Raw genomic sequence first — 72,089 nt, forward strand, 5'->3', positions numbered from 1 at the left:
CAGGCCCACACTCATAGACTGCATGTGGACTGTGGGCCAGTCCAGGCCAGCTCCCAGCCCCCTTGCCCAAAGATCATGCACGTCTCGCTCCTCCAGGACTATGAACTGGCTGCTCACCAAGCTCCTCCCACGAAGCCAGCCATGCACAGGGGGCTCCCACCCCATCCCATCTCATAGAGCCCATCCATCCAGGGCTGCTCCTGGGATGCAGCTCACCTGCCTGCACACAGCACGCCCCTTCCTTTCACACGTCCCCTGGGGCTCTGTAACCCACTGTGCTTGCCTCCATGGATCAATCCCTAGATTCCTAAAGAAGCAGTATGACCTCCTCAGGTTTCGTAACTGCCTTCTGCTGCTAGTTAGACCAGGCTCGATATCACCTGTGCTGCCTCTCTCCACCTAGCTGCGTTTGACGCGTGGTCCTGAACCTTTGAGTGGATACCGTGCATCATCTTCACGCAGAACCTGGCCAGTGGGATGTGGAGCTCTCTCTCTATTTCTCTCTGTGTTTCAAAGTATTCTCTAAAAATTATTATTGGAATTTTCTCTCCTTGGAAAAAGAGAAGACAGGGTCATGTTAAACGATGATGAAACAGATGTCGAAACTATTTTAGTTTAAATATGTTCTAAATGAGGAGTGATGTGTAGTCTTCCAGCAAACCCGGCAGAGGAAGATTCAGGTATCTGCCCAGCATGTGAAGGTGCAGGGGTGTTGGCGGGGGGATGGACTTGGGTACAGGACAGCCAGGGCAGAAACAGGGTGGGAGCCCGTCCTAAGGAGAGAGTCCCTGGGGAGGGGGAGCATGTGCTTCCAAGTCCCCTCGTTTGAGGACCACCCTCTGGGACCTGGCAGTGCTGGTGGTAAGGGCAGGCCCAGCAGTCAGCTCAGGATCCTGAGAGGGTGAGTCCTGCCAGCTGCCACACACAGGACTCCAGGGCAGGTTCTGATGCTTCCAGGGTTCCTGGGGCAGGTTCCTGATGCTTCCAGGGTGGTCCCCTCCCCATGGGTCACACCCACTGAAGCCGAGGATGGAGTCTTGCTTGGGATTTTAGATCTCTTCTGTGGATGCGGCTCGTGTTGGCCAGCTGTTGTAAAATTCTAAAATATATCTATTCTATATAATATAGAGAGTATATATTTATATACATATATACAGAGAATTAACATATATTCTATATACAAACCCCATGCACACACACATACTCATGTATTAATCATTACAGTATATTCAAACCACATTCCTGGTACACACGCTACTATCCGTTGCACTACAATCACTCACTATTCAGATAATGTGTAGGCTTGTATTTTCCTAACATTTTAGAGCGTGAACCCCTAAGCCTCCTTCAGTGTAAATAATGCATTGAAGTAAAATATGGACTGTCAAACTTAAGCAACAATTAATTATATAGCACATAAATCCTTCCCTGGAAATGAGTAATACATAGTCCTTTGTGCATAAATGTTTCTCTGAATTTTGTTTGAACTGCTAGCCTCATAACATTAGACGGTGCAGTCAGGATAATTTTCATTAGAAAAATAATTATAGGCTAAATACGGTTAATAAAACATTAACTATAAATTTGAATATTTTAAAAGCATGTCCTTCTAGGAGCAGCTTCTAATGAATTTTGATGAAAATACCATGATTGCTTAAGAAAAAATAAATAGACATGATTATTATCCACAATTGTGAGATTGATGAATTACAAAAAAAAGCGATTTTAACTCAGAAAGAATTATTCTGCAAACCTATTTCATAAAATTGATAATGATACGAAGAAGAGAAAAAATAATTCTTTATGCTTGACAGAACATTATGCCTAATTTTAATCCCATTGTCAATTCATGAGTTTGTAGTTATTAGTAAATCATAAAGCCTTCAAGTTTTAAAGTTTAAAATAATGTTAAAAGATAAACTTCTATTGAAAGATTTGACCTCAGCTCTGAAGGGTTCTCTGTGCCGTTGGTGGGGCATGAAGACAGGCTGGGGCTGATCTTCTCTCAACCCGTTCCATCCCCTCCCTGTGGCTTCATGCACTCATCTGTCCCCCCAGCAAACCTGCATCCTCCATACGTCCCTCAGTGAAATCCATTCCAGTCCTACATTCAACACTAACACCAGCGTCTATTCTAGACTCCCACACTCTGGGGACCGTGGGATGTGGGGCCTACCAAGGTAACAGTAAACTCATCAGACACATTAACCTAGGCCACTTTCCAAGATGGAGAAATGACACTGGGGTGGTCCTGGTCCTGCTGGGTAACCAGCCCCACAACAGGGGGCTGCAAGAGGAGCTCTAGTCAGGGACGGGGGTCCTGGGGCCCACAGAGCAGCGCCTCAGGCCATCACTGGCTAGACCTTTTGCTGTGCAAGTGAAGCTTTGCCTGTGCTGAGAAGGCAATGGACTACAGGTCCTGACACGCTCCAAAGAGGAGTCTCCCTTGATAACTGTCGCTGGGAAGAGAAATCTCAAGACTTAGTCACCTTTGCTCCCTTCTTACCTCCCACCATCCCAGACACCCCATGCAGGAGGTAGAAGGGCTTCCTTTCACAGACACCATTTCTCTGTACAGAATTTAAAATAGTTTCTAAAGCACTTTTCCATGTCTTCTCCATTTTTATCCTTTCAGGAAACTTGCAAAGCAAAGCCATAACATTATTTTACTTTTTTGGTGTAAAATGGAGCCCAACAGGCTGTAAGGTGTGGCCATCCTGCAGCAGCTGGGGCACGGAGCACAGGGGAGCTGACTTCCACACTGTGAGACTGTGGGGTCCCCACTTGCTGTGGCAGACAAGTTCATGGATATAACACCACGCAAGGATAGTGGGCTGGAGAGAAGAGCCTGAGATGCTCGGGGGTAAAGGTGCTTTCACCCCTGGAGGCAGGTTCCTTCCATCTGAGCAGAGGGCCCTGGACAGCCCTTCGTGAAACCCAGCAGTGAGAAGGTGTGTCCAGATTCGCGTCTATCCACACAGTGCCCTGGTGTCCCTTAAACCCTCCAATCACTCAGGGCCTTGGGCAGCAGCTACATGGAGCAAGACCCTCAGAGACACTGTTGGATGGTCCTGCAAGATGGCAGGTGTTCTATTCCATGCACGTTTTGTAGATGAGAAACTAAAAACCGATGAAGTGACTTGCCAAACTTAAGCCACCCAGCTAATAAGTTGTAAAAGGAATATTTGAATCCAGATGGGAGAACCCATGTTCTGCTGAGAGCTTGAAACGGTGGAAGGAGGAAGAACTCTTGCTTCCCTAGGGAGCCCGGGGAGGGAGACAGAGCCAGGAGTTAAGAAACTGTCCATGCATGAGAACTCGAGACTCTAACAAAGCTGCGAGCTGTGCACTATGACGCCCCTTTGACAGAGTAGGAAACTGAGGCTCAGAGCTTCAAGGACAGAGACCGGGATTGATCCCAGCTCTGACAGCAATGCTCCATGCTGCCTCCACTGCACATAAAGGGGAATCTCCTTGGCATTGGGACCTCTGAACCCCGCGATAGCAGCTGGTCCCCAGATCTGGCTGTCTGGCCCCATTGAAGAGCCCACTGAAGGCAGCATTGGAATCATGATGAGGCCGACGCCATGGACGACCCCAGGAGGTGCATGTGGTGGGAAGTGGGTGGGCACGTCCCCCAGGCCACCCAAGCTGTCTCGACACTGGAGCTGCTGCCCTGGCCTCTGACCAGCTGGCCAGCCTCCTTGGCACCTCCCCACCAAGCACTGGGCTTCTGTGGTCTGATGATCCCAGTGCAAATGAATCAGAAACAATGGCTCACTTTTCCCTGGAATTACACGTGATTTGACAAATGGTTAAAAGTCTCTGGCAAAATGCATTTGGGATTCGTTTATTGTCTAACAGTTTGAAAAATAAGTTTGAGATGTTGCACAAGTCTGAACACGGCGTTCCTTACTCATCACGCTGTTGAACAAGGAGTAAATAACTGCCGGTGCAACACCCCAGAGAAGCCCCCACTTTGGGCTACAAAGCAGTCTTGGAGAGGACGAAACTGTACAGGAAAAACATCAAGCTTGCAAAGATGTTTACAATAGCAGAGGCATGGAGTTGGTAGAAGAGAAAGGTCTCCAAGCAAAGAATGGGTTTTCTCTGAGAAGGTCGCATCCCACGCAAGCATCCCATTTGGCCTCGCTGGGAAAGCTGAACTCAGAGTTGTGTTCACAGCGCTTTATGTCCATCTCCTTAAAACTGTGGTGGTGGCTTACGCCTGTCATCCCAGCACTTTGGGAGGCTGAGGCGCGCAGAACATGAGATCAAGAGTTTGAGACCATCCTGGCCAATACGGTGAAACCCCGTCTCCCCTAAAAATACAAAAAATAGCTGAGCGTGGTGGAGCGTGCCTGTCGTCTCAGCTACTCGGGAGGCTGAGACAGGAGAATCACTTGAACCTGGGAGGCAGAGGTTGCAGTGAGCTGAGATCGTGCCACTGCACTCCAGCTTGGTGACAGAGTGAGACTCTGTCTCAGAAAAACAAAAACAAAACCAAACTGTGGCATCTACAAGAAGATGGCATTTTATCCCATTCCCCTTTAATGAGAATGTGAGCTTAAGTTAGGCTAACTTGTATCTCTCTGTTGTCCCTAATCGGACTAAGAAAAGCCACGTGGCCTTCAGCAGAACAAGGAACATCTCAGCCCCCGGCCTGTAACGGCGAAGGTGAGTGGTTGGGGATGGGAGGCAGATGCCCTTTCTTCATTCCCGCCCAACTCTGGTGCTCCCGGCTGGGGGCCTCCTTTGAGGCTCTGTTTCCTGGGCAGTCAGGATTTGGCTATGAGGCCTTTCCTCTTCCTACCTTACAACTGAGTCACAGAGACCCCTCTGGAGGGGTTCATACACCAAATCAAGGAAGTGCTGATAAGGCTGGGACAGCTTGAAGGAACTGTGAGAGGGCTGAGTGGGGAGGCTGGATTCAGGGTTCTGCCCATTGATCATCTTTGATGGCGTGGGACAGGCAGAAGAGGAGGGAAGGCCATAGGCAGGGGCCACCTCGACCCCTTCCATGTATAGCAGTGAGGGTGTCCTGAGGGTGGAGGGTGGGGGCAGCCTGTGCACAGAGAAACCATCTCCAGTCTGGAACTCAGCCCCAGGTGGAGACCACAGTGGCCCTAGGCCCTCTTCCCTCTGCCTCCCGCCTCGCGCCTCACCTGGGCCCTACAGTGTGCACACCTGAGCCTGTCTGGGTCCAGCATGAACCATCCTGGGCCTGGTGCTCCCACTTCTGTCTGGACCCCACGACAGCTTCCTCATCCTCTTGGCTTCTGCTTCCTCGCCATCCTCCACCCTCCACAGGGTTGTGATTTTCTCCCTGAACCTCGTCATAATCACACAATTTTCCATCCATCTCCATGTCCCCCACCTGGGCCTGTAGACCTCCAGGTGCCTGCCCAGTCGCCCCTGGCCCCCTTGTATAAGGAATCTGGATGTCGACTCTAAATGTGTAGCTTCCTCCTGTCTCCTAGCCCCTCCCCTTGCCAACCATGGGCATCTTTCCTGACCCCTTTTAAGGCAGGGCTCTTCCCACTGGATCCCAGAACTCCAAAGCTCTGTGCCAGTCCCTCCCCAGCTCCTCAAACTGACCTGCAAACAGCAGGCGTCCAGTGAAAATCTGCCTAAGTGAGTTAAGTCTCAGGTGGACGTTCCCGTGTGGGGAACTCTTGCTGTGTGATTTGGGAGAGGGTTGTCCTCTTCCCTGGTGTACCCTTTCATCATCCGCTTAAATCCCAGCAAAGTCACCTCAGCTTCCAGTGACAGCAGCCGACGGGAGGCAGCGCTGAGAAGTTTGAGCAAACATGGTTTGGAAAACTCAGGGTGGAGGCAGGAAGGACCAGGGACGAGTGGATTCAGAACCAAAGCTGGTGGGCAGGTGGGGGTACAGGTGGGCACACTCTCATGGCTTTCCTCCAGATCTCTTTAAACAGGAGTTTTAAAACTGATTTAATGAACAGAAAGTACCAGGGGATTCCCCACACACTGTGTACAAAGAGCAGAGGAGGTGAGAATTAACGCTGGTGATGCTGTAATTACCGTAATTACCAGACTAAACAATTGTTCATTATCTGAGATTTAACGTCTTCGAACAGTTGGAGACATGACCTGCGAGAGGCCGGTTTGCGTTCCTTTCATGGTGCTGTCCTGGGATGCCAGCGTCAGTTCTGGGGTCTGTGCACTTGGCACAGGGGTTCACGCGGGTCGGGGTCTGTGTGGCATGAGGTGCTCCACACTGCACCCAGGGGCACACCAGGAAATGAAGTTTTGCTTTGCTCACCTTGAAACCATGCTGAATGTTCTAAATCGTGCATTCCACATTGGTGCCTGTTGAGTGTGTGTCAAGTGGCAATTGCACAGAATGTTTAAAGTGAGGCTGGGACATCCAAAAGGCAGTTGCCAAAATTTTTGGTGAGTTCATTGTCAGCGAATCAGAGACATATGACTTGAATTACCATACAAATTCGTGTTTAAATCTAACGAGCACTGTCTTTGGCAAAAACCAAAGCTCAGAGTCATCAGGGAGGAGCTTGGACGCTGAGTGAGGAGAGAGACGAACGTGCAGTTTCAAAGCGGGGGTGCCTGTGGCTGGGCGTGTGGAGCAGAGGGTCCTGACTGTGAAGGTGATGTCCTCGCCCCCAGGTTCCCCGCTCTGTTATGGGCCTGGGTCTGAGGCTGCTGTGTCCAGGAGCATCAAGGCAGAGCACCTCGGAGCCCCGAGCAGAGTCCCGCTCAAAGCTTCCCCACACTTCAGACGTGGAGGCCGCCCGCCGAGCCAGCTTGTGACGGGGATGGTGGGAAGTACAGCAGCCTCTCCTGCAGGCGGGATGTTTCCTTACTTCCTTGGGAAGTTGGGACCAAGGGAGCAGTGCACCTTCTACTTTTGTACAGTTCTCCAGAAATGACAGGGGCGTCCAACTCTGTCGCCCAGGCTGGAGTGCAGTGGCGCGATCTCGGCTCACTGCAAGCTCCGCCTCCTGGGTTCACACTATAGGGGCCAGCCACCACGCCCGACTAAATTTTTGTGTATATATATACATACATATATATGTGTGTGTTTGTATATATATATACATACATATATATATATATATTTTTTAAAGTAGAGACGAGATTTCACCGTGTTAGCCAGGATGATCTCAATCTCCTGACTTCGTGATCCACCGAGGGATTACAGGCGTGAGCCACGGCGCCCGGCCGCATCCAACTTCTTTCACAGCCTGTATGTATTTCTCATGAGGTTGAAAAGAAAGCAAGCTGCTGTGCCGCCTCCTGGTCTCCTAGGTCAGGGTGGATGCTCAGTCCTGTGGCCCTATGTGCTGAATGATCTCATTCTTCAGTTGAGAAGATGAAGCAACAGCCACAGACTTGCCAGCCCTCACGGTGGCACAGGAGTCCCTGGCCGCAGCCTCTGAGCCTAAACCTGTCCTCTTTCTATCTGTTACTCCAAGTCATCACATCCACCACCAGCCCTGGGCTCCTTGAGTCTCAGTTCTGATGCCGGAGCAGGTGCCAGTGAAGCTCCTCTGACTGACTCATTCTTCCAGGCCCTCTTGATGGGACCCTTGGGGTCAACATGCCCTGCCACCTTTTTCTCTGCGTCTGTTCAGTGGAATCACGGCTTCAGCCGGGGCACCACTTTCAGGGCTGTCCCTTTCTCTCATTGAGTGACTATGTATTCCTCGGAGGTACTGGGCCTCAGCCTGGACAGGATGGCCCTGGGCGGTCTCTTGCTTCTCAACCATAAGAGACACATCGCCATTCAGGCCGGCACCTCTGCGGTGGTGGTATCCAGGGCTGCACTGCACAGCCACTCTCCTGAGTGCACTGGCCAGGTCAGAGAAAAGCCTGCTCCCCTGTGAACCCGGGAGACGGAGCTTGCAGTGAGCCCAGATCGCGCCACTGCACTCCAGCCTGGGTGACAGAGTGAGATCGTCTCAAAAAAAAAAAAAAAAAAAGAAAGAAAAAAGAAAAGCCTGCTCCCTGTCTGTTGCCACGTGGCCTCAGAAAAAGGTTCCATGGAGGCTGTGGTTTTCCCAGCGCCAGCACTGAGACAGATGCAGCACCGGGCGGGGAAATTCGTACGGCAGAGCACTTGGGGCAGGGAGGCAGAGCTGGTCAGTGGATCAGTTCTTTCCTGTCAACTGCGGGCCAGCAGCAGATTCCTCAGCAATGAAGGTGGGTCCCAGCAGTGCCTGTTGTTCGCCTGGTTTTCCTTCTTTTCTGTGCTCTCCTTCGTGATTCTGGAAGTGAGGACAATCTACCCCGACGTTCTCCAGAGCCGCACACCTTGACAAAGCAGTGCCTTACAATGTTCAGCTATTCAGATCCCTCTCACACCATGCCAAGAGGCAACAGCGGTTTCCTGTGGCTACTTCACAGGTGGCATCTCCATGGTCACCATATAATCAGCGATTTTGCTGGCATAAAGGCAAGAAAAATTAATTTTATAAACTAAACCTACAAATGTATACATTACAGAAGTGGTTACTTTTCCGCTCCTGGGAAAACTGCCAGCCCATTCACAGGACGGCCAGACACACACAATGATCAGATTTAGAATCTGTCCTTGCTGCTGTCCCATCTTATAGCCTTGAAAAGCATCACTCCTGCAACTACATTGTAGCACTGCTGTCTTGAAAGTAGATTATTTGAAGGAATATTTGAAGTACATTTGAAGGTAGAAGGTAGAAAAATAACACACATCTCCCTGTTTGCTAACTTGGTCTTTGGCTGTTAAATATTTAGCTATTTGGCATAAGGGCCTCCATTGATGCTCTTGGACAAGCCCGTCCATGCCGCAGATGGCCTGCTCAGGGTAGAGAGTCCTCAGCCCCTGCCCTCCACAGCCTCCTGCTCCCAGTGTGCACGGAAGAGGGTGAGGCCAGCCATGGGGACAGGTAGAGCGTGCCCAGCCCTGCCTGTCTTAACAGCGACTTTGCAGAAGAATTGTCTAAAATTAACGACTCAACTCTCTATGTTTGCTGGAACATTTCTATTGTCTGGATCACCCTGCCTCTAAACCTTCCAGTAGGTTCTGACTCCCAGGAGCACGCCTGCACTGGATCCCAACTCGCCTTTCAGCGATGCCTCTCCAGGTACAGACGCTACCAGCAGCACTTGTTCCTCCGTCCTTCTGCCACGGCGGAAGAGAAGCGCACATCGTCCTGAACTCTCTATGCAGTCAGGATAGTCCTCAAAGCCGTTCCCACCCATGCCCTGCGCTCTGAGTTGGAGGACATCAAGGCTGGCAGGGTGTCCTGGCAGAATCTGCTCCAGGAGGTCCTTCAGTGAGCAGGAGGCTGCCCCAGGACCCTGGACCCCGAAGGAAGAAATCCTCAGGCCATCTTCCCACCCACCCTCTCATCTCAAGCTAGCGCCTCCCAGTGGCCAAAACCAACCAGAAGACTGAGGGCCAGGGGACCCTGGGTGAGCAGGACAGGGAAAGGGCAGAGAGGCCTGGGGGGCAGTAGGGCCTTCTATGAATACAGCACCGACCTGATGAATGGGTGCAGAACAGCGTGGCAGAGGACAAAGGTTTGGGCCTGAGGGTCTCACAAACCTGGCTTCCTATGAGGCCTGCCACCTGAGCCAGAGGCCTGCCCAGCCCAATGAGCCCTCCGTTTGCTTGAGACTTGTCACCCTAAGCGTCCTCCCAGTGCCTGCCCAGCTGGCCCTCAGCACTCAGGGATGGCAGGGTGCCTCGGCCCTCCCGTCCTGGGCCACAGCAGATGTAAGAAATGCCTTCCCCGGGTTGAGCTCCGGTGCTTCTCTTGGCAGTGGGCACTTGTGAGTCCTCTGCACCTCTCTGGACCCGGCCCGGCCCGCCTGCCTCTTCTTCCTCCTCACAGTCCTTCAGGTGCTGGGGCCCGTCCTTCCCAAGTCCGCAGCCCCCGTGCACAGCTGAATCTCAGCCACCACAGCCCAGAGCACCTCAGCATCTCAGGTGAATGGAACACACTTGCTTCCCGACACCCCCCGCCATGTGTGGCATGAGGCTGCTGGGGTCCCTGAACAAGGCCCCCCCTTTGGGGAATCCAGTCCCTTCCCTGGGGCAAGACTGGGTTGAACAAGGTGTCTCCCAACCCTCTGTCCTTAATGCCAGGGCTCTCTCTCACCAGAGGATGCAGCTCAAAAGTACTCAATGTTTATTTTTCTAATTGACTTTCTAAATGTGTGAAACAGACTGCAGCAGCTGCTTCTGCTGTTAGGGGCTGGAGGGAGCAGATCAGGGCTGTGGCAACGGGAGCCCTGAGCTGGTGCCTCCACCCCTGGGGATGGGGGTGCTGCTGGAGAGGAGCTGGGAGGCGGAGGCGAGGGTCAAAAAGAAAGTCCCCTGTTGTAGGGATTTTCAGCTTGTCCTCCAACACCTGACAAAGGTAAGCAGAGTCTGGATGACCTGCCTGCCCTGTGTAGGTTACTCACACAGCAGACGCAAAGTGCAGCCACAGGGTCAGACCTGCCCAAGTCTCCCCACCCCGCCAACAGCCTTTCTCTCCCCTCCTCCTCTCTCCTCCCTCCTCCATCCCCCCACCCACCTCTCTCCCCCAATCCTGTCTCTGTCATAAGCACTTTCTTTCTTTTCCTTTATTTTTCTCCTGAAACAGAAAGAAAAGAAGGCAAGGTGGTTGGAGGCGAGCTCTCTTTTCACTGGGGGAGTGAATAGCATTTGGGGGTGCCTGGCATCCCCCACCCATGCTGTCTGTCTTGACTGGTGCTTGATTCATCGTGCTGGGAGACTGGGAAGAAGCAGGACAGGAGCTCGCCTGCCTTTTATCCTTCTATCCACAATTCTTCTACAGCACCAAAAACCTGTTTCGCTTATGGCATAGAAACATATCCCTCCGTTGCTGAAAAATTACTTTTTTCTCTTCTCACTACTGACATGACTCAGGGCCCACCCTGTTCTTCCCCTCATTCTTCTTTTGTCCCCTGGACTGCAGCTCAAGATGCCACATGGTGAGGCTTTGCAGCCCATCTGCTCAAACCCGCCCACACCGAACCTTGCTGCTGGGACCCCTAAACTCCTCACCGAATCTCAGGCTGAGCAGGTGTCTCAGCTCTACCTGCTCATTATAAACCTGGTGGGCTCTCACCCAGTGCAAAGGATGCTGTGATCCCCTCAGCAGGTCCTGAGAGAGGTGACTGATTTCTTTTTGTTAAGCTGGCCAGGTGATTTCACTGTGAGTCTAAGGCGGAGAGCTGGGGTCTAAGTCACGCAAGCTCAGCGGGGCCAGTATCTCCCCACGGGGGCAGACACTGGTTCATGGGGAATAAAATGTCTTAATCTTCATATACATCAATTACAAGTAGGCATGCAGCACCCAGACAGAGAGTTTCCTAGATGAGGGGCAATTAGGAAATATGTCTGAAACCCTTTCTAGGTAGACAATAATGAAAAACGATGTTATATAAATCATATCTAAAAAAACTGTGATAAATACACACACACATGTATATACACACATATATATGTATATGTGATGAAAGTGTGTAAAACAGGCTATCTAAATGCACCTGGCCCCACGGGGCTAAAGCCCCTGTTTTATTAAATCACTCTCAGGTGGCTGTGCTGCATCCAGCACCATGATGTTAACAAACAACACAGTAAAGTGTTCTGATTGTGTACAACCTGCTGAGGTCCAGGGGAGGAGTCAAGAGGGGAAGAATGTTTGGACCCAAAGCCGCAGCAGGGGGAGTGACCTTACAGGCTTCTAGTGCTGCTGGACACCCAGGAAGCCCTGTTTGGCTGCGGGTGCATGCTGGTTAGGGAGGGTAGCTGGGATGACCTGGATGGCTTGCAGGGGCTGCATGTTCTCTGGGCAGAAAAGAGGCATCTTGGTGGAGAGGCACCCTCCGTCCCTCAGGACTGTCCATCTTGAACAGGCTCCATACCCACCAGAGACACTTTGTGGGGTGTACCTGTCCCTGGCACACACACCCTGCTGGGACAGCTGTGGGCTACTGTTCCTGAAGGCTGGCAGCTGAAGTCATTCCCTGTACACCTTGACCTCCTGTTCTATCTGACAAAACCCAACATTGGCACCGTGACAACAGTGCAATCTTTGGCCACCTGGGGTGGAGGAGAGGACACCCTGCCATCTCCTGCTGGAGGAGGAATGATTACTGCCATTACTCTTGTTGGGGTCCACTGCTTTTGCCATGATTATCCCTGTGGCTGCATCTCGGGGCATCCGTGGGCTTGTTGCCTTGTGGTAAACACAGGCAGAGGGAGCTGATGCAGATGCATTCAGTGGCGCAGGGCTCCTGTCTCCTGAGCAGACGTGGACGTGGTCTTCGCGGGATGGCAGCCTTGCAGCCCTGAGCTGAGCCTGCCCTGTGGCTTTGTGGTCACCAGTGTCCCCGAGGCCCCTCAGGCCTGAGCTGCTCAATGCATCCACACTCTCTTTCAAACTTTTACATTTCTGTTTATTTCAGTTAGCATCTATTTTGGATTATTTCCAGAGTAGAAATTTAATAGGTTTCTAATCATTATCTTTCTATATAATCAATCTTTCTGCATTGGTTTGCAAGGACTCAGACACTGCACATGCACTGTGGTCTCTGGAGGGGCAGCCACGTTCTATCATGTAAGTATTTACATAGTAAATGCATATTCATCTATATTTATTTTGTCTTATTCAGATATTAGTGTATCTGCACAGACTTTTCTTAACTAAAACACAGCTATGTTTTGGGGTATGTGTAGAGGATAAAGTCGGGAAATTGACCAGCCTCTCTCATCTGTGCATCTCTCTCTCAGTGTCTCTGTCTCCACGTCTGCCTTTCTCTGTGTGTGTACAAATGCATGTATACATAAACATGCATCATGTCAGCCACAGTGACGTGTGTTACGTATTTTCTGTATTTACAGTATATTCATATCCTGACTTCCTAATTTGTTCCATTTATCTTTCTGTCTAATCTTAGCCAGTGTCATGGTTTGTGGTATGTTTGGTACCAACTTGTTCATTAAGGCACAGACGTACGCCTTGTCTTTGAAAATATTGTCTTGGCTATTCTTACACGCTTATTCTCCCAGGAAACCTTTAAAAGTATCACACCAGATTCTCAGAAATGTGCATTGGATTTAGAATTGGTTTAAACATATAAACACTCTGAGGGAGCCCGTCTCTTCCCAGCGTAACGTCCGCCCCGTGGCAGGCACTGCTAACTGTCCCTCCGCTCTCCTCCTTCCTCTTGGTGATGGAAGCTGCCACTCGCTGAGTTGTAGATGCCCACATTTCCCAGACCCTGTACAACTGGCTGTGGCACAGAGACTGCGTGTGGGATAATAGGAATACCACCAAAGGTGAGGAAGACAATTTCCAGGTAGTCTTTTTAAAGTCCAGGCCATTTGTTCCGACTTCCTGTCTCCGTTCCCACAGAGAGGCTGGGGAGTGGGGTGAGCCAGCCTCCATCTCGTGAGAGAGAACCACATGACGGGGGAGCCACACGTCCACCAGAGCCTACGCGCTGGGGCCCTGAGTGACCGCACGGAGCCGAGCTGCTGCAAGCACAGGAGCACTCAACTCAGCGGCCTCACCAGAGGGATACGGCACTGCCTGCCCGAGCCGCCTCACACTCAGACCTTCTCATTACAGCAGATTAATCTACTCACAAGAAAGTGGCTCTCCAAGAACATGTTTTAAATATCCTTCAGTAACTCTATTACGAGTTCTCATTAGATTGAATTCATTCTTAAATTTTTTTTTTATTTCAGTTGCTATTACAAATTAATTAATTTATTCCATGCCAGTTGGTACTTTGGTTAGACAGGAAACATCAGTTTTGAGAATATATTTAATAATTGGTTTCTTTGTAATTTTTTTTAGTTACTTCATGCATGTGCATGTGTGTGTGAATGTTTACAAACATGTAACATGCAAATAGTGATGACTTTTTGTCCTTTTCTCTGAGGGAATGAGCTGAAGACTGTTATGATACCTGACCTTGTCTTTCTTTATACTTTTCCTTTGGAATCCATCTCCTTATATATACCCAGATGCCTCCTTACAGACACATCTCCCTATTAGACCTTTCTCTAGATGATACATTTTGTAATTTCTCCACCAAGGTATCTTTCTCTACCATTGAATTATTAAATTGACCCACAATTTCTCCAGTGCCAGGTTCCCTGGGGGAGCCACTGTCCTGGGCGCACAGCATCACCTCCTTCAATCATTGGCAGCACCTGATTCTTCTTCCAGGTCTAGCTGGGCCTCTACCCTCTCGAGACCACGGTGGCCTCTCTTCACCTGGGCATCTCACGTGCATTGCCTGTGCCCCTTTTTCAAAAGAATGTTGGTATTTCTGTTTAAATAATTTGACCCATTAAAGCCGTTCTAGAAGGGTAGGATGCACAGAGGCTATATCCCCTGGCACTTCACATTGCAGGCTCTCAATGTGGAATTAAGTTTAATTCAACAAATACCAAAGGTCTGTCACACGCCAAGCCTCAGGAGAGAGGCATTCCTCATTGTTGAAGGAGGCAGATGGATGTTGGTGGCTAACCAATGCTTTTAATAGGGCCCAGAACAGTTTCTCTATGCAGAGTAGCAAGGGCTGACCTTCATCAAGTCTATGTTTTTTCTCGTAAATGGCGCATGGGTATAGTCTAACCACTGACAGGCTGGGGAATGGGGTGAGCCAGCCTCTATCCTGTGGGAGAGAACCACGCCCCACATGAGAGTGGAGCCACCTGTCCACCACAGCCCAAGTGCTGGGGCCCTGAATGACTGCACGGAGCCGAGCTACCCCAAGCGCAGGAGCACGCAACTCAGCGGCCTCGCCAGAGGCAGATGGTGCTGTCTGCCCGTCTCTGCCCCTGAAAGGAAGAGTATAGATTTTATTCCCAGTTATACACTGTCCTGACGTTGAGCAAGCTCCTCCAGCTTCCCGTGCCCCCTCCTCTCTGTGAAGTCTCCCTACCTTCCACAACCCCACAGCATCCCTCCCTCCTTTACTTCTAGAGATGTCTTGAGAATAAATGAGGCATTAGCAACCTGTTCTGAGGAAGACACCGTGTAAATATGATGCCCTAAACTGCTAAAAGTGTTGCTGGTTCTGTGCTAAATAGATGACCACGTGCTTTTCCCACGGAGCCTCCTTTCTGCTAACAGGGTGAGTCCCCATCAGGCCAAGCCTCTTAAAAGGAGTGTGAAGAAAAACACTGGAAGGTGCCTTGGTTTATAAATGGCGGTATTATTCTTAGCATGCACCCTATCGGGAGCCCTGTGAAGTTGCTGATGTGACTGAATTTAACGAGGTGAGATCAATGGGGCCCGCAGTCCCCAAGTGCAGGGCTGATGCTCCTGGTGGCCTCAGTCTGCCCATTCCCTGCGGCGGGTGTTGATGCTACTTTGGGTTTGAATGATAATCTTTTTAATGACGAACTGAAAGTGGAGAAAGGCCCTGAAAGAAAAAATAAACACAATGATAAACAAAGGAAACCCTGCTCCATTACATACGAAAACAGCCTTAGCCCCGTGCCAGCAGCAGGCTCGGGGATGTTTCCCCGTCCCCCGCGAAGGAGCAGCTCCTAGTGTCATCAGCGATCCCACATGAAAAATCATTCATTTCAAAATCGATGGATTAAAAGTAGCATGTTTTCCATTTGGAGCACTCTAGACCTGACACAGGATGCCATGCTTACACAGTCAGAAGTCCAGCTCGTGAAGGCCCTAGAGCCAAAGCCGGTGCTCCCCTTCCCGGGACGTTTCACAATCAGCCCTGATGGGGCGATGCCAGGGTGGTTACAGTTATCTCACCAGGAGGCGCAGGGGCACGGGCCCCACGGTGGCTGTGTTGCAGATGCTGGTGAACACTGTGTGCCCTGATGTAGACGCACTGCCCAGGAGACCCCAGGGCTAGGTAAGAGGTCACTACACTCCGCTCCATCCCCCGTTGTTCAGGGTGGAGTGGGAACTTACAACGCCAGGCCCCAGGACTGGTTATCAGGTGTTGGCAGAGGGTGAAAGCGTGTGGCTCCTCCTGAAAGCTGAAAGCCTGCTCTGTCCACCGCTGTTGGAGGTGACATCTTCATGGTTCGGATTACAGTCTCTATTTTGGCTCTCAAGCGTGCTGGTGAGGGCAGAGCCTGTGGGCTGTGGATTCTCAGAGGCTCAGCAACAAGAACCCCTGCACCACCAGCCTCAGGTCCCACCGGCGGCCTGGGAGCTATCCCCAGCAGATGCAGCACCTCCGCGTGACATGACCTACATTGTAGCGGTTTGTCCCTGGCTTTGTGTGAGAGCCAACATTCCCTCCCATCATCTGGAAACAAATTCCAAGGACCTCTCAAATGAAACATTGAAGAACAGTTGTCTAACAATAAATAAATAACAGAATAGATAGAACTCCACTCTATCAAAATTGGAGAGACCTGCCAGCTGTCCAGTAGTGCTCCAGTCCATTTGCAGGCATGGCCCTCCACAGCACACGTTCTACAGGGCTCATTCTGTTGCCCAGGCTCGTCTTGAACTGGGCTCAAGTGATCCCCTCACCGGGGCCTCCTGAGTGGCTGGGATGTGGGCAGAAGCCCCTGTGCCTGGTCAAACTATGAGTTGTGATGTGCATCTCCCTGCACAGATTCCTTCACAGACCCTGGACACCAGAGGCCAGCGCAGCCACAAGCAGGGGGTGAAGGGGCATCTCCCCAAGCTGCCCAGGATTGGAATAAAAATAAGCATGACTAGTCTTGGACTAACCTGAAAATAAGCCAAGTTTCCCAAAACCCTCCAGCATCTTCTTTCTGTTTAATTTTCCATGATTCTAAAGAGTGCTTCCTTCTCTTTCTCCCAAAGGAATCTGACGGGACCTTTGAGTTCCTAGGACCCCTGTCCAGCAAGCTCCTCCCGGGGTCTTGCTTCCAAGCCTCAGCTCTGGGTGGTGAATGAATCTGGTCTTTACCAGGCTTTGCTCCAGAAATCAGCTGGAAGAATAATTGTGCAATGAGGCTCCCCCAAATCACACCACATAAAGTTCAAGGTCAATGATGTCGCTTTCAGATTTATAAAGGAAGTCGACCCTGTTTGAAAGTGACCTGTACAAAAGTGTCTAGATGGCCTTCCCCCAGTTAATAGCGGTTCATTGAAAGTCAATGTCTTTGCCTGTTAAAGGAAAACTCGGCATTATTTTCCTGCAGATCTGAAGTATAGCCTATAGCCCTTGGGGTGTGGAAATCTTTAGAGTGACTTTTACTTTCACACCCTCTGCTGTTCTCTTCCTGCAGGTCCGCATCCCAGAGCGAGGCCCATGTGTGAAAAGCAGGGCGGCAGCATGTCACTTGCTGTCCAGGGAATCAGCCTGTTAATGTGTCAGACAAAAGTCTCTGCTCAAACTTGGCTAGTGAGACTGGTCCCGGCCAATCTGGCCAAGCACCATAAATAAATGACAGCCTCACGGAGCAGAAAACCAGCACTTAATTACAGTTGTCCCCTCCACTGACCAAGCTGGCCACCAAGCAGGGGCAGCCTCAGGTTTCCACTGGCAGGAAGCGGGTGGGCCAGTGCTGGCTGGACTCCGAGGTGGGGCTGCTGCCCCGGGTGATGGCTTCAGAACACGTGCTGGGGGCTTGCCTCTGTCAGAGGATGTCTGCTTCCACAGCTTGCTTTTCTTGTTAAGGCACATTTTCATTTTTCTAGAGAGTTCTGTGGCTTTCAGAGTGGAGAGATCTCCGTGCTGCAGGGATGGCCCCATCAAGTGAATAAACATCCAGGGCTGGGGACTCAGGGACACTCCACAGACACACCCACAAAAGCAGCATGCAGGGACTGAGGGGGACATAGGCAGTGTAGGGGGCATGTGGGTTGAGGGAGGGGGGCAGGTCTCACAGGGTGTGGCCCAGAGCAAGCAGGAACTCGGCAGGGACAGAGCAGGAACTCGGCAGGGACAGAGCAGGAACTCGACAGTCTAGGAGGACTTCTGGAATCACACTGGGGATCCCTGCCAGCTATTTTCCAAAGAACAAGACAGAGAGGCCAAGCGATCCTTGCAGCAAAAGTGAATCATTCTTTCAGGAATAGACTTGGATTTGCAAGGTAGTCTAGAGGCAGTTCTGCAAATTATCAGGCTATCAATAGGACTGTGAGTTGTTCTTTGCATACAAGATTTTAACCTTTACAGGTTTTCCATATTTATAATGGCAAGGTAAGGGTAGGAGTGGCCACGAAGTGCCTATTTACAAGATACTGCTGTTCTGTATTAGTTTTGTGGGGTTGCTGTAACAAATTACTGCCAATCAAGTGTCTTAAAACAACAAAATGTGTTCTCTCACAGTTCTGAAGGCCAGAATTGGAAGTTAAGCTACCAGCAAAGTCCTGGCCCTTCGGAAGGGTCACGAGGAGGATTTTCTAGGCTCTTCAGCTCCTGGTGGCTCTGCACATTCCTTGGCTGTGGCTGCATCACTCCCATCTCTGCCTCCATCTGCACGGGGCCTTCCCCCTGTGTCTGCATCTCAGATCTCTCCTTCAGTGAGCTGAAGGCAACAGAAGCCATCACTATCACTTCCACGTGGGGTCTGCCCACCTCTGGACTAGCTGGCCTGTGTTCAACTCCTGCCCGCAGAAAGTCCTGCTGCACTTTGCCCTTCCAAGTTCTCCTTGGAGCACTCCAGATACAAAGATCTGAACCCATGCTTTGTGGATGATCTAAGGTCAACTTCCTTCACTTAACTCCATCTGCCAAAACTCTTCTCAAATAACGTCACAGTCACAGGGTCTTGTGGGGCATATCTTTTAGTAGGGAGTGGGGGGGACACTGTTCAGCATACTACACCAAGCAATAGGTCAGGTCCACACCTACAAGGCATATGTCACCATACATGGGAGGACACCTTGTCCTTTCAGTGCTCCCTACAGAGGACAGTGTCTTCCATGGGGCCGGGAGAAGGGTGGAAGTTGGAAGCAGAGACCTGGCACACTGGAGATGCTGAAAAACTGTCCACTGATGTTCTGCCCTATTTTCAATTATTTCTAAATTACAGAACAAAATTACTCTACACAGCGTATGAATTCCTGACCCTAAGCTGAAGATCAATCAACAATGACCAGAACGCACAGAGAAAGGGAAACTGGCGTGGGGTCGGAGGGACAGGATGTTCCTCAGGATGGATGTACTTACAGCCCGCTGGAGGTGATTCCAGGCGGTTATCCTTAAACCCTGTACTTAGCCCACCTCTCACTCTGAGTCTGTGTTAGGCCTGGAATCCAGCCGGATGCCCCCACCTTGAGGTGCTCCTCATCCTCCCAGGTCTTTCTGCAGTGTCCTCCACAGGCGCTTTGAGGATGAGCATCCAGGGATCTCTGTGGAGACCTGGGGAACCTTTTGCAGGGGGTGAATGGATGTGCTGTGTGGCCCAGCAGCCCTAACTCAGCTGCACAGGCTGCAGTGTACCAAGTCGCAGATGCACTGTGTCCCGTGCCTACTCCTAGTTACTCAAACGTGTGGATTCTATAGCCCTGGGGACAGACACGGGGTGCATCCCAGATCTCCTTTCAAAAGCATTTCAGAGTCTCTTGGGGGAGAGAAAGAGAAGGCAGGGGATGAAAGGAGAACTCAGAAACTCCTGGAAGCCAAAGAAAACCTTAGGTTTAGAGAAACTTGGAGTAATTAGTGCTTGGAGTTGGCAGCAAAATGGTGCTAGGTAATTAATTAACACCTAGAGTCTAAACAGCGTCTTTCCACAGGAGCCTGAAAAACCCCCAAGAAAGACTGAAGTGGAGGAAAAGAGAGAATAAGATGGGGGTGGGGAGCAGGAAATGAGAGGGACTTTGGTGACCCTTAATGGGCCTTAATTTTTCCCCAATTTATGATGATCTCAGTTGAGCACGTCCTGGATGACAAAGAGGCTGCAAAGTCCAGCGTGCAGGTCTTGCTGGTTAGACTCAGGTCTGTATCTGCCAATCATGGGGAGACACAGGCAGATCAAGAGTCAGGAACACAGGGAGTCAAGAAAAGGGGACGCACACCTAAGAATTCAGCTTGAAAATGCATCCATTGAATACATTCTGTTAGCAGTGAGAGGGAAGGTTGGATAGTTATCTTAAAAATCACCACGCCATTGGTGCCTACCAATTATTCTCTGCCAAAGTTTTGGCTACATACAATTTGGAGATTTTATTTCCCTTTGCAAAGTATCTAAGGCATGTCTTCAGGTTGGAAAACACTGGAAAACATCCGTGTTTGCTTTGCCCTTTCTTATTTTATGTGAATATTTCACTGTTAACAAGAGAAGTTTCCTGAGTAAAGAAATTTCTTGAACTCAACAGAGAGTTTGTGTCAAGCCATGAGAGAGCGGAAGAATATTCTATACGGACAACCCACGCCGCTGCAAAGGGTCCCTCTTCTCACCAGGGGTGATGTGTTGGCAATGTCCATCTCAGACGTGGCTGTGTCTCTAGAGGATTTTTATAGCTCCCACTCAGTACTGGACAAGATGTGTTGTGGTCAATCCACAAAGTCGAACTTGCCTTTAAAGAGTTGAGGGGGGCGGAGCAAGATGGCCGAATAGGAGCGGCTCCAGTCTTCAACTCCCAGCGCCAGCGACACAGAAGACCGGTGATTTCGGCATTTTCAACTGAGGTACTGGGTTCATCTCACTGGGGAGTGCCGGAAGATCGGTACTGGTCAGCTGCTGCAGCCCGACCAGCGAGAGCTGAAGCAGGGCGAGGCATTGCCTCACCTGGGAAGCGCAAGGGGGAAGGGAATCCCTTTTCCTAGCCAGGGGAACTGAGACACACAACACCTGGAGAATCGGGTAACTCCCACCCCAATACTGCGCTTTGAGCAAACAGGCACACCAGGAGATCATATCCCACACCTGGCTGGGAGGGTCCCACACCCACGGAGCCTCCCTCATTGCTATCACAGCAGTCTGTGATCTACCCGCAAGGCAGCAGCGAGGCTGGGGGAGGGGCGCCCGCCATTGCTCAGGCTTAAGTAGGTAAACAAAGCTGCTGGGAAGCTCGAACTGGGTGGAGCTCACAGCAGCTCAAGGAAACCTGCCTGTCTCTGTAGACTCCACCTCTGGGGGCAGGGCACAGTAAACAATAACAAAGCAGCAGATACCTCTGCAGACCCAAACGACTCTGTCTGACAGCTTTGAAGAGAGCAGTGGATCTCCCAACACGGAGGTTGAGATCTGAGAAGGGACAGACTCCCTGCTCAAGCGGGTCCCTGACCCCTGAGTAGCCTAACTGGGAGACATCCCCCACTAGGGGCAGTCTGACACCCCACACCTCACAGGGTGGAGTACACCCCTGAGAGGAAGCTTCCAAAGCAAGAATCAGACAGGTACACTTGCTGTTCAGAAATATTCTATCTTCTGCAGTCTCTGCTGCTGATACCCAGGCAAACAGGGTCTGGAGTGGACCTCAAGCAATCTCCAACAGACCTACAGCTGAGGGTCCTGACTGTTAGAAGGAAAACTATCAAACAGGAAGGACACCTACACCAAAACCCCATCAGTACATCACCATCATCAAAGACCAGAGGCAGATAAAACCACAAAGATGGGGAAAAAGCAGGGCAGAAAAGCTGGAAATTCAAAAAACAAGAGCGCATCTCCCCCGGCAAAGGAGCGCAGCTCATCGCCAGCAACGGATCAAAGCTGGACGGAGAATGACTTTGACGAGATGAGAGAAGAAGGCTTCAGTCCATCAAATTTCTCAGAGCTAAAGGAGGAATTACGTACCCAGCGCAAAGAAACTAAAAATCTTGAAAAAAAAGTGGAAGAATTGACGGCTAGAGTAATTAATGCAGAGAAGGTCATAAACGAAATGAAAGAGATGAAAACCATGACACGAGAAATACGTGACAAATGCACAAGCTTCAGTAACCGACTCGATCAACTGGAAGAAAGAGTATCAGCGATTGAGGATCAAATGAATGAAATGAAGCGAGAAGAGAAACCAAAAGAAAAAAGAAGCAAAAGAAATGAACAAAGCCTGCAAGAAGTATGGGATTATGTAAAAAGACCAAATCTACGTCTGATTGGGGTGCCTGAAAGTGAGGGGGAAAATGGAACCAAGTTGGAAAACACTCTTCAGGATATCATCCAGGAGAACTTCCCCAACCTAGTAGGGCAGGCCAACATTCAAATCCAGGAAATACAGAGAACGCCACAAAGATACTCCTCGAGAAGAGCAACTCCAAGACACATAATTGCCAGATTCACCAAAGTTGAAATGAAGGAAAAAATCTTAAGGGCAGCCAGAGAGAAAGGTCGGGTTACCCACAAAGGGAAGCCCATCAGACTAACAGCAGATCTCTCGGCAGAAACTCTACAAGCCAGAAGAGAGTGGGGGCCAATATTCAACATTCTTAAAGAAAAGAATTTTAAACCCAGAATTTCATATCCAGCCAAACTAAGTTTCATAAGTGAAGGAGAAATAAAATCCTTTACAGATAAGCAAATGCTTAGAGATTTTGTCACCACTAGGCCTGCCTTACAAGAGACCCTGAAGGAAGTACTAAACATGGAAAGGAACAACCGGTACCAGCCATCTCAAAAACATGCCAAAATGTAAAGACCATCGAGGCTAGGAAGAAACTATATCAACTAATGAGCAAAATAACCAGTTAATATCATAATGGCAGGATCAAGTTCACACATAACAATCTTAACCTTAAATGTAAATGGACTAAATGCTCCAATGAAAAGACACAGACTGGCAAACTGGATAAAGAGTCAAGACCCATCAGTCTGCTGTATTCAGGAGACCCATCTCACACGCAGAGACATACATAGGCTCAAAATAAAGGGATGGAGGAAGATTTACCAAGCAAATGGAGAACAAAAAAAAGCAGGGGTTGCAATCCTAGTCTCTGATAAAACAGACTTTAAACCATCAAAGATCAAAAGAGACAAAGAAGGCCATTACATAATGGTAAAGGGATCAATTCAACAGGAAGAGCTAACTATCCTAAATATATATGCACCCAATACAGGAGCACCCAGATTCATAAAGCAAGTCCTTAGAGACTTACAAAGAGACTTAGACTCCCATACAATAATAATGGGAGACTTCAACACTCCACTGTCAACATTAGACAGATCAACGAGACAGAAAGTTAACAAGGATATCCAGGAATTGAACTCATCTCTGCAGCAAGCAGACCTAATAGACATCTATAGAACTCTCCACCCCAAATCAACAGAATATACATTCTTCTCAGCACCACATCGTACTTATTCCAAAATTGACCACGTAATTGGAAGTAAAGCACTCCTCAGCAAATGTACAAGAACAGAAATTATTACAAACTGTCTCTCAGACCACAGTGCAATCAAACTAGAACTCAGGACTAAGAAACTCAATCAAAACCGCTCAACTACATGGAAACTGAACAACCTGCTCCTGAATGACTACTGGGTACATAACGAAATGAAGGCAGAAATAAAGATGTTCTTTGAAACCAATGAGAACAAAGATACAACATACCAGAATCTCTGGGACACATTTAAAGCAGTGTGTAGAGGGAAATTTATAGCACTAAATGCCCACAAGAGAAAGCAGGAAAGATCTAAAATTGACACTCTAACATCGCAATTAAAAGAACTAGAGAAGCAAGAGCAAACACATTCCAAAGCTAGCAGAAGGCAAGAAATAACTAAGATCAGAGCAGAACTGAAGGAGATAGAGACACAAAAAACCCTCCAAAAAATCAATGAATCCAGGAGTTGGTTTTTTGAAAAGATCAACAAAATTGACAGACCACTAGCAAGACTAATAAAGAAGAAAAGAGAGAAGAATCAAATCGACGCAATTAAAAATGATAAAGGGGATATCACCACCGACCCCACAGAAATACAAACTACCATCAGAGAATACTATAAACACCTCTACGCAAATAAACTGGAAAACCTAGAAGAAATGGATAATTTCCTGGACACTTACACTCTTCCAAGACTAAACCAGGAAGAAGTTGAATCCCTGAATAGACCAATAGTAGGCTCTGAAATTGAGGCAATAATTAATAGCCTACCAACCAAAAAAAGTCCAGGACCAGATGGATTCACAGCTGAATTCTACCAGAGGTATAAGGAGGAGTTGGTACCATTCCTTCTGAAACTATTCCAATCAATAGAAAAAGAGGGAATCCTCCCTAACTCATTTTATGAGGCCAACATCATCCTGATACCAAAGCCTGGCAGACACAACAAAAAAAGAGAATTTTAGACCAATATCCCTGATGAACATCGATGCAAAAATCCTCAATAAAATACTGGCAAACCGGATTCAACAACACATCAAAAAGCTTATCCACCATGATCAAGTGGGCTTCATCCCTGGGATGCAAGGCGGGTTCAACATTCGCAAATCAATAAACATAATCCAGCATATAAACAGAACCGAAGACAAGAACCACATGATTATCTCAATAGATGCAGAAAAGGCTTTTGACAAAATTCAACAGCCCTTCATGCTAAAAATGCTCAATAAATTCGGTATTGATGGAACATACCTCAAAATAATAAGAGCTATTTATGACAAACCCACAGCCAATATCATACTGAATGGGCAAAAACTGGAAAAATTCCCTTTGAAAAATGGCACAAGACAGGGATGCCCTCTCTCACCACTCCTATTCAACATAGTGTTGGAAGTTCTGGCTAGGGCAATCAGGCAAGAGAAAGAAATCAAGGGTATTCAGTTAGGAAAAGAAGAAGTCAAATTGTCCCTGTTTGCAGATGACATGATTGTATATTTAGAAAACCCCATTGTCTCGGCCCAAAATCTCCTTAAGCTGATAAGCAACTTCAGCAAAGTCTCAGGATACAAAATTAATGTGCAAAAATCACAAGCATTCTTATACACCAGTAACAGACAAACAGAGAGCCAAATCATGAATGAACTTCCATTCACAATTGCTTCAAAGAGAATAAAATACCTAGGAATCCAACTTACAAGGGATGTAAAGGACCTCTTCAAGGAGAACTACAAACCACTGCTCAGTGAAATAAAAGAGGACACAAACAAATGGAAGAACATACCATGCTCATGGATAGGAAGAATCAATATCGTGAAAATGGCCATACTGCCCAAGGTAATTTATAGATTCAATGCCATCCCCATCAAGCTACCAATGAGTTTCTTCACAGAATTGGAAAAAACTGCTTTAAAGTTCATATGGAACCAAAAAAGAGCCCGCATCTCCAAGACAATCCTAAGTCAAAAGAACAAAGCTGGAGGCATCACGCTACCTGACTTCAAACTATACTACAAGGCTACAGTAACCAAAACAGCATGGTACTGGTACCAAAACAGAGATATAGACCAATGGAACAGAACAGAGTCCTCAGAAATAATACCACACATCTACAGCCATCTGATCTTTGACAAACCTGAGAAAAACAAGAAATGGGGAAAGGATTCCCTATTTAATAAATGGTGCTGGGAAAATTGGCTAGCCATAAGTAGAAAGCTGAAACTGGATCCTTTCCTTACTCCTTATACGAAAATTAATTCAAGATGGATTAGAGACTTAAATGTTAGACCTAATACCATAAAAATCCTAGAGGAAAACCTAGGTAGTACCATTCAGGACATAGGCATGGGCAAAGACTTCATGTCTAAAACACCAAAAGCAACGGCAGCAAAAGCTAAAATTGACAAATGGGATCTAATTAAACTAAAGAGCTTCTGCACAGCAAAAGAAACTACCATCAGAGTGAACAGGCAACCTACAGAATGGGAGAAAATTTTTGCAATCTACTCATCTGACAAAGGGCTAATATCCAGAACCTACAAAGAACTCAAACAAATTTACAAGAAAAAAACAAACAACCCCATCAAAAAGTTGGCAAAGGATATGAATAGACATTTCTCAAAAGAAGACATTCATACAGCCAACAAACACATGAAAAAATGCTCATCATCACTGGCCATCAGAGAAATGCAAATCAAAACCACAATGAGATACCATCTCACACCAGTTAGAATGGCGATCATTAAAAAGTCAGGAAACAACAGGTGCTGGAGAGGATGTGGAGAAATAGGAACACTTTTACACTGTTGGTGGGATTGTAAACTAGTTCAACCATTATGGAAAACAGTATGGTGATTCCTCAAGGATCTAGAACTAGATGTACCATATGACCCAGCCATCCCATTACTGGGTATATACCCAAAGGATTATAAATTATGCTGCTCTAAAGACACATGCACACGTATGTTTATTGCAGCACTATTCACAATAGCAAAGACTTGGAATCAACCCAAATGTCCATCAGTGACAGATTGGATTAAGAAAATGTGGCACATATACACCATGGAATACTATGCAGCCATAAAAAAGGATGAGTTTGTGTCCTTTGTAGGGACATGGATGCAGCTGGAATCCATCATTCTTAGCAAACTATCACAAGAACAGAAAACCAAACACCGCATGTTCTCACTCATAGGTGGGAACTGAACAATGAGATCACTTGGACTCGGGAAGGGGAACATCACACACCGGGGCCTATCATGGGGAGGGGGGAGGGGGGAGGGATTGCATTGGGAGTTATACCTGATGTAAATGACGAGTTGATGGGTGCAGCACACCAACAAGGCACAAGTATACATATGTAACAAACCTGCACGTTATGCACATGTACCCTACAACTTACAGTATAATAATAATAAATAAATTAAAAAAATAAATAAATAAAGAGTTGAAAGCCGCAAAGGCCTTTCTTCTGTAAAACCACTTCCTGGGAAAATATTCATTATTACAACAATTAGAGGCAATAAAAAGCCTAAAAGAGTATGGTTAATAGATGGCCTGAGCAGCTCATTCAATGCCCAATTGTAATCCCGCTTGGAATGCAGACTTTGGGTTAATGTATACAGCTCACAATGTGTGTTGGGAGTGAAAAATGACACCCTTATCATGATTCCATTACTTCCACGGTGCTTCCATCCTCTTCGCTATTTTCCTCACTATTCTTCCGACAGCCAAAGCTAAGAATAGACTGTCTGAGTGATGTCAAATTTTGGAGAAAAAAAATAAAATAAAATTAGTAACTCAATTGTTACAGGATTAGGGCTATGAAAATGCAGCAATGACTAATTCAAGGGTGTAGAAAACACTTGACAAAATCCACTTCAGGCACCATTTCATGTTCCCTTTAAGAACTGAATATTAGCCAAAAATGTCTCCTGAGTAACACAGCTTCTGGCTGAAGTTTGGATTTCAAGTAGAATGTACTTTAAAAGCAAGAGAGGCGTGTCACTAGCCCATAGCAGCAGAGGTCTATGCCAGGTGCATTCTCTAAGCAATCGAGGAAGAGCTGGAAAACCTGGCTCCATAAACCAGGGCTGCATCTCTGCAGCTCTACGCTCCTGTCCAAGAGGGGGCTGCATCTCCGTGGCTCTTCTTGGTAAGTACAGGTTTTTTGCCCACTCCTTCCTCCTTTCCTGTTCTTAGCAGCAATTATTCGGAAAAGGCGGGTCTGAAGCAATCTGCTCATGTCACTCAGAGTCCCCCACACACATACTCTTAGAGTGCAGAGGGTCTCCCTGGAGTTCCGTGTGAAGATGAACCAAGGCAGGGCCATCTGGGGAGATAATTTTATGTGTCACCCTGACAGGGCCCCTTATGCCTGGATTCAAGGTTAGGCACAATATCTGTGGGATATTTCTGAATGAGATGAACATTTGAATCCGTAGACTGAGGGAAGCTGTTTCCCTCCCTGGTGTGGGTGGACCTCATTCAATCCCTGGAAGACCTGAATAGAATAAAAAGCTGGACAAGAAAGAATTGTTTCTCTCTTCCTGATTGTCTCTGAGCTGGGTCATTGGTCTTCTGCCTTTAGACTCCAGTGCACGCTGGGGCTTCCTCTAGCAGCTCCCTGTGCCTCCTCCAGCTGCCCAGTTTCAGGCCGCCATGGGACTTGCCAGGCTCCACATCACAGAAGGCAATTATTATAGAAAATATCTTGATAGATGATAGAGGAAGATGATGCTAGAGCTAGAGATGCATGGGTAGATGTGCCATCTGTGGAGATGGGTTCCCCGGGAGGACACCTACAAGCTCCCCAAGACAGTCCTTCCATGCAGTACACGTTCCCAGGTGGGAGCACGGCAGAGGCACTGGTCAAAGTGCTCCCAGCATGTGGGAGGCCCATTTTAGACTTTCTTCTCAACACCGAGAAAGTGATCGTACTTGCCCACCTTCAGAGTGGTGGCATCGACTGTATCCAGACATTCAAGGGAGGGAGCAACTTGGAAAGAGCTTCTGAGCACGAATCAGCCCCGCATAGCTCTGGAGACAATTCCTGTGGCAGCACTACAACTACGGCGCATATTAAATGCACCCCTACTACCGAAAAGAACCTTGAAGCAACACATGTCAATTCAGTAGGATTCATGATCTCAGAGAAGTGTCTGCTCCAATTATCAGCTTTTAATCTTATCCACATCAGCCCTTTTTAGGAAAAAAAAAAACAAAAAACAAACAAAAAAAAACCAAAAAAAAAAAAAAACACAACAACTCATGAATACTTTTCTGTAAGTCATTCGACTTCCTTCAAATAGGAAAAATTTTGGAATCTCAAAAGCATCCTTTCTGCTTGGCATGGCTCACCCCTTCCAGTCTGAGAAAGGTACCATTGTGTGACTTCAGTCAATTTGATAAACTACGAGCTTAGCAGCCTTTTATTTTTGAGGAGTGAATAGCGACTTTCTCTGTCCTCGGCAGCACCCCCTCTCCCTAACTCTCCACATTATGCAGACTTCAAGGAGCGGAGCTGCCCTGTCAGAGGAGCCCTGATAGGAAGGAACTCCTGAGTGGTTCAGGCGCTGGCAGCGTCTTTAGGTCCTAGACAGGCACATTAGTCTGGATGTTAGCCGCATCTCCTTAATTGGATTGCCTGCATAAATTGCAATACAGGGTGGACAAGTGATAGGAATAAATATGTTTTTCCCCTTAAAAAGAACCCAAATATGTAAACAACCCGTCATGTAGGAGAGAGTGTATGTGCATCTTATTGAAAGGGGAGAAATAATTTGGAGAGATGAGAAAAGAGCACAGGGTAAAAGCTGATATTCTTCTTTTATAACGGATAGCCCCAAGTTGTAGAGGCCATTATTTCTTGCATTTTCAGAGCAAATGAACTTGACAGATGGCCGTGTCACCCAAACCCCCACCTACCAACTTGATTATGCAGAAAACAATACAATAGAAAAGAAATCATTACTGAAGGAACCTGGTTAGTCCGCAGAGGGCCGGGGAATGCAGAAGAACAAAATTACAGTGGTGGAATTGAACAGCAAGAATGCATTTAACACAAAGTGGGTTACAGCGAGGCAATCAGTCATGGCTAAAGCTATTGTCTGGGCTTGCTTGCATGGTATATGAAGTAATCTGTCATCTCCCACGAAATTTATGCTTAGTTTATAGGAGAAAACTACAAAGGTTTTGCCAGGACATGTGCTGGTAACCTTAAGTAGCTCAAGTGTTGGACCCACAGAAATGACACGTTGGACATTTCAGGATGCTTGCTGCCTTTTGTGTGGGGGCCATTATCTTATCACTGAGATGCTCCCATCTGATGCTCACATGATTTGCTGATGTGTCTGGGGAAGTTAAGGGCACAGATTCATTCAACTTCAACAATGGGCAGCCCTGCATGGCAGCAGTGCGGACACCAAAAGCACTGGTTGGGAAGACAGAAGACCATCGTTAGAGTGAGACTTCTCAAAACTTAGAGAAGAGTGCTGCCATGCGTTTAGAATGACTAACAGCCTTCTTATTTGTGGCGGTGTGTATGTGTTAGGACAGGTCAACACCAAATATATAAGCCTCGCCACGTATGCAACAGGTAGCCTGGGATACACAGTGAAATCGTGTTTTCAGCTACACTAGGCAGTCATACGCCACAACTAAGACGGTGCTTCCACACCAGAAATGGATTCTTGAGACTAAGTCAGCTCCTCTGTTCCTTTGCTGAAAAATGATGGGGTCTTGCCCCCTTTATTTCCTGTTGTGTGGTATTTCTCCCACCTGAAAACATCTTCCCCCTCCATTGTTGCTTCCTGGGTGGGGCCAGCCTAAAAGGCCCAGCTCACTGGTAACTCCGGGGGACACCTGCTCACAGGTAACTCCGCGGGACACCTGCCCACAGGTAACTCTCGGGGACACCTGCTCACAGCTAACTCTGGGGGACACGTGCTCACAGGTAAGTCCGGGGGACACCTGCTCACAGGTAACTCTGGGGGACACCTGCCCACAGGTAACTCCAGGGGCACCTGCCCTCTGCATGGCCTGCACCCCTATTATCCCAGGACTCCATGCTTCCTGGCACTGGCTGGTTTGGTTCTATCTCAGCTCTCGTATTAGTCTCTGTACTCACAAAGCAAGTGGCTGTGTCACATCCATCCACGCCAGTAGCTTTCATCTGTCTACATATTACAATCTCTCTCTGTACCTAGATATGATATACAGACATGGGTCTCTAGCTATTTAATATTAATTCTGTACTGTCTTGTACAATATCTTATATATTCACAGATCAGGGATATGGATATACAGAGTACTTAATAATTTAATATAATAATCGAATTTAACATACTATTAAATATAATCATACAGGTTAAGTATCCCTTATGCAAAATGCTTGGAACCAGAAGTGCTTTAGATTTCTCTTTTTTTTTCAGGTTTTGGAATAGTCATGTATACATAATAAGATCTCTTGGGGATGAAACCCAAGTCTAAAGAAAAAATTCATTTATGTTTTTATATATACTCTATACACAGAGCCTGAAGGTAATTTTAGGCATTATGTTTAATAATTTTGTGAAACCTATCACATGAGGTTGAGGGTGAAATTTTCTACTTCAGTTTTGAATTTTGGAGCACTTTAGATTTCTGATTTTTGGATTAAGGATGTTCAACCTTTGTAATATTAATATAATTAAATAATATACTTAATATATTATTTATTTTATAATATAGAAATATAATTTTATATTAAAACAAACGTATATTTATATATACTATAAATATTATAATATAATGATATATTTAATATATAATTTAGTATGTTAATAACAATGTAGGTAATCATTTGTTGAGATTAATTAAATACAAATTTGTTAAAAATTGACCTAGGGATTATATGCAGCTTTCAGAAAATTAAAACAATTTTCCAAGCTTTCACTGTGTCTCTTGATTTATGCCTACTGTTTTCCAACCTATTTGTAATCAGTGACTTGTGTCTTTATTTTACATTTACTTGGTGAAAAGTAGTCAGCAGTGCTATATCTATTTGCACCTTAGTATTACATCAAACTAAAGAACAAACACAGAAATGTGTCTTAGATTATTCTACTTTCAAAAAGTCCTAGTTCAAAAATCCAGTGTTGAAGCATGTATAAGAAATGTATTTTGCCAGATTCACAGCCAAGGAGCAGAGGATAGATCCCTTTCACCTACACAGGGAGCAGAGGATGGATCCCTTTCACCTACACAGGGAGCAGAGGATAGATCCCTTTCACCTACACAGGGAGAAGAAGATGGATCCCTTTTACCTACACAGGGAGCAGAGGATAGATCCCTTTCACCTACACAGGGAGCAGAGGATAGATCCCTTTCACCTACACAGGGAGGAGAGGATCGATCCCTTTCACCTACACAGGGAGCAGAGGATAGATCCCTTTCACCTACACAGGGAGCAGAGGATAGATCACATTTACCCACAGCTGCTCATAAAGTCTCCCAAGATATCACATTTGCTGGTCATCATGAAGTTTGCAACCCCTGGAGAAGGATGTGTTCAGTTTATTTGGAATGGAAACGCTGCCTGTTCTGCGGCAGAGCTCAGCACCTGCGTCTACTAAAATGGAAACAGTCACTCAAACAAGGAAGCTTTAGAGAATCAACATTTCGAGCAGCCAGACCTGGTTTCCTACTGCCCGTGGCAGGCAGGAGTTCAGAGCTTCACCTCCAGTACTCTGATGAGATCACGGATTTGGATGTCATCTGAGAACTCAGCCCTGTTCCAGGCAGGGGCTGTTTGGGGACAGTGCCATGGTGCTGATTTCCAAGTGGACAGCAGGTCCAGTGAGAGGGCAAAACAGCAGCACTACTAATATGGGGCGATGGGGACTGACATCGTCCAGCTGCACTTGTACCCCGATATTAACCCCAAAACATTACATAATGCACCGGCAATTAAATTTGCCCTCAGTATTATATGGGGCAAGGTAATCGCTGATAGCCACAGGTGAGAAATATCTGCACAGCAAAATATAACTTATCTCGGAAGAATATAGGTTAATTCATGAAATAAATTCTGCTTTCAAGTCCAGAATGTCTGAGGGATTCCCCTGAAAGGTAATAAAGGGAAAATAAAGGACAATACTTCTTAGAGTTAAGGGGTGGTGGTGTCTGTAGCTGGGATCCCCCAACTACAGTCACAAATATGGTCTCGGGGAGGTGGTTCCTTCCTCCCTAAATACGCACTGCGTCTGAGTTGTTTCTAGGAGCACACTCTTCACGCTCCTCTTAGGGTAGCAGAATTACGGCCTCCCAAATAGGTACACATCCTAACCCCAGAACCTGTGAGCATGTAGATTACATACCCAAGGGAGCCGAGGCTCTCGCTGGAATGCAGGTCACTGAGGAGCTGGCCTCGAGGTGGCAGATCCTCCTGTGTGATTCTGCTGCATGACCTGGACAGACCCAGTGCAATCACCAGGCTGTTATAAGGAAGACAGGGAAGAACAGAGAGTTGGGGAGAGAGTAAAAGATGCCACACTGTTTGTGAAGATGGAAGAAGGAGTCACAAGCCAAGGAATGCTTGTGGCCTCTGGAAGCTGGAAGAGGTGGGGAAATGGGTTTTCCTCTGGCCCTTCCTGAAGGGAGGCAGCCATGCCGATGCCTGGACTTCAGCCCAGGGAGATCCACTTCAGACTTCTGCCTCCAGAGTTGTAAGGTCCCAAGTCTGTGCTCTTTAAGACGCTAACTTAGTGGTCTTTTGTTACAGTAGAAATAAGAAATGAATACATTTCCACCCACAATCCTTTTATTTAAATTTATTTTTTAGTTTCTAGTATTTAGAAAGGTGCTCAGTGCATGTGATGGACATGGTTCTTGAGGGAATGAATTCATTCTACACTATTCACGAGGAGTGGTGTTCTGATGAGACTCTGAGGGGGAAAAGGTCATTAAGAGTCAACACCTCCAGACTTAGCACAAGAATGAAAACAGGCCAGGCACGGTGGCTCAGCCTGTAATCCCAGCACCCTGGGAGGCCAAGGTGGGCAGATCACCTGAGGTCAGGAGTTCAAGATCGGCCTGGCAAAAATGGCAAAACCTCACTCTACTAAAAATACAAAAATTAGCCAGCTGTGGTGGTGCACGCCTGTACTCCCAGCTACGTGGGAGGCTGAGGTGGGACAATCCCTTGAACCTGGGAGGCAGAGGTTGCAGTGTGCTGAGATTGCACCACTGTACTCCAGCCTGGGTAACAGAGTAAGACTGTCTCGAAAAGAAAAAAAAGAAAGAAAATGAAGACAGACGTAGTTAGACTCTTGAGGGCAGACAGTTCAGACATTCAGGGCAGCCCTGGGCCACAGGCCTGGACAGAGGCAGCTTCTGTATTCAGCAGGGAGGTCCCACACAGACCCACACCGAGCTCCTAGGCCAGGGGGTGATCTCAGGGACCCTGGCGGGTCTCACACTGCAGTGAAGTCTGCAGAGCAGATGCATGAAGAGCGGGGGAAGCCTCCTCCTCTGTTTCCAATCAGTAGCCTCTTCTGAGGAATCGGAGTCCAGGGCTGGGCAGCTGCCCCCAAGCAGGGGACACGGGCCTGCTGAACATCCCACCTGAAGGACAGGCCCAGAGGAGGAAGGTGGTCTCCCCAGAGGGAGTCAGGAAAGGGACATGGATGCCCCCACCCCATCATCACATGCATGAACGTACAGCAGTGAGCACCTGTGGGGCCGGAAGCCGCTTCCCCAAAGCCGTCCCACCCTGAGTTGCAGTGACTGAGGGAGAATTGTTCCTCATACTCAGCTGGATGTGGCCCTCTCATGGCATCTGCCATAGGGTCTATGCCAACCACCTTGGAATTCAAAGGATAATCTGCAGCCTGCCCCTGAAGGTGGAAACACCACAGTGGCCCCAAAGGTTTCTCTTTCCAGGGAAGACCACCTCACATCCCTTGACCACGTTCCCATGTGGGCTCTGAGTGGCCACGCCATTCTGCTCACACCTCTGTCTTCATGTCCTTCATTCCATCAGCAAGCGTCGATCTGTGTCCTGCCCTGGGCGAAGGCCATGTATAATGTTCCTTTGAGAGTGAGGAATGTATACAATTTTCTATTGTTTGTAGATGTGGCTCCTGCCCTGATTAAATGTATATTCTAAATGATGACTCACAGGATAAATGAACCATGCAGATTTCACACTACCAAGAGTGAGAAGTGGTCAGGGACGGCCTTTTGGAAGAGGTGACATTTAAGCAGAGTCTTAAAGAATGGGAGGAAGGCAGGCACTCAGGGGAAGGGAGTCCTGGGCAGCCAGAGCCATTCAGCCCAGTGAATTGCAGAGGAGGCTGGGCCTATGAATTCGAACATGAAACACAGATTGACCTGCTGCCCTCAAGGAGGCTACATTCTAGTGGGCGGGGGGGCGGGGAGAAAATTAATAACCACACAAGTAAGCATGTACATCCCACGTCAGAGGGGAGAGGACCGCTAAACGAAAGTCACACAGGGGCCTCCCTGAGCCAGGATCCAAAGAGAGGGTGATATGGGCATCTCCAGAGGCCTCTCCTGGCCCTGGGAGGAGAACTCAGGAGAGGGCCCATGGCAGCCCAGCCCTGCATGAAGAGAAGGAACTGTACTGCAGACGGTGGGGATAGTAGGGTCCCCGAAGAAATGGCAGGATGACCAAGAAGTAGCCCCCTCATCAGGATGACCCCCAGTATGCAGCTCTTAGGTCAGGCTGTGCTCTGTACAGCAGCCTGTGCAGTGGTTTGAGGGGGACCTCAAAAGAAAGGGTGGAGGCCCCCTTCTCCTCATTTCTGGCCCTTCTTGCTCACTCCCCACCACCGTGTGATGACAGAAGCCATTCATGGAGAGCTCTTGCTTCTCTTTCCAGAGCTCACTGTATTTGCACGAGGCTGGCCCCTCTCCTCTCCCATGCAAGCAACCTGGGTCCCAAGAATGTGTGTGTCTCCCTGTGTTCACAGCAGGTGGGCAGAGGAGGAGCATGCCCCATTGCAGGGCGCACAGTGACATCATGAGTTCTCTTTTCCTAGTGGTATTGACTCAGGTCACTGCCTGCAAGGGCTTTGCAGAAGGGGCTCAAAGCCTCTTCCAAACCTGTCCCACATCTGTAGGGGGTAAGCGACCAGTGAAACCAGCTGGCAAATGTGTAGCCAAACACAGTGGTAAAGGGGAGGGCACTGGGCCTGGAGTAGGGACACCAATGCCCATGCCCACTGCCCAGACACCCCTGACATGTGGGTTCAGAACTTGGCCTTCTGCACCTTCACTTCCAACTGTCGCCTCTGGGGTCCCTCCTAGCATGAACGTTGTTGGCTGCATCTTCTGTAAGCCCAGGGAGGGCTCCTGATCAGAGAGTGGGGTGTAGATTGTTCAGTGCAAATTTGTCACAGCTCAGAACACGCCGTCCACAGGACTGTGGGTCAATATCGCCATTTTCATCTACTCAGAGAAACGCCTGCTTAGTGAGGGGCAAGGGAGAGCTCGATCAGCATAACTTTTTAAAATAGTGACATAAGTATCTATCATTTCACTATATATGAATTTTTTAATATTTCCAATATAGATGATGCTGAATGTGGAATTTCATGAGATATGATTCCAGTTAGCCTGGGGGCCTTTGATTCCTCTAACGTTTTTTTATCAGGTTTCATCAGCTTTATTGGAAAATGGGATAGTGCCTTATTGGAAGCTAGGTGGAAATTTGTCAAACACTTAGCCATGCTATCAGTCTCAAGCACAGTCTTTGCTACAGACACAATTATTGCAGTGGGGGTTTGGATTTTGAGAGCTCCCAGAAAAGAAAATATAGGTAAACACAGGACGAAAGCTCCTCTCACCTACGCAGCCACTCCTACGGGGAGATGGGAAGACTGGAGTAAACGAGAGAGGTGATCATGGTGCATTCGTTGAACTCTGGGGCAGACTACTCAAATGTGGAACTAGCAAAAACGACGAATATTTTCATGCTGGAATTAGGGAGAGACAATTGAACCTAGGCTGAAATTATTTCTTAAATGACCACGTGCAAGAGTGTACTACTTGCTCCAAATGGAAGCCCTAAGAGAGGTCGGAGGGGGAAAACTGAATTTTCTAGGGTATTTCCATGCTGAGGAGTGGGGTGAGAGCGAGACAGCAGTTGGCGTCAGGCCAGAGTGAGGTTGGGAGAAATCCACTCTGGGTGTTGGGTGCAGGAGACTGGTCAACAGTGTCTCACACTGCAGAGGCTCGGAGAGCGAGGTCCGGAAAGTCCTCTGAGTTGATCATTAAGAGGACTTTTCAGGGCGGTAGTTCTCTATGTGGGGTCCCCACACCAGCAGCATCACAGTTACCTGGGAACTTGGTGGAAATGCAAATTCCTAGGGGACTCACCGAAAGCCAGTGAACAAGACACCTCCAGAGTGCAGACAAAGCCTTCCGGGGAGCCAGATGCATGCCCCGCTTGAGGACCAGAGTTCTGGGATGTTGCTGCAGCAAAACAGGAGAGAGGGCAGGAGACGCAGAGGAGTTCCATAAACAACGGAACAGAGACAAGACTTTCGGTGTTAAGGAAATATACTTCCAAGACAGGGAATGTTTGGAGACAAGGAAGACCGACTGTGAGAGGGAGGAAGTAAAGATGAGAGGGGGACACAGGGCGCCCCATGGATGCTCCGGAGCAGGAGCAGGAGCTCAGGTGAGGACAGAAGGGAGGGGAGGATGATGCAGGAATGAAGAAGCCTGGTTAGGTGGACAGGAGATGGAGGAGGCAATGTCTTGGTTGGCTTTTCCTCCTGTTGTCTTTGAGAATATTATCTTCCAGATCGAACCTTCAATCTATTTGTGCACAGTCTAAGGCTTTCTCTAAGGCTTCCCTTGCATTTATGCTCAGGGAAGGTTTTGATGTATTCTTCAGTGAGCAGATTTCCTTCATGATGATGAGAAGAGGCACCTTGTGTGCCGTGTAATGGAGTTGAAGTCAGCCTCCCTGCCTCTGACTCCAAGAGGCTGAGGGCATCCCAAAGAAAGACAGGTCAGAGTATTTCATATTATTGATGACATCATCAGCATTTTGGCACCATGGAGTTTTAAAATCCCATGAAAGGCTGACCAAAGGAATTTTAAAATATTGATTTCTTTGTAGCATAAGGACATGATTTATTATCTTCTCCTGGGATCCCCACGGAGAGGAGACGAGGCTCAGATGCTACACCCTGGAGCTGCTTCTCCTGATGAGGCATTTAATGCAGACATGGGGGAACTGGAGACACAGGTGACAAACTATCAGGAAACAATTCACGTAGAAAATGGGAAGGGCCTGTTCAAACGTCTGAAAATCTTCAGTCGCCACAATAGAGCAAAAGATACAGAGCAATCACTTTAAGGAAAACATGCGTTCACTCCACTGAGAAGGTATCTTGTTCCAGTAGAGACATCTTGGTCGGGGACACTCCTAGCCCACCGTTTTCATTTCTCTGTGGAGCACCCCTGCCTGGCACAGCTGCATGGTTACTCGTGCATTGGAGGAGATCTGCAGCTTTACATACTTGAGTCACTGATGCAAGAGATTTTTACAGGACAGGCCCTGCGCTGACAGCACGTGAGCAACAGCAGCCACTGTGAGATGCACTATGGTTTAATCCTACACCAGGAGCCCGGGGACCTGGAGCTCAGCGAGCTGTGCAGGACTAGGATGTTATCACAAAACTAAAATGTGTTTCCCAGGTAATTAGTACATCTTTTCAGCAAGTAAAAAATTAAATATAATAGATAAAAAGGAGAGAGGAGGAAAAGAGAAAAGAGGGAGAAAGAGGGGCTGTTTCAGGGTAGAAATGGATGGGAGACGGTTCTGTGGAGTTGGTGTCAGCTGCCTCATCTTTAGGGTCTCAGAACTGTTTCGGCTCCCTTCCAGTTCTCCCTCCCTGCACACACTCTGGCCTAAACTTTACATGCTGTCTAACAAACACAAGAGAACTTCTGCAAGGGCCTGCAGTGCAGGCTCCCATAGCCTGAAGCTGCTGTAGAAACCTGGGGACACTACCATGAACCCCAGGAGCCCTTAAGGGCCACTCTGCCTACTGTGGGCCCCTTGGGGGTCTTCCCTTGGTGAGCTATGTAGCAGCGGGGTCTGCCTGGGACCAGCAGCGTGATCCAACTGGTTCTAGTCAAACTGTGGACAGCCTTGGTGCTCGGGACAGTCCCTCTGGGAGTCAGCCCACCTCCCCACTGGGCTCCACGGTAGCTTCTGGCTCCAGTGGAATCAAGCAAGGCCACCAAGCACCTCTTCAGCATCCTGAGGCCATGCCCAGAAGGGCCACGGCCTCTTGGCGTGTCCACGGGCATGTCTGAAAGTCAGCCGGGACTTAGAATACCCAAGACGGTCCTCACAAGCCTCTCCCTCCAATCAGGTCCTCTGTCCTAGATCTGCCTCTCAGCCGGAGGCAAGAGCCCCGACCACCCCCACACTCAAGGCTACTGGCTTGAGTCATTTCCTCTCCCAGGCTCCTCTTACACCCGTGCTTTTCTGCTGCCCTGCCCTCCCCTGATCCAGTCAGCACCGTATCACCTGACTCTCCCTGTGATTTTTGGGCCCCTAGATGTGTTCCGTTCTTTTGCTGCATCCAAAGTGATCTTTTTAAAATGAAAATCCAATCCCCTAAGCCCTTTCCTTGAACAATCGCAAAGTAAAGATGTCACACTGGCAGTCCGCAAGATAAATTTGTTTTGAGAATGTAGTTTCTCTGGTTCACATTTTTGGTTAACAATTCAATCAGGAAACCGGCACCCTGGCCACCTGGTCCCACACGTGGTGTTAGATGCTGGCTCTGAATGGTGACTGCTCCTTTAAAAGAGGTGAGCTGACCACCCAGCCCTCATCATGCATGGACACCACCTGCCAGGTATCTACTTTCTGTTTCTATATATTTTGTCTATTCTGGACATGTTTATTTCTCCTATCTACCTGTAATTAATTATATATTCTTTGGCCCAAATCTTCCCATTACTACTCCCCTTAACCACACTAGCCTCTGGCAACATTGTTGTACTCTGTCATTCTATGAGATCAGCGTTTTTAGATTCTACAGGTCATGCAGTATTTGTCTTTCTGTATTTGGATGATTTTATTTAATGTAATGACTTCTGGGCTTATTCATATTGCTGCAAATGACAGGATTTTTAAAAAATGGGTGAATAGTATTTAATAGTGTGGATAAACCACAATCTTTTTATCCATTCATTTGTTTGTTTGTTATGAAATGGGGTCTCACTATGTTGCTCAGACTGGTCTGGGCCTCCCAAGCTCAGGTGATCCTTCCACCTTAGCCTCCTGAGTAGGTGGGACCATATCTGCATGTCACCACAGCTGGCTAATTTTTAATTTTTTTTTTTTTTTTTGTAGAAACAGGTTCGCCCATATTTCCCAGATTGATCTCAAGCTCCTGGGCTCATGCAGTTCTTCTTCCTCGGCCTCCCAAAGCATTGGGAGCCGCCACTCCTGGCCCATTCATTTGCTGGTTGATGGATGCGTAGGTTGAGTTTATGTCTTGGCTCTTGGGAATAAAGCTGCAATAAACATAGAATGTAGATATCTGTTTGACATCCTGATTTCATTTCCTCTGGATATATACTCAATAGTGCGATTGCTAAACATACGGTAATTTTACTTTTTAGTATTTTAAGAAACCGCCATACTATTTTTCATAATGGCTGTACTAATTTACATTTCCATCTGCAGCGAGTAAGCATTCTCTTCTCTCCACATCCTCAGCGACACTCATCACATTTTGTCTTTTTGAAAACAGTCATTCTAACAGGTGTGAGGTGATATCTCACTGCAATTTTCATTTGCATTTCCCAGATGATTAGTGATGTGGAACATTTTTCATATATATTTTGGCCATTTTTATGTGTTATTTGGGAAAAAAATCTATTCAGTTATTTTGCACATTTTTAATAGGGTTATTGGTTTTCTTGCTATTGAGTTTGTATTTTGGATATTAAGCCCTTGTCAGATGTATGTTTAAAAATATTTTCTTACATTCTGTAGGTTGTCTTTCCACTTTGTTGTTTCCTTTGCTGTACAAAACCTCTTTAATTTGATGTAATTCCATTTGTCCATTTCTGCTTTTGTTGCCTGTGCTTTTGAGGTCTTATCCCAAAAGAACTTTGCCCATACCAATGTTATGAAGCATTTTCCCTCTGTTTTCTTCTAGTACTTTCATAGTTTTGAGTCTCAAGTATTTAATTCATTTTGAGTTTATTTTTGTATATGGTGAGAAATAGGGTAAAATTTAAGTCTTCTGTATGTGAATATCTAGTTTTTCCAACTTCATTTATTGAAAAATATTGGTTTTTCCCCAGTGTGTGTCCTTGGCTTGTCAAAATTCAGCCAGCTGTAAATCCGTGAATTTATTTCTGGGCTTTCTATTCTGTTCCCTTGCCCTATATGTTGTGTTTTACGACAGTATCATGTTGCTTTGGTTACTATAGCCTTATAGTATGTCTTGAAATCAGGTAGTGTGGTGCCTTTAGCTCTGTTTTGTTATTGTTTTTGTTCAAGATGGATTTGACTATTCAGGGTCTTTTATGGTTTCATATGAATTTTAGAATCATTTTTTTCTATTTCTATGAATAACGTCATTGGTATTTTGACAGGGATTTCATTGAATCTGTAAATTGCTTTGGATGGTTTGGGCATTTTAGCAATATGAATTCTTTCAATCCATGAACATGAAACATCTTTTCATTTATTTGTGTCTTCTTCAATTTCTTTCATCAGTGTTTTATTGTTTTTATTGTGGAAATCTTGCACCTCTTTGGTTAAATCTATTCTTAGGCATTTAATATTTTGTAGTTAGTATAAATGGTACTATTTTTTGGATATTTTGTTATGAATATATAAAAACACTACTGATTTTTTTTCTTTCTTTTGAGACATAGTCTGCTTCGTTGCCCAGGCTAGAGTGCAGTGGTGTGATTTCAGCTTGCTGCAACCTCCACCTCCTGGGTTCAAGTGATTCTCATGCCTCAGCCTCCCAAGTAGCTAGGATTACAGGTGTGCACCACCATGCCCAGCTAATTTTTTGTATTTGTAATATAGATGGTGTTTCACTATGTTGGCCAGGCTGGTCTCCATCTCACCAACTCAGGTGATTCACCCACCTTGGCATCCCAAACTGCTAGGATTGCAGGTGTGAGCTACCGTGCCTGGCCACTACTGATTTTTGTATACTGATTTTGTATCCTGAAATTTTACTGAAGTTTTACTAACCGTTTGTTAGTTCTAACAGATTTTTTTTTTTTTTTTTTTTTTTGGTGGAGTTGTTAAGAGTTTTCTATAGATAAGATCATCTTGTCTGCAGATAGGGACAATTTAACTCCTTCCTAAAAGGTATCCAATTTGGGTACCTTTTCAATACAGTACGAAGGGCATGACTTCATTCTCTTTTATGGCTGCAGAGTATTCCATGGTGTATAGGTACCATATTTTCTTTATCCAGTCTGCCACTGATGGGCACATAGGTTGATTTTATGTCCTTCGTATGGTGAACACAAGTGTGCATTTGTCTTTTTGATATAATTATTTATTTACCTTTGTGTGTATACCCAGTAACAGAGTTGACGGGTCAAATGGTAGCTCTATTTGACACATGAAAAAATGCTCATCATCACTGGCCATTAGAGAAATGCAAATCAAAACCACAATGAGATACCATCTCGCACCAGTTAGAATGGCAATCATTAAAAAGTCAGGAAACAACAGGTTCTGGGGAGGATGTGGAGAAGTAGAAACACTTTTACACTGTTGGTGGGACTGTAAACTAGTTCAACCATTGTGGAAGACAGTGTGGCGATTCCTCAAGGATCTAGAACTAGAAATACCATTTGACCAGCCATCCCATTACTGGGTATATACCCAAAGGATTATAAATCAAGCTGCTATAAAGACTCATACACACATATGTTTATTGTGGCACTATTCACAATAGCAAAGATTTAGAACCAACCCAAATGTCCATCAATAATAGACTGGATTAAGAAAATGTGGCAGATATACACCATGGAATACTATGCAGCCATAAAAAAGGATGAGTTAATGTCCTTTGTAGGGACATGGATGAAGCTGGAAACCATCATTCTGAGCAAACTATTGCAAGGACAAAAAACCAAATACCACATGTTCTCACTCATAGGTGGGAATTGAACAATGAAAACACTTGGACACAGGAAGGGGAGCATCACACACTGGGGCCTTTCATGGGGTAGGAGAAGGGGGGAGGGACAGCATTAAGGGATATACCTAATGTAAATGATGAGTTAAAGGCTGCAGCACACCAACATGGCACATGTATACATATGTAACAAACCTGCATGTTGTGCACATATACCCTAGAACTTAAAGTATATATATATAAAGGATAATCATTAAAAATAAAACAAAAACAAATGGTAGCTCTGTTTTAAGTTCCTTGAGAAATTTTCAAACTGCTTTCCACGGGGGTTGAATTAATTTACATTTCCACCTACACTGTATAACTATAACATTTTATCTGCAGCCTCACCAGCATTTGTTGTTTTGACTTTTTAAAAATTGCCATTTTGACTTGTGTAAGATAGTAGTTCATATTCATTTTGATTTGCATTTCTCTGATTATTAGTGATGCTGAATTTTTTCATGTTTGCTAGCCACTCGTACGTCTCCTTTTGAAAAGTGTCTCTTCATGCCTTTTGCCCAATTTTTAATGTGTTTATCTGTTTTTTCTTATTGATTTAAGTTTCTTATAGATTCTAGATGTTAGACCTTTGTTGAATGAACAGTTTGCAAATATTTTCTACAATTCAGTATGTTGTCTCTTTATTATATTGATAGTCTATCTTGCTGTGCAGAAGTCCTTTGTTTTAATTAGGTCCCACAAAGGCTTTTTAATTAAAAATTCATTCTCCTTGCTCATTGTTGGTCATTTTAGATTTTCTATTTTTTCATAATTCAATCTCAGTAGGTTTATGCATCCAGAAACTTATCCATTTTTTTCTAGGCTCCAATTTGTTGGTGTACAGTTGTTCAGAACAGTCTCCTATGATCCCTTGTATTTCTGTGATATTAGTTGTAAGGTCTCTTTTTTATTTCTGATTTTATTTATTTGAGTTTTTTTTCTTATTCTAGCTAAAATTTTGTCAATTTTATTTATCTTTTTAACAGAAATTCTTTATTACATTGATATTTTGTACAGTTTTTTAGGTTCTCTTTTTTTTTGCTCTGATCTTTATTATTTCTTTAATTTTACTAATTTTGGCTTAGGTTTTTTGTTTGTTTTTCTAGTTCTTTGAGGTGCAATATTAGATTTTTCTTCTTTTTTGGTATAGGCGCGTGTTTATTGCTATAAACTTATCTTAAAACTCTTTTTGCTGTATCTCCTAGATTTTTGTATTTTGTTTCTCCATTTTTATTTGTCTTGATAATTTATTTTTATGTATGTCTTAATGACCCATTAAGTGTTCAGAAGCATATTGTTTAATTTCCAAGCATTTGTGAAGTTTCTAAAGTTTGTCTTGTTATTGAGTTTCAGTTTTATATTATTGTGGTCAGAAAAGTTATGTGATATAATTTCAACCTTCTTAAATTTGTTAAGATTTGTTTTGTGGTGTAACACATAATTTATCTTGGAGAATGTTCCTTGTGCAGTTAAAAAAAATGTGAATCCTGCACCTATTGGATAGAATATTCTGTAAATGTCTGTGAGATTCATTTCATGTAGAGTGCTATTTATTTATTTGAGACAGAGTTTCACTCTTGTTGTCCAGGCTGGAGTGTAATGGCACAATCTCAGCTCACTGTAATCTCTGCTTTTTGGGTTAAAGTGATCCTCCTGCCTCAACCTCCCAAGTAGATGGGATTTATGGGTAAGTGACACCATGCCTGGCTAATTTTTGTATTTTTAGTGGAGATGGGTTTTCACCATGTTGGTCAGGCTGGTTTTGAACTCCTGACTTCAGGTGATCTGCCTTCCTTGGTCTCCCAATGTGCTGGGATTACAGGCATGAGCCACCACACCCAGCCTAGAGTGCAATTTGAATCCAATATTTCTGTTATAATTTTTTGTCTGGATTGTCTGCCATTGCTTTAAGTGGGGTGCTGAAGTCCCCAACTCTTATTGTATTTCATTCTATCTCTCCCTTTAGATTTATCATTATTTCTTTTATAAATCTACATGCTTTGAGGTTGAGTGTACATATATTTACAATTGTTATATCATCCGTCTGAATTGACTCCATCATTATATAATGCTCTTCTTTGTTTTTTGTTTTTTTTTTTTTTTTTTTTTTTTTAGTTTTTAACTTAAAGGCTATTTTATCTGATATAAGCATAGCTACTCCTGCTGTCTTTTTGTTTCCATTTGCATGAAATATCGTTTTCCATCCCTTTACTTTTAAGATGTATATCACTCTAGGTGAAGTGAGTCTCCTGTGGGCAGCATATAGTTGAGTCTTAAAAATATCAAGAATTTAATTCATTTACATTCAAGGTCATTATTAATAAGTAAGGACTTACTACTGTGTGTGTGTGTGTGTGTGTTTATTGCTTTCAAGTCTTGCAGATTCTTTTTTCTTTTCTTTGTCCTTACTGTCTTCCTCTGTGGTTAAGTGATTTTCTCTAGTTGTATATTTTGTTTCCTTGCTTTTCATTTTTAGTATCTATTATAAGTTTTTACTTTGTGATTACTACGAGGCTTACAAAAAATCTTCTAGTTATAACAAATTATTTTAAACTTATAACAATTACACTTTGATTACATTAAAAAAACCTCTGTGCTCCCCTCACACACATATTTTGAATTTTTGATGTTACAATTTACAACTTTTTATATTGCCTATTCTTTAACAAATTGTTGTAGTTATCACTGTTTTAAAAAAGTTTTGTCTTTTAGTCTTCATACTAAAGATATATTTTTTATACAACCCAATCCCAGTATTAGAATATTCTAAGTAGACTGTATACTTTCTTTTACTGGTGAGTTTTACACCTTTAGATATTTTCATGTTACTTATTAGTATAATTTTCTTTTATCTTGAAGAACTCTCTGTAAAATTTCTTGTAAAACAGGTCTGGTAGTGATAAATTCCTTCAGTTTTTCTTTGTTTGGGAGAGTCTTCATCTCCTTTGATTCTGAATGATAGTTTTGGTTTGCTTGATACAGTATTTTTGGCTGACAGGTGTTTTTGTTTGTTTTCTTTCAGAACTTTTAATATATCAGCTTAATTCCTTCTGGTTCTTCTAAGAAGTCTGATGATAGGTATATTGAGACTCCCTTATGTTACTGATTTCTTTTCCGCCACTGCTTTCAGTTTTTTGTTTTGTTTTGTTTTGTTTTGTTTTGTTTTTGCCTTTAACTTTTGACAGTTTGATCATAATGTAGCCTTGGAATAAATCTGATTCGTGACTTTTGACCTTCCTGTATCTTTCTCCAAGCTTAGAGAGTCTTCCGCTTGTATTTATTTAAATAAACTTTATTTAAATAAACTTTTTACTTCTTTGTCTTTCTCTACTCCCCTCTGAACTCCAAAGACCTCAGAACTTGCCTTTTGATGTTGTCCCACAAATCCCACAAGCTTTCTTCTTTCTTTTTTTTCTTTTCTTCCTCTCACTAATTAATATATGTTTTCAAATAGTCTATCTTCAAGCTCACTGAGTCTTTCTTTTGCTTGGTCTAGTCTGCTGTTGATGCTCTCTATTGTACTTTTACATTTCTTTCATTGTATTTTTTAGCTCCAGAATATCTGATGAATTTTAAAAAATTATTTCAATTTCTTTGTTAAATTTGTCTGCTAAATTTATGAGTTTTAGCATATTCAGCTGTATTTTATTAAAGCTTGCTGAGCTTTCTTGCAATAGCTATTTTAAATTATTTGTCCGGTAGATTATACATCTCCGTATCTTTAGAATCTGTCACTGGCACCTAATTTTTGTCTGTTTGATGACATTATGATTCCCTAATTGTTCTTTATTCTTGTGTTTATTTATTAATGTCTGCACATTAAAGATGTAAGTGTTTATTCCAGATGTGCAGTATGACTTTGGCTATGACTATTTATGACTGTTCTTCTACAGTAAGCCTGTCCAGGAATTCCGAGTAGGCTGTTGTGGTCTGTAATCCCATGGCTGCTACCACAGTTGCAGAACTAGAAAATGACCTAAACCTAAGTTCACCATGGCTGACATGACCCAGGTTGAAATCCCATGAGAGGCTGGCAATGGGGTGAGTGACTGCTTCAAGAGTCTCTGAAAATGAGATTGTTATTAGGTGCCCTGAGGAACTGGCTTCTTCTGGATCTTTGGGGGGCCTCCTGTTGAATCATTGCATGGGTTCCTGGGCTGGCCATTTTACTCAAGTCCATAACTGCAATGGGCTGGAACTAAGATACAGAGTTGTTTCAGGTCCACACCTGAGGCTGAGATCTTTAGACTTGTCTTCAGGGTCACAGACAGATGTTTCTCCCAGTGGGTTCCTGTGTGAGCAGGCTTGCTTTCAGACTGTTGTTAAGGAGAGCTGGAGCCAATTTTTAGGGCAGTTCCAAGATTCACAATGTGATTCAAGTCAGGACATCAACCTGCAGAACCACTACTGAGTGTCCCTCCCTCCGGATCTCCAGGCAAGCAGTACTGCTCTCAGTTTGTGGATGAGAGAGGGCAAGATCAAAGGTTGTTTGAGGATCAACTGAGGGACAAAGATTGACAAGCTTACCATAGGACTCAGATGGGCATGCCTCCCAGTAGGACCCTGAGTGCATAGGATTGCTACCAGACCACAGCTGGGAGGGGTTGAAACTGAGACAAGGCCACCTTGGGATGTGTCGTGGGATGGAGGCTGGCAAGCCTGTCTTGATGACTCAGATGAGCGTGTCTCCCAGCAGTTCTCTGCACAGGTTGTGTAGTTTGCTGGCCATAGCAATGAGGAGCTGAAACGGAGACAGGGCCTCTTTAGGAGCTGTTGTGGAGCAGAGGCCAGAAATGCTGCCCTGGTGGCTCAGACAGGTGCATGCATGGGTAAAATTCCTCCCGGGCTATGGTAGAAAGGATCTAAAGCTAAGACAGGGTCCCTTCAGGATTTGCTGTGGGATAGAGGTCAGCAAGCCTAGCCCAGTAGCTCAGACAGGCACATCTCCCTCTGGATCCTTTGTGAATAGCATGATTCTGGGACCACAGCTGAGGGAGGCTGGAGCCACATTACCGGGTAACCCTGAGGTCCACTGCTAACACCACTTTGGGAGGCAGAAGAGCCTCTCTGCAGAGATACTAGTGTGTGTGTGCTTCCTCCAAGACTGCTTGGCAGATGATTTTGGTTATAGGGTCAAGGCCAAGCAGGGTTGCAGCCAAGCTCTTGAGGGGTAAGGCTGTTTCTGAATTTGAACCTGAAAGCATGATTGGAGGATCAGAAACAGGGTTGCAGATCTGCACTCTCAAGACAACTCTCCCAGGTCTTGGGCTTGACCAGCGATTCACAATCTACTTGATTCCAAGGACTGTCACAAGGAGACCTCTGTGGATGCGTGCAGAATTATTGCTGTTGTTGAGGGTATGAGTGGGTGACCTCCTATTCTGCCATGTTGCTAACAGCACTTGCTTAACCTTCTTTCCAACTCAAATTTCTGATTAACTTGGGCTTGACTGTGTTTAGGAGGATGGCAGCGCTGAAGGGGGGTTGATGCTTCTGTTCTCTTGCTCAAAATTCCTAACATACTCTATCTTCCACAAATCTTCTTTTCAATCTCCAAATGTTACAGATATATATGTGATGATTAAATTGAGAAAATTAAAAAAAGATACGCTTTTAGTTTACTTCCCAAATATAGAAATCTAAATGTCAACTAATAATTTTTGACTTTATTTTTTTCTTTCAGCCATGACAGAATAACTGGTATTAGATGAACTCTCCTGCCATAAAATGACAACACGGGACTGTTTCAAGGCATTGTACAGCAGGTGGTGCGAGACCACAATCCTTCATTCATTTACTCATCACTGCACTCATTCATCAATCAAATAGGCATTAAGCACCCATGCTGCAGTGGCCATCTTGCCAGTGGAGGAAGAATAATAGGTGAGAATAGGAAGAAGAGTAAGCCAGGCAAACATTTGCTCTTCTGGATAACTATGTCTCTCAGACCCTGTTCATGTGGCTTGTTTGACTCGAACAATCCCAAACACCCATCTTGTTTGCAGGCTTCCATCCCTGCACCAAGCTTCTATACTGTACCAACCATTAGGAACATTGTGATCACTCTGTGCTTCCCCACAATGTTGTTGCTGAGTAGAAGGGAGAAAAAACCAATGACTTCTCTTATCTTGGTTAAACTGTACTTGGAGCCACAGTAGCAGATACTGTTGGTGCCCTAACAGTTTTCCCCAAGTCCCCACCTTTTCTGTAGACTTGGAGGTCTTTGTGCTGGGGAGGACTTTCTAGCTGAGGTCCTTCTCTGGTCTGGGAGCATGTTCCATTTATATGAGAAGGAAGCTAGAGGTGCAAAGGAATTAATTTCCCTAGGAGCAGCCCTCAAACAATGATGAGTGGTAGCAGATAAAGACCCTCGCTTCTCCGAACTGTGGATAGAAAATTCTAAGTGTGTTGTATGGGGTGGCCCCAAGGCCCTCGTTAGGACTGAGCTTCTGTTTGTCCACAGTGTTCACCTGCCCATTAGGGCATTCTCAACTTAACTCTTCCCTACCCTGTATCACTTGCTTACACTGCCACTGCTGCTTCCTGGGATTACCTCCTAAAACATCTACCAGCACTCAATCCCTGTCTCAGGGTTGGCTTCTGGGCGACCCACATTGGAATGGCCATTGTGCTCACAGGTTTGCAATCGGGTCTCCCAGATCTCTTTGGCACTGTGGCTTCATTTTTAGTTTGCTGTCATACACATTTCCTCCCTGATTCTGGCCCCTTCCCTAGCAAGCTAGAACCAGGGATAAGTTCCCCAGGGACAATTTGAATAATATTGCCCCTCATTCTAAATCTGAAGACATACTTGCTTATTCCTAGCCAGTGCCTCAGACCAGCCCTGAGCACCACACTGAGTGAGTCAATACACTCTGCTCCTGTATCACCAAAGGGTATAGAAAAGAGTCTCTGCTCTCCAGCTGCTCACAGTTTCAATCACAGACTCAGACACCCAGCCATAAAAACCAAGCTACATTCTCTCCCATAGGCTTGTTTATTTACATCTAATTTATAAGAGCTAAAATGAGCAAAGTCAGATTGTCAGCACCAGCTGCTTGATGTACTGCCCAGAATCCTTTGCACACCTTTTGATAAGAAACTCTAAACCCTGTGAAATTTGCTGTGTGGTTGCAATTGGATGTATATTTGCATACTTGTCAAGCCCAGCCCAGCAGCAAGTTGCAAGTGAACTGCAGGAGGTGGAAATGTTTTCTTTAATTTTTTCAGTATTTCTATGTATTTATTTCAGTGTTTGCAAAAGCGCTGTAATTCAGAAAGGGGCCTCTGGGTCTACATAAAATACTTAGACATCACATATCCGATATCAGCTGAACTGGAAGCCACCCAACAGATCAAATCAGTCCCTGTGATTTTTGACAAAGCCACCTGGGAACATAGTTCTTCAGGTGTTTTCACTGCTTTGTAATCAATATGGGCATTTCTTTCATTCAAAGAGTGGAATAGTATTAATATCCAATGTGGAGAAGATGTAACAGAGAGACAGAACCTTATGTAGAATTGGGTAACGATTCTCCCACATTGTTATGGTCGTGAACAGTTCTGAGTTAATTTAGGAAGAAGAAAATGAGTTTAGTATGTGCACTCATGTTTTATTTTTAAACCTCATTTGAGTTAAATTTTGTTTTAGTTATGGATTACTGCATAACAGACTACCCCAACATTTAGTGGCTTAAAACAACACACACTTATTATCTGGAAGTTTCTATAAGTCAGGCATCTGGTGCAGCTTGGCTGGGTCCCCGGGTCAGCAGACCATATGGGCTGCAACTACAGTGTCAGCCAGGGCTGCAGTCAGCCCACAGGTCAACTGGGACAGCCCCTTTGTCCAGCTTCCCACAGGTCAACTGGGACAGGCCCTTTGTCCAGCTTCCCCATGTGGCTGCTGGAGATGGCAGGACCTCGGGTCCTCAAGGGCTGTGGCCTGAATGCCTCAGGGTCAGTCTTCAGAGAACTGCCTCTCTAGAATATGTTTGCAAAAGTCCTAAACTCTGTTTCAGTAGCTGTGCAGTACACTCTCTTTTTAAATCAAATAACATTTAATCATAGCCTGTTTAAAATAGATGTATTTTTGCTTTTAAAATGGAGTTCTATGGTATGAAGTTCTTCATCAAGCTTTCCTCTGGACAGGCTGCTGGGAGTCATACTGGGCTCTGCATATGTGAGTGAACTCAGAGGTCAGATGGCCATGAGAGCCCCTGGAGATCATGGGTCCCAGCCTCCTCTGCCTCTTGCCAGTGTTGCCACCGAGGTGTCATCATTCCACTGCTTAAAGCCTAGCTACCTCCTCTGTAAAACCAGGAGGGCTGAAATAAAGGGTTATTTGGTGCCCTCCACACCTAATAGTCCGTGATCAGAAAACAAAAATGCTCTTCATTCAGTGGAATAAATGTGATCCATGCTGATGGGATATTTGTCCAATGGGCACCAACCATGGGGTCTTATGGAGCTGGAGATGCAGGGAGGCTGAAGGGCATCAACTGTGGGGTCCTCTGAAACTGGAGATGCAGGGGGGCTGAAAGTTGCCAGCCTCGGGGTCCTATGGAGCTGGAGATGCAGGGAGGCTGAAGGGCATCAACCACGGGGTCCTGTGGAGCTGGAGATGCAGGGAGGCTGAAGGGTGCTAGCCATGGGGTCCTATGGAGCTGGAGATGCAGGGAGGCTGAAGGGCATCAACCACGGGGTCCTATGGGGCTGGAGATGCAGGGAGGCTGAAGGGCATCAACCATGGGTCCTATGGAGATGGAGATGCAGAGAGGCTGACGGGCATCCACTGTGGGTCCTATGGAGATGAAGATGCAGGGAGGCTGAAGGGCACTAACCATGGGGTCCTATGGAGCTGGAGATGCAGGGAGGCTGAAGGGCACCCACTGTGGGTCCTATGGAGATGAAGATGCAGGGAGGCTGAAGGGCACTAACCATTGTGTCCTATGGAACTGGAGGTGCAGGGAGGCTGACGGACACCAACCACAGTGTCCTATGGAGCTGGAGATGCAGGGAAGCTGCCATCTCAGGGGAAGAAGAGCTCTGGCTCTGCATGCTAAACTGCATCTTGATTTCATACTCCTTGGTTCCAGCTCCTTGAATTCGAGCCACCCCAAATCCAAACCCAGGACTGAGAACAGGAAGAACAAATGCCCTGAGAACAGGGACCTGGAGACCAGGCCTCGAACACTTGCAGGGCATCCCAGCGGAGGTGCCTCGTTGGCAGGTGGTAGGCACCTTCTACTGTGCACCCTCCATGTGCTTATCATTGATGCCGCCACGACTCTCAGCCCAGAGTCCCACGCAAAGCTCCCTTTGCCTTGAACTTGTCCCCGGGAGCTGCAGCTTGCTGGGAGAGGTATGCCCTCTGTTATTTTCCTACTCAACCTACATAATCTCCACACTTGCCTCTTCTGATTGAATCAGAAATCACTCTAAATCTATCATTCAATTTCAAAGCAAAATGCAGTTAAATCAGCAGGCACAGAATGCTGGCGTTTTCTCTGCTTGCTGCCTCTGAAGCTGTGGCAGCTGCCTCCAGCCTGGGTTTGGGAAATGCGGTTCCTTGACTGCCTGCCCCCTCTCTGTCTGTCTTTCTCTCTTAGGTTATAACATATTTCAAGTTTACAGAAAAGAAAAGAGAAATATATATAAGCAATGCTTTGTATCAACAACTGGCTTTTTAAATTGTCTCATTTTTCTATTTGTGCATCAGCGTTCTGGAAGAAGTAGAATTTTTGAAGATTCTGTTGTCGACCTCTTTGTTCTCCTTCCCATTCTCCTCACTCCTCCCCTTTTATGCTAAATGTGGCGTTGGCCATTCCTGTACTCACTTTAATGCTTTTTATACGTATGCACTGCCAATAAACTGTATACATTGTGGCTTCACATGTTTTAAAATTGGACATGCACACACATACATCTTCCTGCCATTTGCTTTGCGGCTGAATGTTGTATCTTCTGAGTATCAGTTCTTGATGCATATGGAGAATTTAATTTTTTTTTGTTTATTTCTCTGTTTACTTTGGCTCACAATTGCTTCTTTTTTCTGTCCTTCACTTTTTGTTTTGAAAAAGTTATGGATCTGCTGGAAGTTGCAAAGATAGTCCAGAGAGGTCCCCTGTACCCTCACCCAGCTTCCCCAAGTGGTTACACGCGATGTAATTATACAACGTCAAAACCAAGACTATGATAGTGTGTGAGGTGTGTAGTTCTGTGCCATTTTATCACAGATGTATGTGTGTGGCCATCACATTCGAGATCTAGGACTGAGATAGCACCAACTACCCCTCTGATCGAACCCACCCTCTTCTAGCACCCCTAAATACGGACACCACAAATCTTCCCCATCCCTATAATTTTGTAGTTTCAAGCATATTATATAAATGGAGTCATAGAGTATGTGCTACCTTTTGAGATTGTTTTTCTCCCAGCATGAGACCCTCAGGGAGGGACTGGATGGTGTTTCCGTGTCCCGGGCTGCACGGAGGGCCTCACGCTGAAAGAAAGACACACACATACTCTGAGGCTTGGGAAAAGCTGGTGGATGTGGCATTCATGGAATCCTGTTTGAAGAAAGCGGTAATGAAGTGGGCATTCTTCTCTAGGCAGGGTGCCTTGAACCTCTTCACACTGTCCCTGGTCAGGGGCTTTAGAATGCACGTGTGTTGACCAATCTCCCAACATACGTGCTGTTCCGCAGTTGCTGGCAACGAGGTCTCCGGAATGAGTTTGCTCGGGGCGTCCCAACAACGTAAGACAGACTGGGTGACTTAAACAACAGGACTTTATCGTCTCACAGTCCTGGAAGCCTGAGGTTCGAGATCAGGTGTCCACAGCTCAACCCACAGCATACACAAGGACTTGAAGGTCTGATTCATAGTCTGACTCTTCTCTGCTTTACAATTTTCTGAAGTTCCTCCTTTTCCAGGGAGTATAATAAAAACTGCCTGCCTGAGGCTGCTAAGGCCAACACAAACTGATTTTCAACCACAGGTCCTACCACCTTCCCAACTCCTAAGTCCTCCTTTGCACTTATTCCCCACAAATAGTCATTCAGCAAATGCCTGGGGCCCCCTGGACCAGGCACCATGATGAGGAGCCTGAGAAAGAAGCAGAGGCAGAGGAGGAGAATGTTTCTCTATTCTCCCAGAGAACCATGGATGTCTGCATACTCTCTGATACCAGGACTTGGCTTTCTCTGTTTGTTTAAAGTCATAAAATAAATGCAGCTCCTACACAATTCCCGTTCTGTGAACACAGGCTTATTGGCACTGCAACGTCAGCAAAGAGCACTGGTATTCACCATGATTTATGTCACGCCTATATTATACTCACAAAAATAAAAATAAGGCTGGGCAAAATACACAATGGGGTTTTGTTCAAAAATCAAATAAATCATGAAAACTTTTGTGACAAATGCATCTGCCTTTTCGTTGCCTTTGTGCTGCATGGCACCTCATCTGTGCTTTCTAGAGTCAAAGGCTGTGAATTATTTGCATCTCCCTTAACTCTCTGTGGAACAGTTTGTTCAAATGTACTCTACTTTTAAATGCCTCTAATGGCATCTGTAGTGAGTTGAACGGTGGCCCCACAAAGATATGTCCAGGTTTTCACTCACCAAACAGGTAAATGGGACCTAATTTGGCAAAAGTATCTTTGCAGATGTAGTTAAGCAAAGGAACTTGAGAAGACATCATCCTGGATTATCTGGGTAGACCCTAAATTCAATGACAATTTCCCTAAAAGAGGCAGAAGAGGACACACAAAGGGAAGAAGGCCGTGGGAAGGTGGAGGCAGAGGTCAGAGTGATTCAGCCACAAGCTCAGGAGCACCTGGAACTCCAGAAAGTTGGAAGGTGCAGGAAGGATCCCCCCCGGAGCCCCTGAAGGGAGAGTGGCTCTGCCAACACCTTGATTTCAGACATTTGGGCTCCAGAATTCTGAGAAAATCAATTTCTGTTGTTTTTAGCCGCCCAGTGTGTGGTATTTGCTACCATGGCCACAGGATACAAAGACACTTATTTTTTGACTCAAAAATCGAGAGCTCATGGAAGAAAGTGATGGGGGTGAGGACCTGGAGCACCAGGAGTGCAGGTGGCCATCCCTGCCTCCACCTTGGGGCCACCTGGGAGCAGCTCTGAAAGCACCTGCCATGCCCCGTTCCCCCACCAAGTCCAGCTCCGCGTCTTTCTCATGGGGGTTCACACCAATGCAGTTCTAGCCCAAGTGCTCCAATCTTCTCCCTGAAAACAAGTCTTGTCTGCTGGCCTGGATCTCATATGATCAACACATCATTCCCACAGGACACTTCTGTGAACATCCTCAGGACCTGCCCTCAGGACCGTCCATAACAAGGATCTACTCTCCCTGCCCCTCAGGACCCAATGTCTGTTCACGAAAGGCCAACACTCCTGTGGCTGCTTCTAGGGGCATGAGGCTGGTATCGGCCCTAGCTGGCTTGGAGGCCACGGGGTCCACTGGGTGAAGACCCAGTGTGGTCTAGAGGCATCAGCTTCCTGAGCTATGACTTTCTAAAGGCCTGGACGCAATCCCATGGCCTCCCTGGTGCCCTCTCCCTGCCTCTCCACCCACCCTGACCCTGGTCTGGAGCTGAGGCTGACAGTGTGTGGCCAGGGTGGAAAAATTACGCAGCCCCTCACGTTTTGGTGCTTCTGGAGTGTGCACATCACTATCCTGGGCGGGGACGCTGCGGGGCAGCTCGTTCTCATGAAGAGGTGTCTCAGTGTGCTCCGGTTCACGTGCCACCATTCCAAGGACTGTACCAGTTATCACCTAAGTGAACCACAATAGGTCTTTAGGAGAGCGGTATCGCACTTAGGTCCATCTGCAGTGAGAAAGCTGAGCACGGAGGAGATATACGACCTCCCAAAACCACACCGCGGGCCACACTGAAACCAGTGTTCAAACCCAGACCATGTGGCTCAGTGCCCACCCAGCCCGTCCCTGCAGCCAGGGCCCCTTAAAAACATTAGGGCCTGTGGGATTAGCACACTGACTCCTGTGGAAGAGAAGTAAATGGTAAGTAAGCACTCCCGCCCCCCACCAAAGGAAAAAAAAACCCCACAAAACGGTGAGAGCAGAAGGGACACAGGACAAGACTGAAACCAGCAAAGGAGATGTAGGTTTGTAAAAGGAAGGACATACCCACAGGGAACAGAATGAGCAAAGCCACACACATCAGGGGTCCCCTGTTGACTGGCCTAGCCTCCTGCAGCCCAGGTGCCAGCTGATCTGGGCCCACGTTACCAACATCATCTGTGATCGTTGATGCTATTTTAGGTTCTTAGCTTCATTTCCCAGTGATGGTGGGGAACGGGCCTTCTCAAGGTCAAAGAGGCCAGCCTGGGAAGTGTGCCGGGACTCCAGCACTGCAGAAGGCCATCCTATCCCTGTACTCACGTTTCCTGTCGGTGCTTTGCAGAACCACACTCTTCCCGGCCCTGGATGTGCTCCCAAACCAGCTCTCCTGCGTTTACATATTTCTTCTGCATTTTGCTTTTTGACCTTTCGGAGACCCAAGGTCATGGGATCCAGTTCCCGGTAATGGATACATGGACCTGTTTTCACATCTAACACTGCGACTGCGAGCCCTTAGCAGCTTCAAGCCCAGCTTGCTAAGCACTCGTTGTACTCAGCAGCACTTGCAGTGTGCTTTAGAACACTGTGTAAGGGACACATCCAGATACTTAGCTCAGCTCTCACGAAAGGTCTGTAATGCAATCTCGCTCTGGCCCTGTGCTATATTGGACAGAATTCTTTGAGATCAGAGTTGAAGACACACAAGCATTATTTGGTGCACTAATCGGAACACATCTGATGAGATAAGAGCCCCATTTCTCCAGAGCTTATATTTGGCTTGGGAGAGGAAGCGGTTCATAAGCCCAAATAAACGAGGGCGTCATGAGCAAGCGCATCGCCTGACCAAAGAGGAGACACACAAGAGCGAGCAGAGGAGGCAGGCCAGCAAGCTCAGAGGACATTTTGTACTTGAGAGTTCCTAGGGCTCGAAACTCCCTGGATAGACAGCAGGGATGATTTCTGAAGTAATTAGCAGAAATTGTATGCATTTGGGCCGTTCAAACAGGATGTCAATTCTTAGGGAAACGGGGAGGGAAGGAGCCGTAGGAAGAAATGAGAGGGTAGAAGCTGGCCCTGGAAGCTTGAGGCTGTTGCATGACTGCCCATCCCCACATAATTTGCAAGGGATGAATTTCAGAGATGCTGAAATTGAAAGCCACTTATCCAAAAAATCCCCCTGATTTCTAACATTTATAAAAGTGAAGAGAGCAACTGCTTTGCAACTAAGGAATAGTATCACCACATTAAACCTAAATTGTATTTAATTGATTACATAATTAATAGACCCAAGAGGGCCCTGGGAACACAGGCCTATGGGGCGCCATCTGAATCATACTGAAGTCAATTGTGTTTGGACTATTCTTTCACTACTTGCCTTCTTTTCTTTTTGATTCTGAGCATGTCTGTTTAGTCCCTAGAAGGAAAGCCCCCCCATTTCAATGTTATTCACCCCTCTTTCTCTATGTACACTACCCAAGCTGAGAAACGTTTCTGGTTTTGCCAGATGCCTTAGAAACTGGCCCCCTTGCCCTCACAGTGTCTTGCCTCTAAAACAAGGAATAAGGAGCTTTTCCCTTTCACTTGTCCCATGGGCACTGCTTACATGCGGAGACAACTGCCCAGAATAGTCTTACCTTGGCCTGAGCAGTAAATCCCAAAACTCTACAAAACATAGTGGTTCTCTCTCCACCCCAGTTTTCAACTCACTCTTCCACAGAAGTATGTACACTTCTTTAAGTGCTTGCAATATGTTTGCATTCTCTCCTATCCAAACTTTCCACACCCTGTCACACGCACTTCCTGCAGACCACAAAGTCATGGCTAACGTGTGGCTTGAGTGAGCAAGAACATTCGAGACAAAACGTATGCAGGTTAAACAAAGGCTAGCTTGGCACCCAAAATAAAGCCAGTGCTGACAGCTGCCATTGGACCACTGATTCTCTTTAACCAGTACATGGGAGGTCAAGTTGTGAAGGGACGTGAAGCCCTGGTGCGCACGGCTGCTGGTGGGTGGGGAGGAGTGGGAAGGGGCTGGTGCAGTTACCTTAAGGTGCTAGTGGTTGCCTTAGCCCAGCTATCGGCCGAGGCCCCTTGTCCTGGATGACCCTTTGTATGATCAGATGTGCTGTTCTGTGCCAGTAAAATGGAGAGGGCAAAACAGTGCATGGCTGCTCTAGGCTTGTTTTCATAATTGGTAAGGAGGTTATGTGTGGCTTTCTCTTGCCTGATTATGGGATTATTGGTTTTTAAAGAAGCTTTAACATTGATGAGTTTGTGTGTGTGTGTGTGTGTGTGTGTGTGTGTGTGTGGTGTATCCATGTAAATATATACACAATGATGTTAAACTGAATAGTATAGAAGATAACTATTGAGTACTGGGCTTAATACCTCAGTGACAAAATAATATGTATAAAACCCTCCATGACACGTTTACATATGTAACAAACCTTCACATGTATCCCAAAACCTGACATAAAAGTTCACAAAAGAGACATGTATCAGCTTTTCCTTTGAGATCGGTGTTAAGTGATACGAGTTCAAGCGCCCTGTACCCTCTTCTCTGGGGTTGCAAAGGCATTTAACATTTACCTTCCACATTTAGGTCAAGGTCTCAGTTCTGCCTGGAAAGTGTTTAATCCATGCTCAGGCACTGATGCACAATTGTCTGCAGCCTCCGAGATAAGGTGGGGAACAAATTCTTTGTCCACTCACAAAAGAGAGGGACTCTTGTATGCTGCCACCATGAAGGGCTCGGCAGCATTTGAATCAATGAGCCAGAGTCCAGGTCTGCTTGGCAAAAGCCAGGGATGGCAGTTCCCAGGAGAGCTACGGGCGCCACGTGAGTCACTGCCCAGGGAAGCCAAGGCACTGGATGTCAGCACAACTCAGACATCGGGAATGAAATGCTGGAGTTACCTGGGCCAGCGATTTTGTCCTAACAAAGAATCTCTAGGCACTCTGGCACCTTAACACTACGATTCTGATTAATTAATTTAGACGGAATCTTCCTGACCCAGAGTTACAGTACTGTCTAAGAAACAAATAAACACACACAACAAGCTCTTTAAGAAACGGTCTTCCATTTTCCTATATGAAATATAGGAAATATATTCCTATATGAAATATAGGAAATATATTCCTATATGAAATATAGGAAATATAAATAAGACTCTGAGCCCCACCTCAAGCACCTGCTAACAAAAGCATTTTTAATGGAAGAGAATCGCCCCACGCCACAGCCTCTGCTCTAGAAAGGGGCCCTGAAAGCGGGAAATGTCACACCCCAGTGTGAGAGATAAACAGAGGCCAGCTCCAGAGTGCGCAGGGACTCTGTAAGCAGTGTCTGCAAATGACTTTGGTCCCCTGGCGTGATGAATCATGGAGCCGCAAATCCTTTTTAGCTAATTGCTATCAGCTTGTGAGATTTTTCCTTCCATGTTCAATATCAATTTTCATGGCCATAGGAGATAGCGCTTCTCCCCTGAGCCTACTGGCGACTGGCCGATAAAACGGCAGCAGCAGCACTTAACAGTTTAAAGCGGGAGTCATCTAACATGCAGCTGCTGCTGGGGGAGAAAAGGGGAAAATGAGGGGCCACGGCGCGGAAGGACGGGTCTCGCTAATGCATTCGAGGCTGTGACCTTCTCACAAAGTCGTCCTTCAGTGTTGACACACTGTAGACTCTGTCACCGCGCAAACTTTGCCTTGTCACAGAGCCGGCGCGGTCTTGCTGGAGAGGAAAGATGGGATTTGTAGCCTTCGGTGTTGTGTCTTCAGCACAACACAGAAAACAAATTCACTTCTGAGATGGAGGTGGTGACTGTATTCTGAAGATGAATGTGTGATAGGCCACTGGCCGCACTCCTCTTGCATAAAGCTGTATTTCATCAGAAACAAAGAGGTTTCAGTGCTGCCTTCTACCAGGACAAACCTACAAGGCATGCACGGCCCTCGCTTGTAATGAGCACACTCTCCAGCTGTATCCAAAGGAGTCTCCTCCAGAGTCTCCAGGCGCGTTGGAAGCCCACTGCACAGGAAGGAGTGGCATTCATGATGCTGCAGCCCTGACCACACGCACATCAGCGTGAATGCAGTCAACACAGATGGCCCATGGCACTGAGAGCCCAGTGAGGCCCTGGACACGTGACGCTGAACTAACGTGGAGATCTGCACCCCAGGGTCTTAACTGTGCAGCTTAGCTTTAAAGATTGGAGATGGTGAGAAACACATCGATGAACATTTTTCACCACATTCAATAACAAACATGTTTGTCTGATCCTAAGTAAGGCCAAAAGAAATTCATATTTCTGAAGAACATGGGGAGAGACAGTTGTGGGTCCTGCATTATTGCCCTGAGTGGAGTCCCCACCAAGCCATCTCTCGGCCAGGTCCCTGGAACTTTCCAAGCCTGGGTGATTTTCTCCTGTGGAGCCTGCGGATGTGCCTGGCCAAAGATTTGGTATCATCACTCTGCTACTTTACACTCCCAGTAGTGTAGGTCGATTACTCGTAGTGTGGTGTAGGTCAGTCACTTGTAGTGTGGTGTAGGTCAGTCACTCATGGTGTGGTGTAGGTCAGTCACACGTGGTGTGGTGTAGGTCCGTCACTTGTAGTGTGGTGTAGGTTGATTATTCGTAGTGTAGTGTAGGTAAATTACTCATAGTGTGGTGTAGGTCAATCACTCGTAGTGTGTAGGTCAATCACTCGTAGTGTGGTGTAGGTCAGTCACTCATAGTGTGGTGTAGGTCAATCACTCGTAGTGTGGTGTAGGTCAATCCCTCGTAGTGTAGTGTAGGTCAATCACTCGTAGTGTGGTGTAGGTCAGTCACTCGTAGTGTGGTGTAGGTCGATTACTTGTAGTGTGGTGTAGGTCAGTCACTTGTAGTGTGGTGTAGGTCAATTACTCATAGTGCTGTTACCACTTTCGATATTCATAGGTCTCATTTAATGAGTTTTACAAAGTGCTGGGCACCTGTGCTAAGCACTTGGCATGCATCATCTCATTTCACTTTAACCCTATACGCTACATGAGATTATTGTCCCCACCATCTAGGAAGGGAACCCGTGCTCCCAGGCCTTAAGGAAGCCAGAGGGTCACAGCACTTGGAGGCCGGAGTTGGACACACATCACGGTTTTAACCCGGCGCGATGGAGAGTCCTCATGAAATACTCAGGGACTTGACAATTTTTATCTAGCTGGTTGCCCCCAGAGAACCTTACGTGCAAGTGGCTAATTAGTAACTCAGGGAAAGTATCAGCTTTTCACTCCTTTCCCCATTTTATAAATGTGTTCACGGACAGTTGGATGGTTTGAGGCGGGGGAAATTGCACACCCGGAAGTCAGAGGATTGGATGAACAATTAAGAGGTGACTGAGAATGTTTTGAAGACTGCTAAATGATCACCTTCCAGAAAGGAGCTGGTTAGGCTCCCTGGGTGCTGAACGCTGCCTCCACCCTTGAGTGGGTGGGTGAGGTACAGTCATGTCCAGAGCATGACCTAAAAACTGAAAGAAACCCCAGCAATCCTTCCCTTACAGTGAGTAACTTCCTTTCCGTCACCACGGCACTGTCGCTATTTGACAGGTAGGTCAGATTTCGGAACAGCAATCCTCTTTTGAGAGGCTGGCAGGAAAGAGTGCTCAAAACCCCTCCCCAGCTCCCCTGGCCTTGGACAGCAAATTAAACCTCATGCACCTCAATGTCACTACACATAAAATGGGAATAAGCTTACCCCCTCCCAGGGTTGGGCATAGTAGGTTATGGAAAATCGTAGTTATTATTAATCATCATGTGTCTAAATCCACATAAAAATAACTTCCCCTGCAGGACCCCTGCTCCCAGGAGAACACTGCTCTATCAGCTGAGGCCCTGGGCTGACCCAGCACCGCCTGAATCACGATCTTCTATTAATGTTTTGTTCGGGGAAACCCCTGGAACCAGGGCCCACGGTGCTTTCCTTCTCTGAATTCTTGCCCTAATCAGATATTTTGAGCCTTCTGAACATCGTTTCTATGTTTGCAAGATGAAGACAGAGCTGATTCTGTCTCCTTGGCAGAGCTAATGAAGAGGTGAATTCAATGAGTGGGTTCTCTTCAGCACCTGCCTCTAACAAGGCAGTTGGAATGTCCTGAAACATGGTAGCATGCTGGGCCATCTTCTCTCCTTTAGAGGGGCAGTGGCCCAAATTAGTTCTGACCTTTCTCTTCTGTTTTGTGAAGGAAAGGCAGAAGACGTGGAGGAGGGAGACGGGCTCCATTATTACTGGAAAAATGGAAGACATTTCCTTCACAAGGAGATCATCTTCTAGGGAGCCTAGTGTGTGCACCAGTCAGCATGGTTCTTTTGGGCAGAAGCTAGGAGGGCACTCTGAAGCCAGAGGGATCTTACGGATGAGGTGCCCAGCTCTCCCCACTTAAGGGAACGCCAGGTCCCACCTTCCTTCAGTCCTTCATCACCACAGCGTCTTGTGGGGTACAGGATTTGGTCTCAAGGGGAGCCACATAATTTACTTTTAGAAAATCTTAGTTCAGAAATACTATTTTCCAGGATTCTGTTCAGCTTTTTAAAAATAAATAAATATGCCAACCAACATGAAAGAATTCTTTAATTTTCTGTTGACTTCTTGGCTCAGTGCAACTTTTCTCTGTTGGTTGACTTGGGGCTTAAGAGTTGTGAAGTCTTGTTTGGAGAAAAGAAGATTTGGGAAAGGTGAGTGATGAGTATCACACTCAGCCATTCAACAGGCATTCACTGGACAAGGTGGTGAGTATACCAGATGTCTGCCAAACAGTGGGGACACCGTGAGCTCAAAGACATTTGGGGGCATATGGAGAAGGGAGGAAACCCTGTCTCTGGGTGACAGATGGAGAGAAACTGCCGCACCTCCCAAAGGAAGGGATTGATAGGGAAGGGAGCTTTCCATGAGCAAAAATACTCATGGCATGCTCTTTTATTAGATGAGGATGGTTTCACAGGGAAGGAATGGTAATATATGCAGTTTTTAGATCATTCAGGTTCAATATTTCTTTTATTTGTTTAGTGTTGACTAACTTTTGTATTTTGATAGAGGTGGGTTTTCACCATGTTGGCTGGGCTGCTCTCCAACTCCTGACCTCAAGTGATCCACCTACCTTGGCCTCCCAAAGTAATGGGATTACAGGTGTGAGCCGCCACACCTGCCATCAATTGCACTATATTCTTACAAAGCTATATTCTTACAAAAAGCCCGGAATTCACTGGTGAATGATTCTACACTTTACATTTACCCCAAAAGCCCCTCCACTGGTGCAGTCTGAAGAAGGTGCAGGGCATGATTCTCCGTGGCACTCAGGGGAGGCGTGTTTTTCCAGCATCACCCCACCTCGCTGGGACCTACTGCCTCACTGCACTCCATGCACACTGGTGGTGATGGAAGTCGTGGCCATCCATGGCACTGGCTGTGATGTAGGAGAGCTGAGGGGAGCAACCACAGGCAGATGGACCTCAGATCCAGCTGCAGCAAAGGCTTCTCCAGTCCAATTCCTCTTTTCTCACGAAGTCAAGAGCCAACCTGGCCTCCAAAATATGGCGGCTCCCAGGGATCTGCCCAGCCTCTCTTGTATATGAACAGTTTCCTTGAGCCCAAGGACATGCCATGTAATCCAGATGATGGGACAAACATGGTTCTGAAATCTGTTTGGCTCCATCTCCATGATCTCATTAGCTGCCCCTCTTTAGGGAAGTTGGTGTAATTGATGAGAAGTGCAACAGCGGAGTACTCAGCTTGGGTCCTGGGGAACTGAGAGAGGATCTTGCCTCGGTGTTGTGGCCCCACTTTGATGTTTAAGGGTCTCTACCCCACCAAAGGCATCTGGCAATTACTCCAAGAAGAGATGGGAAGCGTGCAGCCTCCCCACCTTCCTTACCAGAAGGGGCAAGAATGGAAACTGGTCACCCACCAGGCTCTCTCATCTCCTAGGCCTTCAGGCTTCGAGGGTGGAAAGTGCTGCTTCTGAAACAACAGCTGCATCCGACCCTCCAGGCAGCCCCCACCAGCGTCCACTCGTTTCCAGTTGATTTTCTCAGGGTTCCTTTACTGGCCTGACTCTGCTGGGCTGCTTCCCACTCCTGGGCATGAGCGCATCTCAGCACGTCACGTTCACTGGCTGAAGCCAGGGCTTTGCAAGGGGGTTTGAGAGACAGGATGGTGAGACCTGTGGAGGGAGCACCAGAAAATGGCACCAGGGGCTGCAGGCAGTCAGCCCTTCAGCATCGACTCTGGCGAAGGCTACATGTTCCACAGTCATTATCAAAAGGTTTGCTGTCTTTGAGGCAGGGTGGATTCAACCTTACACATGGATGTGCACACACACACACAAACACACATACACACACAAACACATGTGCGTGCACACACACACTAAATGCCCATAAGGAAAGCCAGCTATGCCAGCTCACCTTTGCTGAGAATGAAGAAGGGAACCTTGATATGCAATAGTTTAAGTGAAAATTCTTAGGAGCTCAAATTGCTCGTGATATATACTATTTTTTTTTCATTTACAAGTAAACCTATTCTAATTTTTACAAAAATGCCCTGATGTGCTGGAGCAAACGCTTTATTTTTTCAAGAGGGCTCTTCCAGAGCTGAGCAGTATGCTGGGGTGGCTAGGGAGGCTAGGGGCCCGGGGAGATGAGTGGCTGGGGAGGCTGGGGTGACTGGGGTGGCTGGGGAGGCCAGGAGGCTGGGGAAGCTGGGGAGGCTGGAGAGGCCAGGGTGACTGGGGTGGCAAGGGAGGCTGGCGTGCCTGGGGTGGCTGGGGAGGCCAGGGAGGCTGGGGTGCCTGGGGTGGCTGGGGTGGCTGCGGTGGTCCTATCTTTCTCTTGCCCCAGCAGCTTGAGCGGTTTTAGGAGGGAGTCTCCTGAACAGCCTTGGTGGAAGGAGCCATCTACACATCCCACAACCCCAAACCACAGCTCATCGCAGCTACTCCCAAGTCTCCTGCATGCTGCATGAGCACCAGGGCTTTTTCTCATTAATCTTCCCAAGAAATTTAAGTCCTCCTGCCCTCAAGTTTTTGTAGTTCTGTTTACAGTCAGGTAAAGGGAAGCTGGGATGGTCAGGAGAGTTGTCCAACAACTCCTTATTTTTATTCCGAATGTTCGCCTGGTCTGCTTTGTCCTCCACTGGCCACAGAGGGGCTCTACCCGGGTCAGCACTGACTTCCCAATAATCTAAAATCCTCTTGAACTTCTTAATCTCTTGCTCTTAAAGTTATTGACACCTGGAGTTGGTTTTCTTTATTTTCTATAATTTGAGCAGAAGAAAAGTACCACCGGGTTGATGGGAAAGCCTCCACGCTGCCAGTCTCTGGGAGTGTCACGGCCCCAGTTGACAGAGCCGCCTGCTAAAATGTGCTCATGGCAGAGGCACAGCACCAAGGGGACCTGAGTGTGTCCTTGTCATGTCACTTCTACTCTCCTGTGAAGTATCATCAAACGTCGGCACTCACCAGTGCAGTGCAGTAAGGACCACTGGAGACCCAGCCTGGCTCAAGTCACAGCTGCCGATGCCACTGCCATCTTGCAAGCCTGGGCGTGCTTCTTCTTTATTAACTTTTTCACGGCCCAGTCCCCCTCCCCGTGTCCTCGGGGGTCCACAAGCTCTGGACCTTTGTCTTTGAACATCCTGGAGTGGAAAGGAGGTGCAGGGGGCAGGGGAGGCCCTCCTGGTGCTGCAAGGGGGTGCAGGCCCCTGCGATCACCACCACCTTTCCAGCAGACAGGCATTGAAAAGTGTAAGCCTCATGGGCGCCAGGCAATAATGGCACCCGTGCACAATGACATTCGGAGCTGCTGGGGTCGCCATCCCCGGCGCTTTGCTTTTCACCTTTTATCCTTCTCAGCATCATGACTTAATCCACTCTAATGAGGTGAGCTCAACTGCCAAGAGCCAGCGGCCACACAGCTCCCTCTGGCCCCGCGTGGGGTTTCTAAGAAGCCTGAAAAGAAGGGACTTTGTCATCTTTCCAGGAAAGAAGCTGGGACGTCTTTGACAAAGTTTCCTTAGCTGTTTCTGCACCCCCTCCCCGCCCCCGACCAGCGAGTTCTCTCCATCCTCCATCCCTGCCTGAGAATCGCTGTGCTGTGTACGCGGTACTCCTCATTAGGTGGGTAGCACTCGAGGTTGCCTGTCTGCGCGTCCAACTTAGTGCCGCACATGTTTCTCCTAGCTTGAAGGACACGGCTGGTGGCCACATGTCACTGTTTACAAACAGCAGGTGATTGCCAACAGCAGCAGCAGCCGGAGTGTGAATCCCTCTTGCTCTCTTCTCACCCATCTGTCCACGCGTCTCGAGCTGGAGGGACCCGGGTGCAGAGAGCAGCAGCCAGGGCCCCAGAGGCAAGATGGCATGGCTGACAAAAGCACATAGGAGGAGGGAAGACATAACCTACTTTCTTTCACCTAATGTGGCAGCATGTTTTAAAGCAGGAAACAAGAGTTGGTTTAATTGGTGAATCCCATATGTTCTCCATTGCAGGGCTCTGCAGCATGGTGGCTGTGCCGGGAGATCAGATGTCACTGCACTGCTCCTGCACCTGCCCGCCGCCAGCCCGGCTCCACGGCAGCCTGGATTCATAATTAGCATCTTCTCTTCCTCCAACTCCACACTGCTGTGCCGTGTGTCTTGGTCTTGGAAAACGTCAGGCCTCTGCCCCTTCTCAGGTGGACAAGAGACCCAGGAAGGTGCACAACCAGTTCGCTGAGCTCCTCTGATGCTTGCAGCTCTTCTGGCCCTTCGTGTGCACACATCTTTTATTTTATAATTAATGCAATATTTTACTTTAATGGCTTGTTTTGGTTGAAAAAAGGGAGAAAGAAGAAAAGACAAGCACAATGCATTGAGAGCTCATGGGATTAACCGCATGGTCATAATAAATGTATATACAACCAAAGCGTGGAGGAAAAAAAAAATTGGCTGTTACACGGCTTGACCCTCCCTCCCTCTTCTCCAGCCTTAATCTGATTTTTGCCAAACCCTTTTGATGTATCAGGGGCAGGCAAGTCAGGTCCACAAGTACAGATGGACTAAATATGGAGATTAGCCCCTTCTCCTCCTGCCTGGGCTCCTAATACCTGATTAAGTCTAGAATCGCGCAATTGTCTCCGAGCTGGCTATCAGAGTGGCCGGGCTCAGAAGGGGGCAGGATGAAGGCTGATTTTGTAATGGATACTTATTTTATCCCAGTGCTATAAGAAGATTAGGCCTGGGGGTGTCACATTAGCCGTGATCTCTGAGCCCCTGGTTGTCTCTTGCTGGTTTCAAACACCTCTCTTAGAACAAACAGGGAGCTTGGACCCAGCGGCCCCATGGCGGGCGTGAATAATTGCCCACTGCAAACTGTTTGAACATCACAAAGTGCTGTGTAAATTACTCAGTTTGGGCTTTAGTCGGGGTGATTTGTGGTGACTTATTGAATCTTTTCACAGTTCAGAATTAAACTTTCTCCGCTGCTAACTGCAGACAGCGTAGAATGAAAGTTGAGTCTTAACTGACAGTCCTCTCCTTAGATCAATCTTTGCAAAAGCCCCAGCAGAGTCACGCGGTGCTGCACAGACTTCCCTGCATTTCAGAGGGACTGGTGGATGCCTATTCTTAGCCAAGTTATGCCTATTCAGCATGCAACTTAAAACAGCTATTGAACAGAAAAAAAAAAAAAAAAAAAAAAAAAAAATGGAGGGGCACTGCTTGTCTTGAATCACTCACAGGTTTTTGGCAAGAACTCTTGGCTAATTTTTCTACTAACATATCCAATTTATTTTTTGCTTGTTTTTAAACATGACACATTTCTTTAATTAATGAGGACGAACAAGATAGGAACAGAAAAAAAAAAGTTAAAAAATTCGTATTGGGGAAACGATATCATGAAACAACTGTCAATTAGAGAGAATTAGCTGGGCTGGTAGGTTTCCATCTGAGTTAATTCTGGGTGTTCATGGTCCCAGTGCCAGCACTACCAATCGTGATTTCAATAGGATGGGGACCGCTTCTGTATTTTAAATACATTTCTGCAATAGGTTATTGGAGGTTCGATATTAACCAGCATTTTGATCACTGTGGGCTTTACTTTTGTGTCGACCCGATCTAAGTTGTTTTTGATAAATAATAATTATAAAATAATAAAAACTATAATATCAAAATAATGATGACCTTTAATCTTGCCAAATATGTTAGAAATAATGTAGGAATATAGGTATTTGCCCCAAAGGGCTTTCATGGTAAACACCTCAGACAGCATTTTCGTATTTCTACTGTTCTCTTAGAAAACTAATAGTTCTAATATTCTGTTTTCTAATTATTTGGAAACTTGTAATCAGACATCTGAACATATACATATTTTAAAATCATATACTATTAAGAAAAAATTAAATCAGAATATGCAAGTACAAATGTAATTATTTAGTGGAAAGATTTTTGTAGTTCTGTATATTTGTTTAGTCTGATTTGTTTTTATCATGTTATGTTTTAAAGTAAATACTGAGTAAATATTCACAGTAAGTAAGATTTGCGGAGTCCAGTTTTGCAAATGTAAAAGGAGTGCAATCTACTCAGTTACAGAGTCTCTCCTATTCCTCCAAATAGAATAGTTTTTGTTTTTGTTTTCATGTTATTACTAACACGTTTGTCACCTAGTCAAGACCAAGAAAAATTGACAGAAAAAAAAACTTAGACTGTGCTACTTTGTTTTAAAATAGGATCAGTAATTTAAAACACATACACACACACACACACACACACCCATGAATCTCCTTTGCAAAGGCTGGTACATTGCATGATCCTTATTAGATTTGGCCTAGTTAGCTGCTAACCATAGCATTTACCTAAATTACAGAAGCACATGCAATGCTTAGAAGGATAAACTAGTTTCAATTAATACACCTATACATTTTGCCATACATATTTTTGTGTTCATTGCAGGCTCACAATTTTTTGATGACTTTCAAACAAACAAAACAACCAAATATTTAAAACATAAAGGCCTTTTGTTGGTAGGGCATAAGGTGGTAAAAACAATCTAGATAACTTTTGGTTTCCAACTCCATTTAGTTATTATCTATCTAAATCTAGGTCAGTTTATTTCTTGTAGAAAGACTGAATTCTTATAGAAGTAGTGCATATTTCTATATATTTGATTACTACCATATGCAGGACATGAACCTAGGCACCTTAGTGACATGTGGATGAGAAACTTCTAGAAACTGACCTGCATAGGGTCATGGAAGTGTGTGCATGTGTGTGTGCTCAGAAGGAAGATGAACAGGGAGCCTCCAGGTAGTAAAAACACATTTTTAATATTTCTTACCTTCAGTCTGTTCTAAGTGCTTTACGTGCATAAACTGAGTAATGTTGTACAGTGTCATTATTTTTATCCCCATTTTGTGTTGAAACCGAAGTGAGTTAACATGCCCAAGTCCATGCCAGCTCATAGACGGGAAGCTGCACTGCTTGCCTCCTCAGTTCTGGCTTTTCATCCCATCAGGTGCGTCTTGTCATGAGAGTAGTAAACAAAGGGTGACGGGCATTTCTAGGTAGGGATGCCGCATGCCATTCTGAGAAGCCCACTGATGGTTGCCTCATTCATTTTGTCTGATTCATGGGGTTGAGAGGGGTGTAGCTAAAGATAAAGCTGCAGAGTGGAGTTGAGGTCAGACTATAGAAGCGTCCGGAGACAATCTGGAGGTCACCCAACTCTACCCAACAGACAGACAGACAAGGGCAAGTGTCTGAAGGACTTTGCACAGGGGCATGGTTTAAAGTCCAAAAGGAAATTCAGTTAAAACAGGATCAAATGAAACATTTACTTATGTGCTTCTCTGTCATCTCTGTAGCAGTGCACCAAAAATGATAGTTACAGATTATTTTTTTAATGATCACATGTCAGCCTAGCTAGAATATGAGCCCAGGTTACTTTCATTAGGCTTATGATGCTAATTCAGCTTTCTCATGACTTAACTGGAGAGCCTTTATGATTCAATTAAAATATAATCTGCCATTTGTCATAGTCCAACACAGACACCAACCAACTCTCAATGGCTCCTGGTCAAGGAATTTAGGCCAAGGTAGTTCAGGGTCGCCCAATCTGTGCATAGAACATATCCAAATATCATAATGGGCTAGTTCCTCAATTTCTCAGAGTTATTTTTGGGAGAAGAGAAAGAAATAGGGGTTCAAGCTCCTAATTCTCAATAGTAAAGGGCACGATGGAGAGGCTTTTGTTTGGTTGCTGAGGATACTGTCTGTCGGGGCAGGACAGCAAGGTTGGTTCATCTTGCTGGTCCACCATGTGCTCCCATAATCTCTGGCCTTTGGATGGTCATTCATAGGCTGTTTTTGTGGCTTCCAATCCATTCAGGTGACATGAGAAGCTAAGATGCCATTTCTTCTTACAGAGTCAAGCTCTTAGATAATAGTACCCAGGGGCCTTATTTGAGCCTGGTGCCTCACTCTACTTCAGCATCACAAGAGGAAGCTCACCTTTGGCCAGGCATGTGAAACACACTGTGGGTTACAAGAGAGCAGGAATGTGATGGGCTATTCTGATAAAGAAACTCTAAGCTTATGCTCCCCAGAGGCCAGGTCCCTTCTCAGAGCAAAAAGAAGACTCTGTAAACACGTGACACATACACAAATTAAGATTTCACAGATTGATTAATGCTTCAATGAGTCAAAAGATATTAAAATGCCAGGCTCTGAAGTTAAACTCTGGATTGGAATCTCAGTTTTACAGTGTTACTGATTTGAGAGTTTGGGCAAGCTGCTTGAGCTCTGTTTGCCTCAGGTTGTCTGTTTCTTGTTTGTTTTTTTGAGATGGAGTTTCAGTCTTGTTGACCAGGCTGAAGTGCAATGGCGCGATCTTGGCTCACTGCAACCTTCACCTCTGGGGTTGGCAATTATCCTGCCTCAGCCTCCTGAATAGCAGGGATTACAGGCATGCACCACCATGCCCGACTAATTTTGTGTTTTTAGGAGAGATGGGGTTTCTCCATGTTGGTTAGGCTGGTCTCAAACTCCTGACCTCAGATGATCCTCCTGCCTCGGCCTCCCAAAGTGCTCAGATTATAGGCATGAGCCACCATGCCTGGCCTGCCTTAGTTTTTTATCTAAAAGATGGGAATAATAACAGTACTCAGATTGTAAATTTGGTGTGAGTTTTAGTGTCAGTAACAATGTAAGTTCTCATAAAAATTATGTATAATATATGTTAAGCACCTGTTATACATTCAGGTTCTGGTATAGATGATATGGAAAAATTAAAGAATAAGACAGGCCCTGTCATCACAGAGAGGGAACAAAAGTTCAAAGGAATCAGGAGAACAACATAAGTGGTGAGTATTTTCTTTGAAAAAAAAAGTCTGTCTTGCAGATGCATTTCAGATGATTGTCCAGTGAAGAGAGGAGACAAGGATGGTTTAATCCTGGGACAACCTTGGGAGAAGGTCAGGCTGAGGAGGACCTTGAAGAATGGGGAAGCTTGGAAAGAAGAGAGGCTATGAGATCCAAACTTGCAGCAGAAGGACAGCACTCTTGGGCTCAAGAGTCTGGAGGCCAAATGTGGGATGTATGAGTATTTGAAAAAGTAAGAAAATTCAAAATTTTTGTTATGATAATTAGACTTTAGCTTGTATACAAAGACATTGGCAAGAGAGTAATATCACACATGCTATAGAGGTGAGTTTAGGTTAGCTTCTCCTGAAGCACAAATCCACTAGCTTAGCATGTACAATATTTGAAGGCCCAGAGAGATGGGGACAGAGTGGGGTGGCAAGCAGGTCTTGATAGTCAACCAACTGAGAGATGGTGAGGCTTTAAATTAGATGGTGGCAGTGGGAATGAAAAAGGAGAATAAAAACAATAACAGTTATAGTAATGTCAATGACATAGCAATGTTGATCACCTACCCTGTCGAAATATAAAGCACACACATTGCCTCATTTAATTACATGCATAATTTCTGATTTCTGTTTATATTCCTGCTATTAAATCATAGATTTCCCTCTAAAACTGTTATTGAGCTATTTATTCAGCATTTCCTTGATAGGAGACACTGTTCTAGGCACTTTACAAACATATAGAACCTTATCTTTTGGTAGCATTGCATGAGAAGATCGTATGGATGAGAAGTGAGCAGTTGATTGAAGAGTCTCAAGATAAAGCTCCGTGTGTTTCATTATCATTAATAGACTGCTGGACACCTGCAAGTTAGCATCACCACTTCTGTCGGTGTATCCACACAAAGATGTGTGATTACCTTCATTCTATTTATTGTTCAGTTTTTGCAAATAGTCTTTAAATACATTAAATAAATGTTTACATAAGTTTGCAAATACTTGAATTACTGTCATTCACCGTAACCAAATCTGCCCAAGTGTAATATGATCTGTTCAGTCAGATTTTCTCATCCAAGAAGCCTGATAAAAATCCTGATTCTCATGTCCCACAGCTGGAGGTTATGATTTAGTAGGTCTGGACCAGGGCCCAGGATTCTGCATTTTTACAAATTTCCCAGGTTACTCTTCTGCAC

Source organism: Papio anubis, chromosome 5 (assembly GCF_008728515.1).
Source record: "Papio anubis isolate 15944 chromosome 5, Panubis1.0, whole genome shotgun sequence".
NCBI lineage: Eukaryota > Metazoa > Chordata > Mammalia > Primates > Cercopithecidae > Papio > Papio anubis.